This window comes from Chaetura pelagica, unplaced genomic scaffold (genome assembly GCF_000747805.2).
Source record: "Chaetura pelagica isolate M959 unplaced genomic scaffold, ChaPel_1.0 scaffold49, whole genome shotgun sequence".
Classification (NCBI taxonomy): domain Eukaryota; kingdom Metazoa; phylum Chordata; class Aves; order Apodiformes; family Apodidae; genus Chaetura; species Chaetura pelagica.
Window position 1 is genome coordinate 1,596,772 of NW_009970715.1, and position 67,946 is coordinate 1,664,717.

Consider the following 67,946-nt stretch of genomic DNA (forward strand, 5'->3'; position numbering starts at 1 on the left):
AAAGAGTGACTCTTGCCACATTTCACTTGTTCTCTTGCTGTTGGAGTGGAATTTACCCTCTTCCTATGGTGGGTACCTATCAGTGACAGTATAGATATATTTTAATCCCAATCTCCTATCTAAATTGCTTCAAAACCTTAAATACTTCCAAATATTTGCACAATAACTGTCATAAACATCAGCATCCTGGGGTTAGTATAACAAAGAGCTTTTTCATGCTGAAGTTTTGTCTTGTTCCTGGCAGAATTTATGCCCAGCTATAGGGAGTGAATGCACTTACCCTTACCAAAGGAGAAAAGGCAGATTGCACTTTGCCTTACTGGAAGCACTGAGTAAATTCTTCTGGGAAGTAAAGACATTCTCAATATTAAATTATTTTTAATTTAAATCTATGGTTGTTCAAGTTTTGAGTTATTCCTAACCTTATCATTCTCTGTAGAGATTCAAATACTGTGTTCACTTGCAGAATAGTCTTTTTCAGTTTAAAGGTAGCAAGGCTAGGAAGAAAAAGCTCTCAAAGGGAAAGGCCTCAATTTTTTTTTTGTCAATGACTGTCTGTTTGTCATTACTTATAATAAATGGCTCCTTATCTGTTATACTGTCTTCTTAATGAAGAGGGCTCTGGTGTATAAAAGTGAAGACTGCAGTGGTCAACTAATGGTTCTTCTGGGGATGAATGTGACACTGTGGTAGAAAGGTCAAAACATAGGTTAAACAGACAGTTAATTTCATCATTTACTTCCCAAATCCATGCAGATTTCACAGCTTTCTGCTATAATTATGGTAGAAACATCCAGAATCTTAAAATGCAAGAAATCCAGTTATCAGGTACATGAGTAAAAATGAGTTAGAAAATGGTAAAGCAAAAAAAAAAGCAATTAAGTTGATTACCAAAATAGTCTTTGGTGCATAATAACTATAATGCCTCCCTTCTCTGGACCTTTATGAGTGTTCTGTGCTTGAATAAATCCCAGCTAGAAGAGGAAGCTCCGTTCCAGTGGTGTGCAGCTTCCTGCTTTGATGATGGTGCAAAATGTTCTCACTTGCAAAAAAATGATAGTGTGGGGGTTTTTTTGTTGTTTGTTTGGGGTTTTTTATTTTATTTTTTAAAATATTTTTTATTGTCCTTTCCCAGAGAATAAGGAGGAAACTGTTAATAGAATTGGAGCATGTTCATCTTCATGTTCTCTGCCCAGATTATGGGCTGGAATTCTAATTTCTCCTGCTATACCCTTTGAGCAAGAATTATATGGATACAACAGAGGAGAATGTTACCTGAGAAATTAGTTACTTAGGTAAGCATCCCAAGGAATTTTTCATAAAGTTTTAGTTTGTTTCCTAATTAAAAAGGTTTAGGAGAAGAATCTGAACTAGCCTCCCTGCCCAACCAAAAGCATGATCTGCATTCCAGGGAGTTAAAAATTATATGTAGTTTATTTGTCAGTAATAATGAAAAAAATATTAAAAATTTAATAATTTTACAGTATAGAGAGTGGACATTTTATTTGCTCCTATCACAAGGCTTACACTGGTTCCACACTGCATTTTGTGCTGTTATTGTCCACTGTGAAATAAACCATTTAAAAAGGAAATTCAGGCAGAAGAGATAAAAAGGATGCAGTAACTAAAAAGGCAGCATTTGTTGAAACTCACAGAATGAGAATCTTCCAGGCAGGTATTTTCCAATTAAGTGTACAGTGGAACATGTGGTGTAGCTGGTTTTTTTAAGTTTTTGGGTAACAGAAGATTGCTCACCAAGTGTACTGGACTTCCAGGGTCTGTCGGTCTGGATGGTTCAGTCCCTTGCTGCAGATTCTTTCCACTAGATCCATGCAGAGGCAAAAGACACATAAAATGAGTAATAGCCCTCACTGTTAGTTCTGCCTGGAAAGGTCTGAAGAAAAGCTGTTGGCAATCTAGTCTTGATTATTAAACTACTACATTTTATCCTAAAATGCTAAACAGTTCATAGCAGTATTTTAACTCATTAGCAGTTGCTGCCTGAATGTTAATCATGAATAAATGTGGCCACAAGCAGTAGACTGAGACAGAGCAGATTCAATAAACTTCAGATGCAGAATTTCTCAAACTTCTGTCAAAGGAAAACACTCAGACTCCTTCCCTTCTGGCTAGAACAGGCTGAATATTCCAAGGGAATAACAATGTGGTGAATGTGCATCCATCTGGAGAACTAAAATGCAAGAAAAATACACATTAGTAGATGAGTCATCCCTGGAGTTTTGCAATATGGTCTTTTCTGAGAACAGGATAGACCATTGATTCTATGACATATCTGAAACTGGAAATCATCCTGGATTTTACATATGATTACATTACTTGAGGATCCTGCTCTTGTGTCAGATTGGTCACTGTTTGGTTTAAACTGTAGGTCAAACTGCTGTCCCTCCAGACATGCAACCCAGATACTGATGTCTAGGTCCAAGTTTGTCTTTACATTTTATCTTTGCAGACTGGATTCAAAACCAAAAGTGATTTATTGTGCATTGTGCATTATTGAGACTTGGTTCAAATAGACACCACAGTGACAAGCCTTAGAAGAAAAACCCACAGCCTCTTACCTAAGTCTCTGTCACTGCAGCTCTTTTGTGGCCATTATCGTTGACTTTGAGTCTCCTTGGAGTGGAATATTTCAGGTAAGTCCAGTCATGCATTTATTAAGCTGTCTGCCAACCAGAATTATGTTGAATTTCATTTTCCTGATCTTGTCAGACACTAAAATTGCTAAGTCTTGCAGAAACCCATATTTCAGTTATTTGCAGAATCTCCTGATTTATGAATTTGCTTCCATCACAATAGGTTTCAAATATGTACACCTCAAAATGCAGACCATTCTTATATGTGCTTGCAAATACACACAAGCCTGTATTCTCTTTTGGCTACTTTATGTCCTCTGTCTGGGTGATGCATGAGAAAAGTAAGATACCTAAAGCACCTTATTTCTTTCTTCCTGAAGTCAGTATTGGCAGATTTAGTCAACAATTAGTATTATTTCCATATTCAGTTCTTCCAGAGACTTTGTTGTTTGCTATTCAGTGGGTTAAAAAGATTCTTTTTGTTACATGTAGAGAAATGGTTTGGAGTTAATCAGGATAATAAAATGTTCTTCAATTTACAGCTTTCTGATATTTTTTTTCACTATTAATGCCCCTGCTGATGTGGGTTTCTGGGAAAGCTCTGGCAAAACCTCCAGAGCTGTTAATGGATGTGGCAGCATCCATCATTAAAGGGTTTTTGTAGAAGTAAATACATCCAAAGGCCTTTTGTAGGAAATACTTGGAAATCCTTTCTGGGAAAACTGGAAGCTGTCACACCACTGGTCTGAACATCCCTGTCTGGATCTCAGGCATGGCATGTTTGCTGGCAGCACTCACCTGGGTGTAGTTAAACTGAGAGGAATACAACAGTGGCAGTTCCAAGGGCTGCTCCCACGAGTCTGGGTGGGTTAAGGTAGCCCTGTCTTTGAGCTCACAAGGTGCCTCCTGATGAGGTGCCGCCTGCCTGCAGTGCTGGTGTGTTTCTTGCTAATAAGAATGGCTGCACAGGGCAGGGCTGTGTCTGAGGAGGGGTGGTCCCTCAGCCACTCAGGCAGAGCACACAGCACAGAGTGAACACCCAAGAAGGCTGCTGCCCAGATGCTGAGTGGGTGCCTGGGCAGGCAGGATGCTCTAGGTGAGAAATAGCCAAGGAGAACTTGTTTGGATGCTCTAGTTGAAACAAGCCAGCTTCCTAAGCACATAAACCTCTCATGGCTTGGCCTGCTGACTACAAGCCAACTAGTTCTAGCTATCACCAGGTGCATGTGTCCATCTGGGGAGTCTCCATTACATTTGTCAGGGTCAGACATCAAAACAAGTTTGGGTACCACAGCCAGATTCAGAATGGTGCAAGAAAACCTGCTGCTGTATGTGTGGACTTGTGCCAAGTGCCTGGAACAAACAGGTTATGACTTGCTGCTACCACAGAAGGATTTAACTGCTGGTGACATCTTGCATGCCACAGCTATGGGATCTCATGCCTAAATGAACCATCAAGAGGACAGAGCTGGTGCAAGGAACCAGCATAGGGATAACAGCTACTTTTAAAATTGGTTTGGTACCTGGCACCCCTAGTGTAAGGTATGCAAGCAAACACTGTGTCCCAAGACAGTCAGTCCAAATCCTGACTGACAAAAATAAACACATATGAAAAATAATAAAAGATTTGGCTATAAAGAAACAGGCTGTAATCCAGCCTAATAAAAGCTGACTCACAGAGTGGTGTTCTGTAGCCCACAGAGCAGGGGGGGCTGCAAGAATGTTTTGGCGTGGTGGTGTCTGCATGAGCATGGAAAGCATATTTGGAGAAAGGAACAACTAGGCAGTTGAAGGCAGGATAGCTATCAAGGAATGATGTCTGGAAAAGCTGACAGGGTAAGGCTAAGCACAGAGGGCCTTTTAGAAGCAACTGCAGATTTGTCCCCAGAAGTGAAAAATGAAGTGGATGGAAGGATTTGGCTGGTGACGTGGGTTTGGGAGAGAGGGGAGATAGTGTCAAGGGAGGGGGATGTTTGGTGCCAGCCACAGTGGTAGATTCAGCACTGAGGTCCCACAGGACAACCTGGCACAGGTTTGGTGCTGCAGACAAGTGTCCAGATAGTACTAGCATCAAAAAGCGAAGTGGAAATGATGTCTGGAAGCTTCAATTAAGAGGAAAAGGGAGATTGGGAGCTGAAGAAGAGTTTAGAGCAGGTGTTTTGGTGTTTGTATGGAACATTTTCCGTTTAAACTTACTTTGTCTTTGGGAAATGTAGAATTTAGCAATTCCATTTTAAGAAAGCAGAACTGAGTTCCTGCCATACCAGTAGTAGTTAAAACCCTGCTTTTAACTGTCTGTAAACATCAAGTTTAGCTGCAGATGTCAGGCGTTGAGATCAATATGGGATGTGCCCGGAAACTCAAAGCACATTTGGATCAAGAGACATTTAAGCTATCCAGAGCGAGAGTGAAGTCCTGACGAGCTGCCCTGTGGGGGGCTGGGCATTAAACACGGAAAATATTCCTAGTAAAGGATACAGAGCCCAAGATCCACTACGGCCTTGCTCCTCAGGAGAACAAGGAAGGGAAAAAAAAAAACAAACCCAGTACAACTTGGACTGTTTCACTTCCTTTGCTGCTGAACTTCGCCGCCGCAAGCAACACAGATTCAGTTCGAGCCTCCAACACCCTGTGGAGGTTCTACTTCTGCCTGTTTCTGCCCTCCAGCGGCCCAACCTGGCGCTGCAGCGGCCACAAGGGAGCAGCTCCCGGCACAGTCGCTGTGTGATGTGAAATTGAGAACAAAAATTCCTTCCTGGTAGTAATCTGACACACTATGAAATGTTTTCAGACACAAGCTGGCTCATGTGGAGCTCCCTCGGGTAGGAGTGGGGAGAGATGCCCATAATCTATAGGATTCTCCCTTAGGAAGTTAATAGCTGTTACAAAAAAAAACCCCATCTCTTCTGAAATAAAATTAATATAGACTCACCCATTATTAAATTAAACACGCCTTCTGGTTCATGAAGAACTAGATCTTCATGAAATGAAGGCAGAATGAAATACTACAGCACTGAGCACACGGAAGTTACAAAGTCTGGAATTAACAAAACAGCCAAGAATACTAGGTGTTATTTAGTTTTTCAGTTTAGTCTGAAGTGTGAAACACACAGTTCATAAAAAGAAACAACCACAGACTCATACCTTCATGCACGAGTCGTAAACTATGATCAGTACTTGTTGCAATTAGCTGCCTCACTCTTAAAATCTTACAGTTCATTCTAAGTTTTCACTCTAAACTTTCTTAGCAGGATGCAAAAAAAATAAATTACTCTCTGAAGCTGGTAATCTACAAAATGGCTGAAATGTGAATAATCATGTTTCTAAAAAATCATTAATAAGAAAACTGAAGCTAGAAAAATTAAGTAAACATACTTTTTCAAATCTGAGTGGCCAGAAGACAGGGAAGAAAGGTATCACACACTCTAAAAAAACAAGAAGGCCTTCCTGTGTCCTCCTTTCTTCCCCTTTCAGACCCCTTTTTTTGGCAGGAAAGGGGAAGAAATCCCATTGCACAATTCAGAATTGTGGAATGTGCACAGCTCCAGCAGGGGTGCAGAGTGTTTTTGTTTCATTCTCCTTTTCTGGGCTTACTGTAGCATTCTGGGTTGTTTGTTTGTTTGGTATTCCCACCCAAAAACTACTCAAAAGCCAAAAAGAAACCCCAAACAGCAGCAACAAACCCCAACAAAAAGCCAACACCAAAACCAACAAGTCATCTGGACTAGGAGTCTTAAGATTTAATTGCTGATTTGACCTAAAAGCTCAGGATGTTATTGGAAAGGATTCATTTCTGGGGCTAGATTTGGCTTGTGCAAATCAGATGGGTGGCAACAGGGAGAGGTGACTGGTCAGATGGCAGGGAGAAGGCTGAGCAGCTCTATTTTTGAAGGCCAGAGGGGGGTGTGGGGGTGAGTGTGTGTCAGGACTGAAGATCTGAGGTGCAGAGAAAGCAAGTAACTCATCCAGAGTTGCACAAGAAGTCTGGTAAAGAAGGGCTTAAGTCAAAGATAGGTACCTGATCTAGCAAACTGGTTTCTTGTTTTTTCTCTCCCTGTCCTCTCTAGAAAGACTATTTTTAGCTATGGCATCTCACAGAGATCTTAGCAAAGATTATAATTAATTTAGCATATGCAGTTCCTCTGAGATCATTGAAAACCAGTGCACTTTTATTTCTTGGATGCACTGGTAGTTTATTTTGCTTTTGTTTACATTTACTTTTCCATGCCTTCAAGGTATAGCACTTTAGCCCTTTTGCTTTTGCAAAACCACATGACTGGAACTTCTCTCTTTGTGAAGTTCTTCCTACTGTGGGGGAGATTTAATTTCAGTTTTTAGTGGTTGGGCTTCATTTCCGGAAATTACTGTAGTGATTGAAGTTCCTCATAGCCTGAACACTAAATTGACTCGTAGCTGGGTGCTCTAAGGAAACATTCATGATCTCTGGTGGCTTTTTCTGCACTGGGAAATATGCAAAACCCCAGTGCACATGAGAATACAGGCTTGCAGTCCCAGCTGCCTCTCGAGGAGCAGAATTATGGAGCTACTGCAGCACGTGTGAGAGAAGGTCCATCCGTGTCAGTGTCAAGGAATGGTGCCCCAAGGAGACATTATGTGATAGCTGCTGTGCTGTGCTATGCAAACTTAATAAACTTCATGGATTGGTTCATTATACCAGGTGAGAGCTTGTTTTCTCCTCTTAAGGAAAAGGAAATTTAAGTTCTCAACAGCTCTACTTACTCTGTAGTTACAAATGTTTTCTAAAGTAAGGACGTGTTTTTACTCTTTCTCACCTGCTTTAGCTGTTGCTTATATTCCTACTGAACCTTCCAATTGTAAATCTTGAAAGACCAATAAATGATGTATTTATTTTTAATGGTTAGTAGAATACTTATAAAAATCACAACTATTAAAAGCTTTAGATTCATATTGTTAAATACAAGTATCTTATAAATGCAATTCAGCATACAAAACATCTAGTCTATTTTTGTGTCTGGATTCTACAGAGATTTGACAAAGTATGTGCCAGCTTACCAGGCCTCCTTTGGATCTAGTATATTAGAGATGGCATTCCTCTATCTGAAGAACAGTGATCACATTCCCCCTATTAAAAGTACAAAACTGATGTTATTTTGTGTAAATTTGTTTCGTGGATGTGTAACTTCCTCATCATCTGCTGGAAACAGTGTGATTTCTGCAATGAAGAGCGTAACATGATTGTGTAAAGAGAACAGGGACCCACTTCCCTAAGCATCACCTGCCAAATTTACAGCTTGTTTCTAGAAAATAAATCCTAACGAATAAAGAAATCCTTCTTCCAAAGTGTGATTAAAAAAAAAAAAAAGTATTTATTTCTTCACCTTGGTGTGAACAGCAAAGCATTGCTTCTAGGAAACTGCTGGGAAATCTATAGTTTTTCCTCCCATGTGAATTGTGGTCTGTGTAAATTCTGTTCAGCATCACTCCTAAGCACCTACCATGCTTCCAGGGCTCTGATTTATAAGTGAGGAGGAAACACCTGTGAACTTGCTTTATTTTCCTTCTGAGTGTTTTAAAACCTTGAGTAAACCCAAAGGATGGACTGTTCAATCTGGAGTTAACATCTAGTGACAACACAGAAGCAAATTATTTTTACTACTTAGACCATTTAGAAATTTAAGATATTTGGACAGTATCTTTAAAAATTGAGAGGCTAGTGGGTTTAGGAGTTTAAGGTTTTTCTTTTGAATACCTCTTAACCACACATGTAAGAGGGAAGGAAACAAGCAGAAGTGAGTGCTGAGTGATCCTGCAAGACTGGTAGTGCAAAACCTGCAGTGTGGGAGTTCTACAGTCAAGTGACTTTCCCTGGAGAGGGGCAGGGGACAGGAGAGGGTGAAAAAACATCTTTCAGCAAGAACTGACATGTATTAAGTGCGAGAAGTCATTTGGCTCACTCCAGGCTTTGAATTATTCTTTGGCTCCTGCACACGCTTAAAATTTTCAAGAAGTAAAGCTTGCCTGCTTGTTAACATTCTCAGTTTTCTGTGGGTGAGGTGCCCTCAGGGGCAGGGTAAGACTTCAAGAGCAGAGGGGGGGATTTGGAATATCTAACATCTACTTTAATTACAATATATGACCAGTTAACTCTATGACCTCTCAGGCCATGGAGGAAATCTGCAAATTGCAGTTTATACCACAGCAATGTACTGTTCACCTGCTAGAATTCAGCTGCATTGCAGAATTCTTGCATCAGTACTTCAGAGTTTGGCTGTAAGTTAACAGAAAAGTGAAGAAGGAGAGGCTTAAGTATTTGCTTAAAAGTGAGCTGGTGGCAGTTACAAAGTTGTGGTTTCCGGGCAGTTTTGCTCATGGTCTTTGACAGAGTTTGCATCAATCTTCACACAGAAAACAAGCTCTTCCACTTAATTGTCTGCTGCAACTGAGTCTTCAGTTTGTTAAAAATGGTGATCAGGCAGACTCCCCCACTCTGATCTGTTACCCTGTTCCAAGCTGTTCAGATGAATGCTTTATAGTTTGCCAATAACAGGTCAGGGCAGTTACTTCAGGCAGGTTATTGTTATTTTGGACTCTGTTAGTCCAAAACTGGTTCCTGTAATACAGTATTTCTGAGTGTTGATCATCAGCTACCAGAAATCCACAGTTATCTCTGTCTCATCTGATCTCTGCAAAATTGCCATGGAAATAGGAACAGAATTACACAATTGGAACCATGATCTGAATTACAGTAGCATTTACCTGGTTATGGGCTGATTTAGCCATGATCTGATGAAGGCTGTAGCCATTAGCACCCTGAAAACTCCAACATGCACTGATTTGAATACTGCATATCCTGAAAATATTAAGTTATTCTTAACAGAAAGAATTTTGACTCATCTTAACATTTTAAGGTCATTAAGAGAATTTTAGGATGAACTGTATGAAGATAACAACCTTCTGGCTGCAAAGCTTTGCCACTGTTTTGTTCCACATTGTGTCCACTAAACTTTGAAGTGTAAAGTGTTTATGTGCTTAGTGGTACAGAAGAAAGAACAGTAGTGATTGAAATAGTAGGCAAACTGACTCTGATAAGACCTATCTAGTGGGAGATCATGAATTTTATGAATAGTGATAAGAATTTTTAATTCTCTGTATATCTGTACTTGTGGTAATGGTTTCCAAGTAGCAAGCAAAATGTGCTGCAGTTCCTGCAAGCCCTGTTCTTTGAGCTGGCAAATGAACAGGATTACAAGGAATGAGCAGGGTACTTTGCTGTCACTCAGTGTTTGATTTTGTTGCAGGGATCCTGTTAGATGTTCAGAAATACTTTGGTCTCAGTGATGGGGATACAGGTCTGCTGCAAACAGGTAATAACATCTCTGAAGCTCAGATGATTGACTTCTCCTTGCATCTCTGAGCTCTGTTCTTAAAACACACTCTGGTTACCTATGTCTTCTGGTTCCTACTCATGTGTGGTATTGCTGAATACCACTTGTGGGCAAGATGACTAAAATTGCAAAACTGAAAGTCTTTGGTTCAGAGGAGGCTGGAACCACAGTGTGTGAATCACGAAAGCTAAAGGAGTTTTTTAGGAAATACAGAACTTGAGCAGTTCACACATGTTTTATTTTTGTATATATATTTATTTATTTATTTTTTAATCTGCATGTATCTTTTTAAAAATATCCAGCTACCTATTAGTTCTACAAACTCAGCTTGCCCTGACCTCTGCCCTAAGAAATAACCTGAGTTTGTATGAGAGGTGAGGAGCATAGATTATAAAATGATAAATAATAGATAAAAATAATTTGAGCAATGTTGTCTTTACTCCCAGTCTTCATCCTGGGTTACATGCTGGCTGCACCCATCTTTGGATACCTCGGGGACCGGTACAACAGGAAAATCATCCTTGGAGCTGGTATTTTCTTCTGGTCTGGTGTAACATTAGGCAGCTCATTCATCAGTCAATTGGTATGTTGCTTTTTTAAAGGACACTATAAAAATAATCTGCATAGGTCTTGCAGGAGTCAGTAGAGTCCTTCTCTCATCCCATTTGGAAAAGCTGCTGGTGAACACCCACTCCCCAAGCCTGGACTAAATGGTCTTCATGCAGGAATGCTTTATGGGATGGTGCAGCCCAGCCTAGGCAAGGGAGAGCCCACACGTTGCTGTTGCAATTGATGGGATCTTATTTTTGTCCCAAATGTTTGTTGATTATGACCTTACAGTGCAGCAGCTTGTTCAGCAAACTTGTGGTCTATCCACCCTATCCTGTCGTTCCCTCTGGGTGTCACTCTAAGAAGTCACTGCTGTGCAGAAGGTAGGAAGTGCAGCAGTGGGATGCCAGGGAAGCAGGTGTGAGTGGGGGAATGCAGACTTATGCAAGAGGCAGTTGAATTCTTATTTCCTTAAATGAATCCATATTTCTTATTTGATCCAGTAAAATGCACCTCTTTCATAGTAAGCTTTCTTTCTTGCATGGGCTTTCTTTGACTATTGTATGTCTTTTTCCTGCAGTATTACTGGATATTCTTTCTTTCACGAGGACTAGTTGGCATTGGCACAGCCAGTTATTCCACAATAGCACCTACCATCATTGCAGACCTCTTTGAGGAAGGAAAAAGGACCACAATGTTATCTATCTTCTATATCTTCATTCCAGTGGGAAGGTTGGTAACTGACCTGCCTTTTGAAACTCTGTCTGACCACACCTGCAATTCAGTGTACCCTGAATCCTTCATTAGACATATTTTGATGTTTATCTGCATTGGCTTTTGGAAAATAATTTGTGACTTGCTTAGTACATTTAAAATAGTGCTGGCTAGGCTTCTTTCTGTACTTACTGTGAATAAAAATTTGCTCTTTTGCCCCCTAATCTAAAGTCAGAAAACCAGCAGGTTTTGAATAAAATATTGATCCATTCTAAAAGAAGTTTGTGCATGGGGGTAGGTAATTTATTTCTGCGTTTTGGAAGACAGAAGCTTTCAAATATTTGTTTATTTGGCAGATTTTTCAAGAACCCTCCATTAAATGTCTCCCAAGGAAGAACTGGGACTTCCCTCTCCTCTGTTAGTTAAATTGACACGGTGTCTGAAGAAGAGATGGGGAAGGCTTTTCAAGTGGTTCAGAGTCATACTCCTTATTAAAGCAGGCAGCCAAGGCTGAGCCAAGAAGGCAGATTAAAACAAAAAGAATTCCTGCAGGGCTTAATTCACAAGGCTAGCACAGAAAGGAGTACATAATAAACTGCTTCATGAGCTGTCTGATCTACAGTGTCAGTGTCATTCTACAGAATATGAATTCCAAGGGGAATCTGGGACATTATTGCCGTCATCTCACATCTGCTTGAGGAGGTTAGACTCTCATTTTAATACTGGCTGTCAAGCAGACCACCAGAGACCACGGGGATTGTTTCTGTTTATCCATTTTGAAAACTGACAGAATACTTCTCTGTGCTCTCCTTAGCTGGCAAGATGTGTCATTTCAGCCAGCAAGAATTCATTGGTACCTACTGATTATTCCTTTCTGTTGTTTACAGTGGTCTTGGTTATGTCCTGGCAGCTGGCATGGCAGAAATCACAGGTGACTGGCACTGGGCATTCAGGGTGAGTGATTCACTTTCAGGAGACGGATCCACTAACTAATACCAGATTCTTCCCTGGGGTTTGGATTACTTATGTTTGCTGTGTTAAACGAGGTGAGCAGTGGAAGGACTTTCTACTTTCTGACTAGTCATGAACTTGGTGTTTAAGTGAACTCTTTCTGCAGAACAAGTGGAGGATTTAATCATAGCTCTTGCAGAATGAAAGCAGGCATAGGTGACATTGTACAGCAGCCAGGGCAGAGGCTGATGTTCCTCTTACCTGAGGACACACTTGGAATGGTTTTCAGTGCACCAAGACCTCCTCAAACAGAGGAAATGGAAGGTAAAATAATCTTTAGACAGGCAGCACAAGTATAACTCTTCAGGAAAGTACAAAGAAATTGTTTTCTGAAGTGCTGTTGGGAAAAACTTATTTATTTGAGTGTTTCAAGAAAAAATCCTCTTCTGTTCTGGTCACATCATCATGAGGTCTCTCTATACTGAACAGCCAGTGCTTTGAAAGTATTTTGTCAGGTCCTCCTAACTTACCTATAAAATTAACAAGCAAGTACAGGATGAGTAAGGAAGAATATTTACTGGAACAGCAGTCTGGTGTTTTTCAGGTAACACTGAGGGCTGCATCAGTGATTCTTGTGTTTGTGGCCAGAGTACTTCAGTAGAGTTTTCTTTCTTCACATGTTTTTCTCCAAAATCAGAGAGAGGGATCATGTATCTGTCTGCTGGGGAGCAAGGATCTAATCTCTTTCCTCCAAAGTCACCATGGAACACCCAACTCACTCTTCTTTACAAATATGATCTACCCACAGCAAGTCCCATCTATTTCTGAACGTGTCTGCAATTCTCCAATATGTAGTTCTAACACTGAATTTTAAATTGCTGTGAAGCTTTCACTATAGGATAAAAAAAGTATCCTGGATCTAACCAGCCTTGTGTCTACAGATAACTCCTTGCATGGGAGGTCTAGCACTGGTTCTTGTGATTCTACTGGTCCCTCACAGGACCCAGAGGAGGACAGCAGCACACAGAGCCCTGAGCATCTCCGGCACAATCCAAGTAGCAGCTGAGAGACCAGGTGTACAGAGAACTGCCAAGACTACTTGGTGTCAAGATGTCACATCACTTGCCAAGAAGTAAGTGATGTTAGCTCCAAAGGTTCCCTCCACTGAGGAATGACCATTCCATTAATAGAAATATGGCCATCAGATACTTCTCAGCTCCTTTTTATCACATGCTGCATACAAGATGATTTAAACACATTCACAAAACACTTTCTTCCACTCTTTTACAGGAATGCTGCATGAGAGAGCAAAAACTCCTTGGCTTCTGCTGTCCTCCCATATTTATTTTTGCTCAGGGTGGGGGTGCAGCAGGAAGGAGGCAAAGTTATGATGGCAATGTGCCCCTATTTAAACCCAACTTTACTTTCTCCTAAGTTGCCCCTTCTCTCTTGCTTAAACACGCAGGGGAAGCCAGATTGGTAACAAGGCACGTTTTACAGGTGTAACTTTACCTGTAGTTCTTAGTGCCTGAGGTGGGTTGGATCGCCGTGTTCCAGGCTGTCTTTATATGGTGTATGTGAGCCTGCTGTGCCTCTTACTCTAGAGGTCAGAGTCTGTAGGACCCCAATATGGTTTAGAAATTGCTTGTACACGTGTTTTGAACGGCTAACCTGTGGCTGGCATGTGACCCTTCCTTTTAACCACACAAATATTGAAGTGATCGCACAGGAATACTGAGTAATATGAACACAAATATTAAAGTCACAGCAGCTGATCTGCAGAAGGCGGTAACAGCGGCTGCGGGCGTTGTGACTCCCATTCCCTGCCGCCCGTGCGGGGCTGGATGCGGGTTGGGAACAGCAGGTGACGCTGTGCACCGCGCCAGGGCCGCTCCGCGCTGCTGGATCTGCTCCCGGGTCCACATCAAACGCTTTCCCTTAAAGCGTTGGTTCCTGGGACCTTCTCTGTCTCAGACGTGTTCCTCTTCTAGATGCTCCAGCCTTTTCTAATTGACGATTAGCTTTGCATCCCGCTTGCACCCAGAACAGCAAATGCATTCGAGATCCAGTTTGTTGGATCAGTTTGTAGGCAGTACACTCTGAAATGACTCAAAAATGAACTTTGCTGGATCAAAAATGAACCTTTCTGACATTTCAAAGCTAGACTGACATCAAGATTGCTTTCCTACACAGACATTCCTTGCAACCTCCAGCAATGTTGTAAAAACACGTTTTAATTTTCTTTTTCTTTAGCAATCAATTTCCATATCATAAGGGAACACTGCCAAAACAGGGTAGTTCTACTTTCAATGAAGTCCAAGAGCCCTTTATCTTTAGAAGATGAAGAATTGGATTCATTTATTAAATATTAAAAAATCTTCACCTGTTCATTTGCAGCACTTTTATTCAGTCTTAAGGTTTCATATGTCCCTATTGAACTCAAAGGGACCTTTCTCCTAAACTATTCACTAGGAACAAACCCATAAAAAGTTATTTTTCTCATAGCACAAGGCTTGAAGGAGAAAAAATTTGGACAGTTTTGGTTTTTTTTTAATGCTTCTCCTTTGACTGAAAGCTCACTGTGCAGTCTGAGTCTGTTTTTACTTAGTCAGGTGGAGTTAAGGAGTGCTTCAGCTGCAGCCTCTTAACAGTTTGGAAGACCCAGATGTTTCTCATTTATATTGGTTACACAAGCAACCTAAAACCATCCTGAGACATTTATATTTGCACACAGAACACTTTCATTTAGCTGCTAAGCCATTAAATTCTGGCTCACTCTCTAGTGTGGTAGTTCTGCTATAAAAAATTTCACAGCATTTGTTTTAGCAAAAGTTGCCAATGAAATCTGCAAGAGACCAGGGCTGGGATTTATACTGAAATTAGCAGGTGATACTCTTTTTTCTAATTAGTACTTCACTGCTGAAGTTCCTACATAAGGTCTCATCACAATTAATATATAAGATGGCTGAATGAATTGCTTTGTTATTGTTTGAAATCCTGGATGTGCCAGGTAGGCTTTTCTTTTTCCCTCACACCCTATTCATTCTAGTATTTCTCATTCCTTTCTTTTAATTTTTAGTTGGAGTTTTGTCTGTTCATCATTGGGTCTGACTGCCATGGCCTTTGTTACTGGAGCCCTGGGAATGTGGGTGCCACTGTTTCTTTACAGGGCCCAGGTTGTCCAGGGCCTTGTGTCACCATGTCTCCAAGAGTCCTGCAGCTCATCCAACAGGTGAGTGTGCAGGGCTCTGTAAACACTTCTGCAGACCCTGTACAGTCCTAAGTGACAGTTTGTATCCAAAGGCAGAGGGTAGGACATTTCTTGGGAAGGCAGTTGGGTGTCAATATTAGAGGAAGTTGCTTCCAGGGATGCTGAGACACTCCTATTAGTTTGTTAGCTTGTAATCACTGGTTTAACTGGAAAGATGCCAGTCCTATTTACATGGAAAGAAGCAGCAACAGGAACATTTGCAGGGAAGTGAGCAGCTTCAGCAAGGGGACTTCAGTTGACAATAGGCTGTGCACCCCAATCTACTTAAATACCCATATAAATATATTCAGATCCTGTATTTTGGTAACTTCTTGTTAGTCTGGCTTTAAAACTCCTGCCATGTTGGCCAGGTCACTGTGAGTCCCAGCATAAAGCAAAGTTGACTAATTTGATCTAGTATCGTATCATGACATCAAACCAGGGTAATTTGGTCTTGTAAGTAAGTGCCAGTAGAGCTCTGTTTAGAGAGGCTGTCCAGACCAGTGGAGATACATGAATAAGTATCAAATGGTGGGTGGGCACAGGGAATTTACAATAGGAGAGGACTCTGAAGTAAATCATAGGACAACTTTTTGTAGATCACTTTTCCCAAGTTAAGAAGACATTTTAATTTTTTATTTTTTTTTCCTTAAAATGTGTTGCCAAGTATAGAAAAATGCATTCAGTGCTGCCCTTGAGTCCTCCTGGCTAACAGTGGGTACTGGGACACTTCTATGTACTGGACTCCATACCAGTTCCCCTATCTTTCTTCTGGAGTTTTCCCAAATCTGGTTTTAGTATCTGACTTCATCATGGCTTCCCAAGAAATAACTGCTTAATACACTGTCTCTCCAGCTAAAGGTGATTCAAGGAAAAAACAGTAATCATTCCTTTAGTGTGTTCTTTTGCTTTTCTGCAGTGGAATAGCCAAGACAACTCAAAAGTAGTTTCTGAGTTGTAGTGTAACCTGATGGACAAGCACATCAATGGGAAATACAATTGTCCTTCCAAGGATATCACCATTGGCATGTGATTTAATAGTGAATAATGCTGAGGGAGGAAGTGAACTCAGGGTAGAAGAAGGGAAGCTGAACTGTTTAAACTATATCAGATAACAGATACAGTTTAAATACTTCCTTTATTCATCTGAAGGTGTTAGCCTCTGTCTTGTTTTTTAATCCACCTTCTGAATTGTTATTCCAGAGTAGTGTTACTGGAGCAGAAATGGTCTTCAGGGAAGCAAAATGGAGCACCTGATAGTTTAACCTCATGTTCTGCTTCTTACCAGATGCTTTAACAATTACCTTGACATAAGCTAGTGCCAGAGGTAGCATAAGGCTGCTTTTGGACTGCTGTTCCAGGGGGATGTAAAGAAACATCATATAAACAGATATGTCAGACCTGTAGCTGGTGGTGCTGGAAGAAGAGAGCTGCACATTCCCAGAGCTGCCCAGGGATACTTTAAGGACCTGTTTCCCTCCCTTCAGCAGTTGCAGCCTTTGAGGATCAGGGCTGTGTCACTTAGACTCCCTGGAAACACAAATTCAAGTGGCAGCACAGCTGACTCAGGACTCAATCCTTTCAAGGTAAATATGAAGTTTTTATTCAGGTCTTTGTGCAGATGCTTTTGGACAGATTGGACAGAGGAGTGAGCGTTCTCAGACCCTAAAAAGTCCCATAGTAGCCTTTCCCCAGGACTAGGCTTCTGTAGTTTCCTACTCCTTGTCAATTGAATGGTGCTTGGATTCAGTTTGGCTTGTTCCCTTTTCTTTCAGCTGTAGATTTCAGCAGCAGCTCACAACACATGAACCTTCTAGAAACAATTCCACAAGTGCTTTTATCAACTAATGTCACCTTGGAACTTGCATTTCCCAGACAAATCTAAGATAGTTATTCTACCTAGTGACAATCTATACTGTAATTATCAAGCTGTAGTGAGTAATGGGTCAGAATCCTAAATAGAATGGGTCAGAATCCTTATAGGAAAAGTGCAAACAAAGATTTTTATCTTGTATAGAAATACTTTTTTTTGTTTTTAAACATGTACATTTATTGAGTTTTTCCTAATCAGGCAGAAATAAATTTAAAAGTAGACAGACTGTAGTTTAAAGAAATAAATCATATCCTAGCTGGTGACTTTGCTTTGCAGTCAAAGGAAGTTGAGGAAAATGTACAGAACTTACCATGTAGTACTCTGAAATATTTAGAAACATTTGTGCTCAGAACCTGTTTGTCTTAGGAGAATTATGATGCATTAAACAGTCAGTGGCACCACTTGTCTAGTTGCAAGAGATTTGCTTTGTCATTAGGGTCTCATTTGGGAGAGAGAGAAAAGCGTATCTGGAAGTCCCTTTGGAAGCTGAATCTTCTAAGCTGTTCAAACATATACTTTTAAAACATGAACTTGTCATTCCTGGAGAACACATTTATATTTGCAGACACAGAAAGCTGAGTGGCATTTGAAATTCTGTGTTCAGAAAATACTACTTGGACATCCCACTAGTTTTCTACTCCCTTGGGAAGTGGTAGATGTTTCCCAGAGTCAGAGAAGTGACTCATCTCAGCTGTGCTAACTAGAGGGTTATAATTTAGATGTATATAATTCCATGTGATAGGATCTCCTCCAAGACAGCAGATTGTGATACAGAGTTATTCCATCTGTGTTTTAGGGATGACTGAGTAGATTGGTTCACAGGGTGACCAAGATGACTGTGTCTCCTCTAAGTCACTGGATATTGAAGCCAGGTCATACTGAGAAGGGTCCTCCTTGAGCCTGGGTGCATAACACCTGCTCTGCAAATGGGAAAATATCTGCTTCACAGGACAGAGCCTCAGAGGCTTCAAATGAGGCTTGGGATTAAATCCATCTAAAATGAGTGGGAGGGTTAGATCAAGTGGAAGATTCAAGCTCCTTGGTAAAGATTCCTCTGAAACTATAGGTATAAGCTAACACCATTTTTCCCCCACAGTATGGTTTTACTATGCTCAAGTGAATCCTTTGCTTTATCACCAGCCTAATATTTGGAGGCATCACCATTGGGACAGGAATCTTGGGTGTCATTGCTGGGGCAGAAGTTGCAAGAAGATTAAGGAAGATAAACAATAAAGCTGATCCTCTGATCTGTGCCACAAGCATGTTCATTTCTGCTCTGTGTCTCTACACAGCCCTAGTGCTGGCCCAGACCAACATCATCTCCACTTTCGTAAGTTCCAGTCTCTCTATGCTTAGCAAAATGTCTTCTGGGATCCTGGGGAGACAGGGAAGGGGGAGAAGGAAGAGAAAGGTGGCTTTTAATTCTCTGCAACATTTTAGACCATTAAGAGGCTTCAGTGGCTTGTGACAAGGTGCCCTGCCAGCTAAGGACTTTGTGTTGCTCTGATACTGCCCATCTCTGTCCTGGGAGAGCCACATTGTATGTTAGTTGGCCCAGGGTAAAGGGCTCAGGGCCTACAGAAGCTGCCCCCACTCAAGTGGAGAAGAGTAAGCCTATGGAATTAGCTGCATGAAACTAGAGTGTCCTTTATCCAAAAATGTAGTTAAAAGAAGTCTCCATTTTATATTAATTTTTAATGCTATGTGACTAATATGCTCATTTATTTTTGCTGTCTGAATACTCCAGGATTAGTGTGCTTGTGACTGTACAATATGCACTGTTCTTGCTAAGAATAATTTAGCCATCACCTTCAAAGCCCCAAACCACTAGCTGATCTTCCAAGTCAGGCTTTTGGCAATGCAAACTGAAGTATAAATCACTTAAATTCTGTTCTCAGTAAAGGGAAAAAACAGAAACTTTCTAGGAATGATGAATAGCTCCAAAAACTCTCAGTGAGAGAGAATTGAATGTAAACCTTGTTTTAACTATAACATGGTAACAGCTGAGGAAAAACTCCTGGCTTTTTCCCTGTGACTCCATTGCTACGATTACTATGATTAACATAAATAAGAGGATGCAAGTAAAGTTAATTACAGTAATCAACAGTTTTCTGCAAAAGGGTACTTCTGCAGTTTTTCTGCTTCTAAGAATAACACTTTTTTCAAAGAGGTTTTTGACTCCTCAGGAATGTGGAGCTTTGTCCTGTGGAAAGATACCTTTACACCAAGGGAAAGAACAAATGGCTTTACGTGTCTCAATGTGTGTACTTCAAGCCAAAACTGAGACTGAACATTATTTTTAGATTCAAGAGCTGAGATCTGACTGAGACCAGTCAGTTTCTTTTTCTGCTTCTCAGGTTCCCACACAGTCCCACTCTGAATATGTTCTTGGGTTCTTTTTTTGTCATTAAAGATGGAGAGCAACAGTTTCATCTGCCAATCTGTGTTAGATGAGTGAGTCAATAGATTGCTCTTGAATTACCAAAATACACCTTTTAGTGGGACTGATAAAAAGAAATTGGTTTAATTTCCCCCCCCTCCTTGCAAACAGCACTGTTTTCAAGCAGTGTGTTACCCGTGAGGAAATTCTAAACAGGGATAGATATAACTGTATTCCTGAAGTTTCTTCCCATGGGCAGACCTGTTGGTCTTTTAAACCACAGACTTTGCTATTTTGTCTTTTGTTTGTTGTGCTTGATTCAGGTGTTCAAACATGCAACCTGTCAACAGTGTGCAGTGGTAATAAATTGTACCTCATCTAAGCTCCCTGCTTCTTCTAGTACTTTTGCCTCTATTGCCTTTTCTGGCACCAGCAGAGCCTCTCCTTGCTTCCTAAACAAAATCTGACACTAGTCATCCTGATGTGAGCATTGGGGTGGCATGTCAGCTGTTGCATCTAATTTGAAGGTCCCACTGAAACAGATCTTCCATTTGGGCAGGACATGAGCAGGAAACTGGCTTTCCAGTCCCTGTCACCAGCAGCCCTGTCCCCATCACCTGTGTAGAAGCTACTGAAGCATCCATGTGCAGTTCCAGTAGTTTCTGCAATGAAAGGGAACAAGACAGGTTTCATCAGTTATGGCCAAGGTTGGAAGAAATGATTCAAAGCACAAGAATTCTCAAGGAAACATGGAAGTATGGCAGAATTTCCAGGGTTTCTGTTGGGATAGGTGGACTGAGATGCTGTGAGACTTCTCTCCTCCTTCTGGACACCCAGTTATTGAATTTTGAAGACAACCTTTGAGAAGACAGAGAAAAATTACCTGGCTTTGTTATCTCAGAGGAGATTCTGTCTAAAACTGTTCCTGTCTCCAAAGGAATTGCGTTTGTTTTGTACACAGATTGCTTACCATGCCAGCTATTCATTGCATTTATTCCACATGAGAAGGTATAAATTTGACATTGGTTTTAGACAGAATAACTGGATGCAATCTATAGAATGATATATTTCTTCCCAAACCTGCTTGGGTTAAATTTTTCTGTGACCCTACAACTGCAACCCACACAAGACCTCAGGGAAGAGAAGAAAAGCTAACCAAGTTGTGCCTTTAATGTTAACACAATTCTGTATTAAATTAGTCACTGGGGTATTACACCTTAACCACTGAATATCACATTTGCTTACCAGGGGTAATTTTTCATGAATCCCTATTCCTTCCAACTCTAGGTTTTGAGTATAAATTACTTCCTAAAGATTAATTTTTCTCTCTTTTCTTGCAGTAGGCATGACATGCATGTGTTCTTAGGGGCTTGCAGACACTAAATAGCTTGGGAAAAGCTTGAAGAATAAGGAAAACTGGAAACAACACTTTTAAAGTGCTAAACATCACAGGGTTCATATAAGGGAGAGAGACCAATCTCTCATTTGATGTATGAAGGCAGTCAGTCTTCTATTCCATTAGTGGTGTCTAGGAACAGTTTGGAAGCCTCCAGAACCTTCTGCTTTAACTGTTCTATTGCACCTTGTTATATCTAAGCTATCAGCCAGGATTTAAAGAAATCCCTTTGTTCTTTGCCTCCTTCCTGTTTCCCTTCAACCTGCACCCTCTCTTTTTAGCTATGGCCCAACTGACAGAATTTACAGAAGTTCATGTTCATGCCATTATCACTGTGCAGCAGGATTCAACTGCATTTTTGCTGCTTTGACTATTTCACAGGCTGCAATTCTAAGTTAAGCAACAGCTCAAAGTTTGTGTGTGGAATCGGGGTGGGACAAAAAGAAAGGAAGATCCTTGATGAATTTGGATCTTCCAAGAGAGTTCAGAGGATATTAATTTGAAATAAGATGATGGACTAATATTTTTCTGGTGGCTGCAAGGTCTGACATTGTTAATCCTTCTTGCCAGGTGGCTTGGCAAAAATGCTGGTCTGTATGATATTGCTACACATGTTAACAAAGATGTTTCATTTTGTGTTTGGCCCAAAGTTCTCCAATAAAAGGAGTGTCCCTTGCCTTCCAGCTATGACTGGCAGACAGCATTGCTGATGCAGTCTATTGCCTGTTACTGCAACAGCCATGGAATTGGAGAGGAGTGATTGCATTGTCTCTTGCAAGGGCTGAGTCTGCCAAGGTTGTATAGTTGGAAAGACTTTGACAGTGGGATGCATGAATCCAAAAGCACACAGTCCAAGAGGATGTGAAACGAGTGATGTTTGTTTTAATACTTACAGAAAAGTCTTTGTGTGTGGAGGAAGAGATTCAGCTTAAATTAAAAAATCTGTATAAAGCCTTCTGAAGGAAAAGATCTGGATAAAGGGCTATACTGAATATATGTGTACTACAAGGAGCTTTTTCTCCAGGCTGGTTTGGAGAGGAAAACAACTTGAATAGTACAGGCAAGAAACAGGAGGCAGGGCTATCATAGGATGATGTATAATAGGTATGGTTCTTAGAAGAATATAAACTACCTTTCTGAAAACATCTGATAGTTTGCCACTGTGCCTTTCTTGGGACTGTGTTTTCATCAACTAGATACAGCATTTGACCAAGACCTTCCTGGACAAGATGCTGGCACCTGTTGTTAAGGTGGATGTTGTTTCCTAGGTGCCATCTGGTTTTGTGGCCTGTGCTACAAAATAGGTTCTACCTCTAGAACTGCTCCATCTTAACAGTGTAGTTTTAATGCTTTCCTCAAGTACCAATTAGTCTGTACAGCTTGTTCAAATCTATGGCCAGGGATGCTGAAAGGGTTAAACTTTGGCAAGACCACAGCTGTAAGAACTGTTGGAGGCCCTACCCCTTTTCCTGATGGCTGAGTCTCCATCTGTGATGAATTAGGGAATTCCCCCAGGGCACCAAGGCTTGGAGGCTGCTTGTCTCTTGGAGTCCATTTCATTTTGAACGTTATCTCTCTGAAGGAACCTTTAAGAATATTTGTAGAGGCACAGAGGTGTTCTATTGGTTTCCTTTGGAAGCTCAAGCAAAGGGAGATCTTTGAGCACTTTTTAGACCTGTGCTGAACGTTTCTCTTCACAGGCTCTTGCTTTCCTCTTCTTGCCTTCAGCATTTCATTACAATTGCTTTGGGAGAGTGGTGTATGCTTCCTATTTTGGCTCTTCTGCTGAGGATTTGTGACATAAAGCAGCCCACATGGCTTGTCTGGTTCCTTTCCCCCCTTCTAAGATGATCTTAGTGTTTGTAAGCATAGACAGAGATGTTTAATTGTTAAGTAGATGGGTATGTACAACAACTCTTGCATAGATAAGCTTAGTGAGCCTGCCTTCCCCTGCACAGCAAAGGTCAAGGCAGTGTCTATAGTCACTGCTTTCTTCTTTTTTGCAGATTTTAATTGCATTTGGAGAACTGTTCTTGTCTGTAAACTGGGCTGTTGTGACTGACATACTGTTGGTAAGTGCTTGTGAAACTATTTCCTTGAGTTACTCTGCTTTTCTCAACATACTATTGTTCATAAGCCTTCACCTTGGTGACCAGGAGGACCTCTGCCTTCTGGGAAGAGATAAATGAGCTCTTGCTGAGGATACCCTTGTTGGTAGCCTGCTAATGTAGGGAAGTGACCAGTTGCAACAATGTGCTGCTGTGCACAGATGCCAGTGACAACAGAGGTGTGGTGGTGTGGCAGTCTGAGCTCACTCTAAGCCCAGAAAGGAGATTTGTACCCACACTAGTTTGGATTTTCTCTGTTCTTGGGTGCCTGCCAGAAAATGTTCTGCACCAGAAAGAGGGTCACTTTCTGTCTGTGAGCAGAGATTTTCTATTTGTGTTCCAAAAGTTTGAAAAGATTACCCAAATGAGGAAAAGTCAATATTCTGTAAATAGAAGTTAGTTAATCTATTACAGTTAATCATGCTGGGAACTATTAGCAAGCTCCCTTATTCTAGAATACAGTGCAGAACAATTCCAGCACCTGCAAGTCAAATCCCTAAGTGGTGCTAATTGCCAAAGCATTAAGGAAGCAACAATGCCCATGAGACTCTTGGGGTTTCAGGACTGATACCACAAGCCCAAACAATAGTAGTATATTATTTCACTAGACAGCATCTCTAGGAGAGTGAAGAAAACTTGCAGTCTGTGGCTCATAAGGAACACAGTTGCCTACAAGGCTGTCATCATTACCACAGGAATGGAAAATTGACAGCTGAGGTTGCTGTCACTATGGTGTTAGTTGCTGAGATGAACAGCTTGCTTGGTGTTCTGAACAGCTAGCTGAAAGCATGGGGTGGAGAAGCTGAGCAGAGATAAAAGTATCTTCATTGCAGTCTTCCGTGTAAAAGGATGTGAAAGCATGTAGCCAAATGCTGAGCATGGTCTGGTGACAACAGGAACTGGCTATGAAGCACTGCAGAACTCTCCTTCCACTGTCTTGCCTTGTTGACTTGAGCCTGTTTATCCTCACATTTCATGACTTGAAGAAACTTCCTTTATACTCTGATCGAGAGGAAGGAATGAAACAACTTGTATTTCATGGTTCTTCAACAAAGCCCTGCTCATATCAACTATCACTTTATGTTCTCAAGTTCCCCTTTCAGGGTACTGCTCTCTGCATGTCACTTTTCTGCAATTTTAATTTAAAAAAAATGGCAGTCAGCATCAGTGAGTTGTTGCCTGCTTAAAACTTCACCCAAGAGCAAGAAGGTTTTGTTTCTTCTTTGGCTCTGAAGGAATGGTCAGAAACAATTATCCTATGAGACAAGAGCTGCAGCCTGGATGCAGTTGAACAGCTGCAGAAAAACTACCACTGGTTCAAAATGATTTTTTTAAGTTAACTTCTATTTCAGTTTATTTTGAAACAACTGCTAGTTTGTTTGTTTGGGGTTTTTTGGTAACAGAACCAAGTACTATTACCATGAGTATCCTTTTTCCATCAGTTGAGGAATGCTGAAAGACTTTGTAAAAAGTCTCTCAGTTTACTTTTCTTTAAAATCCTACATCTGCATTTCAGTTCTCTCCTCTGTCATTGATAAAGAGCAACCTGGGCTGGTGGGAGGTGTCCCTGCCCATGCAGGGGGGTTGGAACTGGATGATCTTGATGGACCCTTCCAACCCAAACTGGTTTATGGTTCTGTGATCACAGAGTTAGATCTTGTTGATGTGCGATGGGGAAAGTGAGGCAGGTGATTGCTGTCAGCTCTTCCCTTCAGGTCCTTCCTGAACCCAAACTGTGAAGTCTGCAAGGAGCTGGGCTTTCATCCAGGACAGTCATTCAGATCTCAGCCTGCTTAGGCAATGCTACATCATATTGCAACCCATAGGGACTGTTTGGAACATCATCCTGGATCCATGTAAATCAGATGATGAGGAGGTTCTTGTCTCCAGAGTGATAGACACTCCTCATTTGTGTTTATTTTAGAAACTTTTGGGCTACCAGCAATGTTACATCAATTGGTGACAAGTGGGAAGGAGAGAAGTTGGCTAGAGCAGAGCTCTGCAGAGGTGTGTTCCCCCTGGGAGCAAACAGGCAGTATATTACTGTGAATGTGCTTCAGGTTGGATCTGTTGAATTTTAATTGTTTTATCAGAAAAATGATGGGATTCAGCTGAATTTGTGGGTGTCTGCTCATTCAGTAGCAATCTTATTTGGGAGTTGTGTTTTATCCTGCTGATTACCCACAGGTTCAGTGTATTCTGGTCTACATTGACTGAAGGCTGTTATAGATAACAACAGTAATTTCTTTTTTTGCATTGTTTCCCATGTGGACTGGTAGGATTTCTGATAATATGGCTGGATTTGCTAATGCATGTTCTTATATTGCCGTGAAAATTACTTTTCTTTCTTCCCACATGGCACTACTAGTCAGACAATGTAGCTAGGAATTCATTTATCCTGCAACCTGTGGAGCTGAAGACAAAGGAAGATGCTGGCTGAATCATAAGGACTTTCTTCCTTTGTGGCTAAAGCATCAAGATGCATTGCATGTAGCAACTTTTGTGCCTCTTATTCAGCTGTAAACCTGAACATATCTACTGTACAACTACAGCCAGAATGTGCAAGAGGAGAAGAGTTCTAGCTGCCTTGCTTAGAGTACACTGATTTACTGGAAGGCTGTCCATGGAATGTCCCTTAGGAAATATGCTTGCCATCTGGGAGGTAATGGGACTGTCTTTTAGGGCTTTGGCAGCTAATAGCCTGGGAGGTGGTAGAACTAGAAGCTAATATGTGTTTGGGAAGGCTACCAACATGTCCCTGTCTTTCATTGCCAGTGCCCTGGGAGGCATAGGAGCCTTTACGAGCCTGTTTGTTCCATCTGCTTTTCTAGCTGACAGCTCTGTCACAGAATCTGCAGCAGGATCTAAAACCTCCAGAGGCAGCACAACAGGGTTTGCAGACTGTATCTGTTTGGGGCACCTGTCTGTCAAGGCATCTGGGCTGGGATCTCCTAGAAGATTACATTGTAGGATGTCATCTGCATGGCTGGCATGGGATGGGGAGCTGGGCAGTCCCTCTGGGCAGGCAGGATGCCCTGGCTATTGCAGAGTCCCTGAGTGCAGGAGTGTTGGGTTTCTCCTCCTCTGAGACATGGCTGGCATGGGGTGGGGAGCTGGGCAGTCCCTGTGGGCAGGCAGGATACCCTGGCTATTGCAGAGTCCCTGGGTGCAGGAGTGTTGGGTTTCTCCTCCTCTGAGTGAATCCTACAGTGCCTTGGGCCCTTGCGTATGGTTTCAATTGCGCAGAAGAACCTGAGTAATAGCACAGGCAGAGTTTGTATGAGCCTCATAACTCAGGAAACATCTTATCCTTGTCTTCCATTTCTCTTGTTGCAGCTTTGTTCCATGTGTCTCTTGTAGTTACAGCTATGAGATATAAATGTGGTGAGGAAGTGGTGCAGGGCACTGCCAGAGCAGAAGTGCATTTATCTTTCCTCATGCTTTCAATGCCCACAAGATATTAAGTGCGTAACGATATTTGATTTGTATTTCTCCAAGGCAGCCTGTTAGTATCAATAAAAGAAATCTGATTCTAGGAGAGATGACAGGATATCCTTGGAGACCCAAGCACTGACAGTCTCCAGCCTTGTACAGCCTGTCATAGCAAGCTCTATTTCTCAAGTTTAGCTTTTTCTGCTGTAGTTTCTTTATCTCTCTTTCTGCTCAAGAGCAGGTTCCCCAAATGCAGATGCTCCAGGCAGTTTCTGAGAGAAAACAAAACCTGGACAGAGTTCCTGCCCAGTCTAAGCCAAAGATGGGGGCTGCAAGAGGGAAAGGTGTGCAGTGCTACAGAGTCCTCTGTCAATCCATCCCTGCCTGCAATTAATCCACTACATTCATATAGTTTATTGACCTTCCTGTTACTGCATCTGGGCCGTGGACTTGTAGATTCAATGGAGTTAAAATGCTGTAACTTACTGGTATGTGTGTGGCACTGAAGTATTTTTTGCTTGTATTCTCACCAAAGTAATTAACTTTGGTGTCTTGGACAATGCTGCTTCCCTACCTCCCTGTTTTAATGCCCATTAATGGAGGGAGTTCCACCCACCTTAAAGATGTGGCATTGATGTTGCTGTTGTGATACAGCTACATCTTAGTGGTAGGTAAATATTTGTTAATCTAATATTCTGAGGCCTCTTTAAATACAGAGAATAACAATAAAACTCTGAGTTAAATGTGAAAGCAGGATATTTTTCCTTCTAAACTCAACTTGTCATGCATATTAGGGTTTCTTTGAAGGCAGCTGTAGAGGCACAACAGCCTTACATCTTGAATTTACCTCTTGCTAAAACACTAGTCACCCTATTAATTAGTGTTTGAGACACCCTAAGTGATATTTAGATCAGTTTCCAAAAAGGAGGTTCAGAGGAGTGGGAGAATATTAAGCATTTGGTGTCTGATATAAACAAGTGGTTGGAAAACAAAAGTCTGAAGGTTAAAAACTGTCTGTCTCACTCTGCCTGTGAATGCTTTTTTGCCTAAATGTATTATTGAAAGAAAAAGACATGAATAATACAGAATCCTGCTGTACTTCTTCAAGCACAGTTGTTCCTCAGTAGCAGAGACATAAAGCCCTTATTTCCCCAAGATATATATATTTAATTTAATTTTTAAAAAATGTTCTAATCCATGTGATGCTAGGCCATGCTCAGGATGTTTGCCACAGCTGCTTCTCCAAGTTGAAACTGGGTGCACTCAAAAGCATCATCACTTTGAGATCTTGTTACCAGACTGGCTGCATCTCAGGTGCTACCCAGTCACAAGCAACAAAGTTGTGCAGTCACAGCAATCATCAAAGCACTATGAGCCACCTTGTGGTCTGCAAGGTCTCAGCAGAGATCCTTCATACCATGGCAGATCCTTCAGGTGCCCCCATCTCCCCAGCAGCCTAGACCCTGCCTACTGACGCATGGTCATGAGAGGTTTTTCTCAGAGGCTGCTGAATCTCCTGCTTACTAAGTAAACCAGTACAACTGCACAGGTTACTGGCTGGAATTTTCTGTTAGTTCCACGGCCAAGTGTATCTGTACAAGCTGCTGTGAATCTACAAATGGAGGCAGAGGACTCATATTTTTCCTACTTTATTGTCATGTTGTTTTATTCCTCAACAACACATCCAGTGCACTCTTTTGCTCAGAATAACTTCTCTGTCTCCAAACTTGTAAACAGTGAATATTAAATGTATATAAAATGAATATATTCATGTCTCTAGGAGATGATATCAGTAGTTGGCCATTTATGAGAGGCACTCAGTGAACATTCATTCTCCTGTGGGTTGTTTTCTTTCAGTACGTCGTGACACCACGACGACAGTCTACAGCGATTGCCCTGCAGATTTTGGTGAGCCACTTGCTGGGAGATGCAGGCAGCCCCTACCTCATTGGGACTGTAAGTGAATTCTCTGCTTATTGAGCTTTTCTTTATGGTAAAACTTTCAGAAAGTGAAAGACAGACACTCAGAGAATTGTAGGCATTTGGTCCAAAACTAGAAATCACTCAAGTTGGTGGCCTTGATACTAGAAGACAGAAATATACTTTTTCTAAACATCTTTACTTGCTTGCAGCTGCTGGTCTTGTGCCACTGCAGGTATGTAGAACACAATCCTATACCTATAGGTGGGAGTAGTTCCATGGAGTGTGTAGAAATTTGTTCTGGTTTTTAAATTTGCAAACCCCTACGTTTTTGAAGACATGCATTTTGCAAAGTGTCATGGGTATTGTACTTGCATTTAAGAAATTCCTGCTAAGTGTTTGAGGAGTTTCATGGAAATGAATCAAATACCGTAAAATCTAAGACTCTTAGTTCAAATCCTGAAGTTTGAAATCGTGCAATTAATCACTGGTCTCTTGAAAATCAGAACAAGAGTGACTGCAATGGTTGCCTTTTGATACTGCTTGACATTCAAAGCTCTGGTCTCAAACTTTGGATTCCCACATTGCTTGAGACCTGATTTCTCAGCCCTTCCTTACAAGTTACTTGATCTTAGGTGCTTCTGGACAGGGCAGCCTAGTACTGTTTTCTCCTTGCAGCATATTTGGTTTAGATCCAGTGGATGAAATCTGTCAGTGCTGTTTCCTTCCTTCAGTATTTGTGAGTTAAGACACAGTAGATAACTGATCACCCACTTTGATTTTTCTGCTTTACTGGTCACAAGAGAGAGAGTGAGTTTCTTGCTGCTTTCCAGTTTTGTTTAAATGGAAATTGATTTTAAGAATTTTACCTCAGGAATGCCTTTTCTGTGTCACACATTAACAGTATTAGGGTTAGACAGGACCAGACAGAAATGCTGCTGCTGGTCCAGCCAGATAGGAGTGCCCTTGTCCTCAACTGGCTGAAAACTGGAGTTTGAAGTGTGTAACCTGTCTGGAAGAGCAGGCAGTCCCTGTCACTGAGAGATCCCTCCTGCTGGCTCTCTTGGTTTGGCAAATGAAGAGTTTGCTCCTTGGTGTGTATGATGAAACTATTGCCCTGGCTGTAGGCATGGGGGGATGTAATACCTGACATCCCTGTGGCATGAAAAGTGGCTGAAATTAAATGCAAAAATGGGAGGTATCTTAAAAGCTGAATTATGTCTTGTGCATTCTCCCTTTGACTGTTCTCTTGGTGAAATGTTTGCACCTCTTAGCATCCTTTTCTTTGCCATCCTTGAGGTGCAGGCAGAATTGAGGCTTCCTACTGGCTGTTCTGCTGCATCCTGTGCAGGACACTTCTCATGCAGTACCTTGCAGGCAGTTGCCTTAAATAACAGCTAATTTAAAGGTGTGAGGACAACAACAACAAAAAAGCTTATCCAGATGAGATTAACCCCAGGTAACCTTGCAACTTCATAAAGAACAGAGACAAGAAAACTCTGTATGTCTGAGTGGGATCCTCAGCAATGAGCACATCCAGGAATGCTCCTGTGAGCCAACATGCCAACACGGCCCATGTCTGCTGATGATTAAACATGGAATCTTCTGCATTCATGTCTTGCTGTTGTTTACTAACCTGTTTCAGCTAACTCTTGAGCTTCAAAACTGGCTGGAGAGCCAGGGAATTGTCTTTTTCAGAGTCTGTTTTTCTTCCTGCTGCTCCCCAGAGATTTTTTTACTAAGGCTTTTAAAATTAAATGCGTTAGGTTTGTATCTGGGCCATTATGCTTGCTGTAGTCCACAGGGGCTCATTTAGAGTTGATCTTGCTTTTATCTGCCTAAACTGTCATAAATAATCATAGTCAACCCAGCAAAGGTTGAAGAGCCTCACATTTGTGTATTTCAAGTCACGTAGCGTATTGTAACCACCAAGAACAAATGTAGGCATAAAAATGACTGCATTCAACATTCTTCTTTTTGTTGATGCTAGGATGAGATTTTAAGTTCCTGGGTTAAGCATTGAATCTCACTGAGTTTCTTAAAGTCTGCTTTTCTTTCTGTCTACTAAGATCAAACTCATGTGTATCATTTATAGTTTTTACAGTGTCATCATCCAGCCAGTGCAAAAAGCAGCTGCCCAGTCTCTTCTTCTTCCCAGTTCCTCATCATGTCACTCCATGACTCCTCACATAGCTTTTGGCTCAAAAGTAAACTCTACTCTTGTCTCTCCAGTTAATTTCCAGCTCTTTCCTTTTTAATGAGTATTGCTGTTTGTGCCTGTATTGGTGCTCACCCCTGTTTCTGTCCATTTGATGCTGATCAGGGAGGTATAAAGCTACCGAATAACACAAAGAGACAAGAAAGGTCATCGCTGAATCATAGAATCACAAACTGGTTTGTGCTGGAGGGGACCTTAAAGATCATCTAGTTCCAATCCTCCTGCATGGGCAGGGACACCTCCCACCAGCCCAGGCTGCTCCAAGCCCCATCCAACCTTCCCTTCAACACTGCCAGGGATGGGGCAGCCACAGCTTCCCTGGGCAACCTGGGCCAGGCTCTCACCACCCTCAAACTAAAAAATGTCCTCCTAACGTCTAACCTAAATCTCCTCTCTTCCAGCTGTGGTCCATTCCTCCTTGTACTCTCACTACAAGCCCTTATGAAAAGCCCCTCCCCAGCTTTTCTGGAGCCTCTTCAGGCACTAGAAGGTGCTCTAAGGTCTCTCTGGAGCCTTCTCTTCTCCATGCTGAACACCCCAACTCTCTCAGCCTGTCCTTATAGCAGAGCTGCTCCAGCTCTCAGAGCATCTTTGTGGCCTCCTCTGGATTCACTCCATGTCCTTCTTATGTTGGGGGCATGTTCTTATGTTATGTAGAGTGTCTGTGCTGTGGTAGCTATCTGCGCATGGGCTAGAAAATGGAAACATGAATCGATATTTACCAAATGTTCTAAACACTGGTTTTATTTCCTACTCTTATGACTAGAGGCACTGAAGGTATAAAAGAACAGAAGGTTCCCTGACCAAAGGGGAGCTGGACAGTGGTGAAGTACAGCTGGTTTGGGGTCTGGGTGTGACAGTCTTTGGTGGCAGCATTTCATCCCTGTCACCTAGTTCTATTCTTTCCAAGGATCACACTGTAAACAGTCTGCTTTAACCAAGAGAGGGTGGTGGTGTTATCCCATACTGATGACAGCCTTGTTCCCTCCCTAGATCTCCCATGCTATCCAGGCCAAGAATGCTGACTCATTGCAGTGGAGCTTCTGGAGCATGCAGTACAGCTTCATCCTCTGTGCTTTTGTTGGTGTCTTTGGGGCAGGTTTTTTCCTCCTCACATCCTTCTACATTGAGGAAGACCGGAAGGAAGCGGAGCAGCTCTGAGGTGTCTGTACATCTTCTTTAACTATGGTTAAACCTGTCTCCTCTGATTGTTTTCCTGTTTGCACACTAGCTGTGGTATTGGCTCTGGGAAGTTAAAACAAGTATGTCCACATGATGTTAATACCACTCTAGTTTCCATAAGAAAATTAAGGCCAAATCCCAGCAAAGTCTGTGATTAACCAAACCTCCCATACTGAGCAGAACAGGCTGCAGAACACACAGGAATCAGGAATGTGCTGTTGGTGACACCTTCAAAATGCTGCAGTCTGTGGAAGTAATAAACTAGCTCTGCTGTAGGTAATGCACCAATACAGGCTTCATGGAAGGTGCAGTTCTCTTTCTACTCTGGCCTCAGTCCAGTAGAACCAGTCCTAGATCTCTGGAATACTTCCCCCTCTTCCCTGAAAAAAGTCATATTCAGAGTGTAAAAGACTTAAAGGAAATCTGTTGAATTGGACAGAACACTGGATTCTTACAACTTCCTTCTGCTCTGACTTGCTTTGCTAGGAACCAGAAATGAATGCTGTCTTTCAAATGAAGATGAACTCTGGGGCAAGATCTGCAAAGACGAAAGGAATCTCCTCCCCTTTCTATTTCCTTTTTGCTTAATGAGATACAGCTAGAGAAAAGACTGAATAACAATTCTTCCATATGGCAGAAAACCCTGCATCCTGACTTTTTGGGATTATTTTAACTGTGAGTCAAAAATTTTTACTGCATTGGCATATGCAACACCTCCCCCCCATCTGCAAACAAGGCACAGGAGATGTGGGGAGCTCCAGAAGGTGGTGTATGGAGCTGCTCACCAAAACAAGACAGGAGCATTTAAGGCAGAATGTCTCGTGGAGACCTATGAATTCTCATCAGGATATGGTTTGCCTGTAGAATTTGCAAAATGTGGACAGCATAAAAAGAGTTTTCAGTCATCTCCAATGACTAGAAGAAGCAGAAACAAAATAAAGTCAGTTAATGGCCTCTTTATAATCCTTTGAGGCTCTTCAGTGTATCCTCAGGCCTTGGGTAAGTATCTCCTCTCATGAGTGAACAGTAGTAGCTGTAAAACCACTTCCATCTAACTGTCCTTTTGATTTGTTAATCACTAAAGTGCAGTAGTAGATTTTGGATGTGACATTATTTGTCATAATATCAAGCCAGGACATGATTCATGTGGCCAATTTTCATTGCTTGAAGTGGTGTCACTCCCAGCAGCACCTTAAAGCCAAAACCTGAGGAAGGAACTAGCAAGTGAATTGTGAAATATTCTGGATCCTGCCTGTTTCTCCCAGTAAATCATAAGGATCATAAAGCACAATATTCCTGTAATGACTGGAAATATTTAATGTCATTATAAATACCATAATTCAGCAACTGCAGGTTTTTGTTTTTCCCTCATTTTAAAAAAAATAAGTTCCAAAACCTGACTTAAACCTGGGTACTGAAATTTGTCCAGAGCTTCTGCCATTGTGGGAAATAGAGGAACTTTTTGGTGATACTCAGTAAGAGTGTAATAATTGTCTTTTCATCATGTCACTCCATGACTCCTCACATAGCTTTTGGCTCAAAAGTAAACTCTACTCTTGTCTCTCCAGTTAATTTCCAGCTCTTTCCTTTTTAATGAGTATTGCTGTTTGTGCCTGTATTGGTGCTCACCCCTGTTTCTGTCCATTTGATGCTGATCAGGGAGGTATAAAGCTACCGAATAACACAAAGAGACAAGAAAGGTCATCGCTGAATCATAGAATCACAAACTGGTTTGTGCTGGAGGGGACCTTAAAGATCATCTAGTTCCAATCCTCCTGCATGGGCAGGGACACCTCCCACCAGCCCAGGCTGCTCCAAGCCCCATCCAACCTTCCCTTCAACACTGCCAGGGATGGGGCAGCCACAGCTTCCCTGGGCAACCTGGGCCAGGCTCTCACCACCCTCAAACTAAAAAATGTCCTCCTAACGTCTAACCTAAATCTCCTCTCTTCCAGCTGTGGTCCATTCCTCCTTGTACTCTCACTACAAGCCCTTATGAAAAGCCCCTCCCCAGCTTTTCTGGAGCCTCTTCAGGCACTAGAAGGTGCTCTAAGGTCTCTCTGGAGCCTTCTCTTCTCCATGCTGAACACCCCAACTCTCTCAGCCTGTCCTTATAGCAGAGCTGCTCCAGCTCTCAGAGCATCTTTGTGGCCTCCTCTGGATTCACTCCATGTCCTTCTTATGTTGGGGGCATGTTCTTATGTTATGTAGAGTGTCTGTGCTGTGGTAGCTATCTGCGCATGGGCTAGAAAATGGAAACATGAATCGATATTTACCAAATGTTCTAAACACTGGTTTTATTTCCTACTCTTATGACTAGAGGCACTGAAGGTATAAAAGAACAGAAGGTTCCCTGACCAAAGGGGAGCTGGACAGTGGTGAAGTACAGCTGGTTTGGGGTCTGGGTGTGACAGTCTTTGGTGGCAGCATTTCATCCCTGTCACCTAGTTCTATTCTTTCCAAGGATCACACTGTAAACAGTCTGCTTTAACCAAGAGAGGGTGGTGGTGTTATCCCATACTGATGACAGCCTTGTTCCCTCCCTAGATCTCCCATGCTATCCAGGCCAAGAATGCTGACTCATTGCAGTGGAGCTTCTGGAGCATGCAGTACAGCTTCATCCTCTGTGCTTTTGTTGGTGTCTTTGGGGCAGGTTTTTTCCTCCTCACATCCTTCTACATTGAGGAAGACCGGAAGGAAGCGGAGCAGCTCTGAGGTGTCTGTACATCTTCTTTAACTATGGTTAAACCTGTCTCCTCTGATTGTTTTCCTGTTTGCACACTAGCTGTGGTATTGGCTCTGGGAAGTTAAAACAAGTATGTCCACATGATGTTAATACCACTCTAGTTTCCATAAGAAAATTAAGGCCAAATCCCAGCAAAGTCTGTGATTAACCAAACCTCCCATACTGAGCAGAACAGGCTGCAGAACACACAGGAATCAGGAATGTGCTGTTGGTGACACCTTCAAAATGCTGCAGTCTGTGGAAGTAATAAACTAGCTCTGCTGTAGGTAATGCACCAATACAGGCTTCATGGAAGGTGCAGTTCTCTTTCTACTCTGGCCTCAGTCCAGTAGAACCAGTCCTAGATCTCTGGAATACTTCCCCCTCTTCCCTGAAAAAAGTCATATTCAGAGTGTAAAAGACTTAAAGGAAATCTGTTGAATTGGACAGAACACTGGATTCTTACAACTTCCTTCTGCTCTGACTTGCTTTGCTAGGAACCAGAAATGAATGCTGTCTTTCAAATGAAGATGAACTCTGGGGCAAGATCTGCAAAGACGAAAGGAATCTCCTCCCCTTTCTATTTCCTTTTTGCTTAATGAGATACAGCTAGAGAAAAGACTGAATAACAATTCTTCCATATGGCAGAAAACCCTGCATCCTGACTTTTTGGGATTATTTTAACTGTGAGTCAAAAATTTTTACTGCATTGGCATATGCAACACCTCCCCCCCATCTGCAAACAAGGCACAGGAGATGTGGGGAGCTCCAGAAGGTGGTGTATGGAGCTGCTCACCAAAACAAGACAGGAGCATTTAAGGCAGAATGTCTCGTGGAGACCTATGAATTCTCATCAGGATATGGTTTGCCTGTAGAATTTGCAAAATGTGGACAGCATAAAAAGAGTTTTCAGTCATCTCCAATGACTAGAAGAAGCAGAAACAAAATAAAGTCAGTTAATGGCCTCTTTATAATCCTTTGAGGCTCTTCAGTGTATCCTCAGGCCTTGGGTAAGTATCTCCTCTCATGAGTGAACAGTAGTAGCTGTAAAACCACTTCCATCTAACTGTCCTTTTGATTTGTTAATCACTAAAGTGCAGTAGTAGATTTTGGATGTGACATTATTTGTCATAATATCAAGCCAGGACATGATTCATGTGGCCAATTTTCATTGCTTGAAGTGGTGTCACTCCCAGCAGCACCTTAAAGCCAAAACCTGAGGAAGGAACTAGCAAGTGAATTGTGAAATATTCTGGATCCTGCCTGTTTCTCCCAGTAAATCATAAGGATCATAAAGCACAATATTCCTGTAATGACTGGAAATATTTAATGTCATTATAAATACCATAATTCAGCAACTGCAGGTTTTTGTTTTTCCCTCATTTTAAAAAAAATAAGTTCCAAAACCTGACTTAAACCTGGGTACTGAAATTTGTCCAGAGCTTCTGCCATTGTGGGAAATAGAGGAACTTTTTGGTGATACTCAGTAAGAGTGTAATAATTGTCTTTAAAATAAAAGTTGGTATTCTGAAAGACTCAGCTACTTTTTCTGGTTATGAAAACAAAAAAAAAAGCCAAAACAATTATAATACTGACTTCCTGGAAATTAATGTGATGCCAGAGAACCCATGTCCAACAAGGGATTTTTACTATTGGATGTGGTCAAATCAGCTTGTAGAGGTCTCAAGTGCTTGTCTTAATGTTTTTTCAAGCTATTTTAAAACCAGAACCACGAGATTCTGCCTCTGATGTCAAATTCTAAAGTTTGTAATTGCTAAAATCTTTGACAGCTGCAAAGCAGATGTCCCCAACACCACAGCTGTGAGAATAATTTTCCCCATTATTCAGCTGTGGTAGGATTTAAGCAGCTTGGTAAGACTTCTCTATTGGCATGTTCATGATTTGCCCTGTAAACAGATGATCTCTTTATCACTTTGGTTAAGTCAGCATGACATTCTTCTTAAAAAATGACATGAGAAGTAGTATCTGGGGTACTGGGGAGGCCCAGATTTGACATATGAGCAAGAGATGCCACATGCTGTTCTGTAGATGGTACATGAAGTCCATGACAAACTCATCCCTACTCCTACTCTTACCTCTTTTGTGAAAATCAGTGCCTAGAAACCAGCAGGGTCATGCTGACTGGTTTCAATTCCATCTCTTCAAATCCTTCTCTCTTTTCTTTGTAATGTAATGGGGGAGGACTTTCATTTTTGTTAAATTGTTTTATGCATTTTAGTAAGAGTAACAGCCAAGCCAAGAGGTTGGATGCTCTGTGCTGTGCCTGGGCCTTCCTGGGATGGCCACTGTCCTCTGTCTTGCAGAGAACTCCTGACTTAGAGGCCATCAAAGGTGTGAAACAGCCCTTGGAGGCTCTGCCTCCAAAGCAAGGAAACTGTTTCCATCACCTGTTTGGCCCTGTGCCTTAAAGATAAAACCTCCTCATGAGGATATATAAAAGAAGTCAAATTTCTTAACATATTCAACTTGTCTTAGATTTGCTTCTTAGCAGGTGGCACCAAATTCTGCCTTGAGGGGGTAACACAACAGTTCCCTTGTGCTGGAGGAGGCTGTTGTGCTTGGTAGCTCTTTAAGACACTACACTTTGCAGGCCATCCAAAACCTTCATTAGAGAAAGCCATGGAGTCCTGTCACCCAGACAGGGAAGGAATAAACGTTCCCTTTAGGCATCAATTGAAATACTTGTTGTTTTCTGTGGTTCCAACTGAGCAGAAGTAAGAAAAAAGTGGAGGACTAGTTTGTTCTGCAGCATTCCAGCTGCTTGGAATCTGTCCCTTGCATGGAATGAAGTTTGTCAAACAAGTTGAGAAAACTTGTTCTTTGTAACTATTTGTATAATCTCCTCCTACCTTTAACATTTCTTTTTTGCTCTTTCCAACTAAAATAGTTGGTAAGAGGCACTTGGAACAGCACCAAAGGTTGTGGTTTTATCAATCCATTCAGGTAATGATTTTCATCTTTTCCTCCCCTCATTCCCTGAAGCAGGGACAGGTGATTTGGACTGACCTTTAGTGTTATTTATGTGGATTATTATTTTTTTTAAGTTTTAAAACTCTGCTTGGCATAAAAAATTGCCTTCAGAGTTGTGACTATTTCTGGCTTCTGCTAAATATCTGTAGAGGCATCAAGTGGGCAGGACACGACCAAGATACAGCTACCATGGTGTGGAACCACTTCTCTAGAATGATTCCTTCCACCCATGGTGGTGTGTGAGATGCTGTCAGCAGGATTTCAGTTGTCAAAGGCATTCCATGTAACTTTTTCCCTCCCTGTCCCTCTCTTTCCCAAGCGCTGTGTGCTGCTCCTGAAAGGGGTTTTGCAGCCCCTTAGAAATCCTCCTGTGCTGAAGGGGTGCAGATGGCAGCTCACAGCTTTCCAGGCTGATTCATATATTCTGATTAGGCTGCTCTCTCCTAAGATCTTGTGTTTTATTCCTCTTTGCCTTAATCACTTGTGCAGCTGAATTGTCTTCTGCAAGTTATTTTGCAGAGCAGCTGTGATCCTTTCTAATGCTACTGACATGGCTGTGGGTGGCAGAAGTGCCATTTAGCTCCAAATAAAAGGCTCCAGATTTCTGCTGTCATTCAGAAGGACCTGTGCTGGGACTGGATCAGTTATGACAGCACCAGCCCAACAAACCAGTTGTTTTTTTACCAACTCCTTCCTGGCTTCCCCTGAAGGAGACTCCAGCACCTTCACAGGTGGCCTGTGTCAGTATCTACCCTACTGTTCTGTTGCAGAGCAATTGGCTGAGTTCTGCCTTGCTCATCTCCCTGTACTTGTCTTCCCTCATACTCCTTCCATTGTCCAGTGACTAGAGATTCACCCAGTGCCTTTATCCTTAGGTATCTACGTCCTTTTAGTCAGAGCCTCTAGAATTGCCTGATTCCTGTTTGGGAAGTCAGCTAAAAGAAGCAGACACTGTCCAGCTGCCAGTAGTTTAATATAATTAGAAAGGCCAGATCAGCCAAATTTCTGCTGGAGCTGACATTAGGTTTTTCTTAGCAGTAAATCCATCATCTCTGGTTTTTTACCCTCCCCATGTCACATTAAAATGTAGATGCAGTTTCTGTTGAAATAAATTCTGAAATAACAAAGAAACCCCCAAATCCTTCATGATCCCAAAAGCTTGATGGCAAAAGTTTTCCTCAGAGATCCTTCTGCTCTGCTCTTCTGCAAACACTGCTCTCTCTCCAGGGCTCCTTTGAGCACTGGGTTCTCCCACCGTGCCTGTAATGCTGCCTGGCAGGGTGCCTGGGGCTAGAGAGAAGTCACCTCCTCCCTTGAGCCAGACAAAAAGAAGCCATGAAAGAACAATGTGGGTCCCTGCCAAGTTGTGCTGGCATTCAGGTGGCTGGAACTGGCTCTGCTCCATTAGGAGAGAGCCACTGGGTGGTTCTCAGTTCTAAAATTATCTTCATTGTAATCCAATAAAGCCTTGGATATGTTCTTAGAAAGCTTTTTGTTTTCTAAAGGTTGATAAGAAAACTCTTGATCCTAATGCTGCAGAGCTGACCAAAGTTGTGTTAATCTTGCTTGTGTAATTTCATGTTTGCAAATGTTATTTGTGTGTAAATTGACTACACATCCTGTAGTAATGAAATGCCTATAACTTCAAGACATGAATGTAAGTGCTACCAAATCCTACTGGAGAGAGGTCATTTGTAAATGCTCTGTTACATGGACACAGGTTGGGAATGGGACAGAATCCCAGTAGGCCTAACCCTGCCCATGGAGCCAAGGCAGGGCTCAGGAAAGCTGCCCTGTCTCCAGAAAATCTGTACAAGGTTCTGTACAATGAACAAATCTGACCTACACAGGACTTGACTCATATTAAGGTACTAAGATCTCACTTACCTGCCCATATACTGTGGTGGATTTTTTTCTACAGTTAATATTTTTCTATATTATTATGAAAAATGCTTTTAAATTAAATTGAAAGGTAATGAATGTGTTTGTGTATGCAGGTATAATTTTCTTTTCAATATTTAATGTTTGGCTTGTAAATAATGTAAAAAGGTGAATGTAACATTTTTTAAAGTACTGACTTCAAGGTAGCTATTTAATCCCACCATAATGTACCTGAGGAAGTGGCCTGACTCTTTTCTTCCTTCATTCCTATTTTTCCAAGAGCTCTGCATCCCTCTGTTCCTAAGGAAGGCAGCCTGAGCAGCTGTGTGTTCAACACTCAAGACAATCAGGCCATTTACTTAAAGACTTAATGATGGGTTTAAGAACCTAATCTTAGGCATCTAATTTTTGAAATCTTGGCAGGAGGCTTTTTTTTTTCCCCCAGAAATATCTCTATCCTGCTAAATGAAAATATCACTTAAAGAAATGCAGGTCTGTGAGTACTTCTTAATCTTCAGTCTGATGGATATTGCAGCTGTTAACTTCATAGCTTTTTGCCTTTAGAGTTTGCATCCTCAGTGGATGAACTTGTTCTCTGTGTGTATTGACAACCCACTGTGGAGGAGATGTCACTGGAACCTTTATGTCAGAGCTGGGAGCAGAAGAGGACATGAAGTGAAAAAGGACACCTGAGTTCTTGCTGAGAATATTTCCTCAGGAAAACCAGGTGAAAAGATGTTTCTTCAACCCATTTTGGATAAATGTGGCTGTACCTGGTAGTAGAAAAAATGTGCATCACAGACTCCCCACCTCTGATATGTGTTTCAAGCAGACACCCTTGGGGTGTGATGGGAGAGAGCACACAGGTGAAGAGGACAGGGATGGAAAATGCTGGTTAAGCAATCTAGTTCTTTTTGTAGTAAACATGTAAGCCTGCTTTCTGCACTGGGAATGAGTAGAGATGCTCCACCTTGAGGATGATTAATGCCAGCTAGATAGTGTCTAAGCAGTATCTTCTCCTGGCAAATGATGTTCATGGTCTGAGTTTTACCACAAAAGCCTTAGCAAAACAGCAGTCTCTTAATTGTCCCTCTATTAATCTAGGTAATTTAGGATAGTTCAATGGGAATTGCATGGGAAGATCCTGAGGAAGGGAATTATTTTCCTTAGGCCCTTTGTTTGCCTGGAAGTTGTGGAAGACAGAAATGTTTGCCTGATCTGTACAGTGAGGAGGCAGAGCTCCTGAGGAAAATTGGAGTTCTATTTTTAGAATTGTTTTAATTGGGCATCAGATCCACGTGCCTCCAACCTATTAACCTGGTCACACTGTGTGGTCTGATCCTGCTCTAACAGCCTGTGATTAAATGTAATTCATCTTCATCTCTGCTAAGTGCATCCAAGTGGGAGGACACTGCTAGCCAAGCAGATGCAGTTAGTTTCATACCAGCTGCTTTCTCCTGTAAATTTAGTTTGTATTGTTAAACACTGGCATGTTGTCTGGGGGGTCTGTGTCTCCTGATTTAATGTGATGAGTGATGTTCTTTGTTGTGCTTCACCAGAAGCTCCAAGTGCTACTGGAGAGGGTGAGATGGACAGAAACAACTGGGCTGAGGCAGACACTGGTGGCTTTGAAGGAAGCCAGGTAGCTGTGTCTGGGGGAGAAGAAAATTGTCATGTTTCCTGGGGTTGCCTGGACTTGCCAACTTTAATCAGGAACTTTTATCTTTTTTTTTTTAAGAGCAAGGTGTGGGAGGGAAGGGGTAAGATTTGGATTTGTTGATGTTCCATAAAAAGCAAATGTTTAACAAAAAAAACACTTTAGGGGAAGAGAGAGATCCAGCAGGGAGCTTGAAGCTGCCTGGAGAAGAGATGTGGCCACAAGATGGGTCTACTTCAACAAGTGATTGGCTTTTTTCTGATCCCAACAACTCCTGAGCAGGCTTCCTTAAATCTGCACTTAATCTGCACTGCACAATTAGGAACATTTTACTTCTGGAGTGTTGCAAACTTGCCTTAAAACCAAGCTGAGCTGCCTACTTTAAGGTGCCTGTTTTTCTTCCTAATGTGGGAAGTGTTTGCCTTCTGATGATGCTGTGAAGGTGCAAAAGGATCTAAGTGACTTCTCCTGCTCCTAGGCCTTAGTGTTTGTTTCCACTGGCCCTGGAAAGCCAGAGTTGAAGCTCCATCTGTTCTGAGGCACCATTCAACAGAGGGGCTGTGATATCTGATTTCCAACAAGTATCCGCATATGTCAAACAAGTTGGACATGCTGAAGGCAAGGGGATGGCCAGAGAGACAGTTGGAGCTGTTTGTATTATCTTCCCAGTTTGGCTTTGCTGTGTCCAATCATGGAATCATAGAATGGTTTGGGTTGGAAGGGACCTTAAAGATCACCCAGATCCACCCCCCTGCATGGGCAGGGACACCTCCCACCAGCCCAGGTTGCTCCAAGCCCCATCCAACCTGCCCTTCAACACTGCTAGGGATGGGGCAGCCACAGCTTCCCTGGGCAACCTGGGCCAGGGTCTCATCAGCCTCACACTGAGGAATTTCCTCCTAATGTCCAACCTAAGTATCCCCTCTTCCAGTTTTAATCCATTCCCCCTTGTGTTCTCACTCCCTGCCCTTGTCCCAAGTCCCTCCCCAGCTTTCCTGGAGCCCCTTCAGGCACTGGAAGCTGCTCTCAGGTCTCCCTGGGGCCTTCTCTTCTCCAGGATGAACACCCCAACTCTCCCAGCCTGGCTTCAGAGCAGAGCTGCTCCAGCCCTGGGATCATGTAGGATAATGTTATTTTCTTCAGGCTTCTTTCCAGTCTGAGATGCCTCACTCTTCTGATGTCAGCTGGGAAAAGGTAAAGGTACTTGACAAGAGCACACAGGAGACAAGGTGGCTCAACCCACACTGTCAGAATGTAGCTTTGTTTCTTCTCTCTCTTTAGCCTCGGGGCCATGGCTAAAGGATAGGTCTGACAGGGAGTGCTGAGAGCCCACCATGAGCTGTCCCCCATCTGAAGGTGAGCCCTACCAGCAGCTGAGGCTGGACAAGAACTAGCACCCAGCAAGGACATGAGTCAGATGGAGAGAGAGCTGGCAGGCATGTGGAGGAAGCAGTGGAGTAGGAAGGCAGGAAGCAGCTGGCAGTGTGGGAAGAAGTGAGTAGTAATGGGAAAGAACAGGGGGAAGAGCAGGGAGTGAGAAATGTCCTCATCTGTGCACTGATATCCAGCATCCCTGTCAGCAAGAATGACATTAGACTTTCAAAGAAATATATTCCTTTAAGGGATTTATTGTCATTCTTTATTAAAATAGATGTAGGTACATTTTCTCCTCTAGCCCATGGTTTTAATAGGATTACCTTTAGCATCACCCTGTGGGCTCTTTAATTCTTCATTCCAAGTCTTCTCTGTGAAGTCATCACAGCAGATCCAATCAGGTACATTTCATTGCTCAACAGAAGAGAGGAAATGAATTTTTCTGATGAGGGGACATCAGAGTGAATAGCTTGATCCTTCTCCCCAGTCCCATCTGCAGTCTGTTTTATGCTGCAAATGAAGTCAATGTTTTCCTGGTTCAGAGGTGACTAATTATTCACAGCACTTTCACGTCCAGCCTTGAATTCATCCTATCTCTGCCAATCATCATTCTGTTTTGTCCCTGGTTTCCTTTGCATTGCTCTGAGGTTTGCAAGTGTAGCTGCCATCCCAGCTTGTGCTGTTTGTTGCTTTTCCTGGGCTGCTGCCAGCAGTTCTCTCAGCTTCTGAAGACACCAACAAGAGGACTTTGGCACCAGGATTGTAGTTTTCCCCCACCTTATGAGACCATGTCTGTTCAGAAAAGAATAGAATGGGAAGGAAGGACACTCAGTTCATTTGTAATTAGCCAAAAAAACCCCAGCTGGTCAGTATTTCACTAAGATGGATCAATATTATCCATGTTGTTTTAAGTGTCAGTAGAACCCCAAAGCCCAGAGAAGTGACTTTGTGAAGGCACAGCAGGGATTTGAACTTGGCTCTTGACTCTCAGGCTGCCATGTTCTCTGCTCAGTGCTTCCCTCTGATGAGTCTCCAGGGCTCACACTGTTGCAGTAACCACAGGTGGATTTTCAGTGTCCTTTAGGCTTATTCCTTGCTTTTTGCCCCTGGATTTACAGCACTATTCCTAACATAGACTAGAATCATAGGTTTGGGTTGGAAGGGACCTTAAAGATCATTTAGTTCCAACCCCCTGCATGAGCAGGGACACCTCCCACCAGCCCAGGTTGCTCCAAGCCCCATCCAACCTGCCCTTCAACACTGCCAGGGATGGGGCAGCCACAGCTTCCCTGGGCAACCTGGGCCAGGCTCTCACCACCCTCACACTAAAGAATTTCCTCCTCATGTCCAACTTCAATCTCCCATCTTCCAGTTTTAATCCATTCCCTCTTGTCCTCTCCCTCCCTGCCCTTGTCCCAAATTCCTCCCCAGCTTTCCTGGAGCCCCTTCAGGCACTGGAAGGCTGCTATGGTGTCTCCAGGAGGAACTGAATGTTACTGCTCACTTGCTGATGCATTGGTGCGGGTGGAAACTCAAACAAACTGTATCCAGAATTGCATTTTCATGTAGTAGAAAGGTGTTCTTTTCACAGATCTGTTTAGAAAGATTTTAAGAGGACTCCAAAGTAGAGGCTGATAATTAAAATGCTAATTAAAAATGTTCCCAGTGGTATTCACTGATAATGTTGCCAGAGCAGGTGAGATTTCAATTACCTTGTTATTATTCCTTTTAGAACTAGAAAAACACCCTGCAATGAGTTATGATGGACTACCTAAAATCATGGTTGTTTCATAGCATTGAAGTGCTGTCTTTTCTCCAGATTTCTTCAATTTCTCTATTTAATCTTTAAAAAAACAAAACAAAACAAAAAAACACACAAAAAGCCAACAAAAGAAACCCCAAATCAAACCAACAACAAACTAAAAACACCCAACAAAAAAAAAGAAGTTTGTTCTGACAATTCTGAATGCACAAAACGGCCACTCAGGGAACCTAAAGCCTCTCAGCCTGACAGGGGAGTGAAGCCACACACATCTCCACACAGGTTGCCCCGAGAACACCTCGGATTTACCTGCTGCCTTCGCTCACAGTGGAGCTGGGGAGAAGGCTGTTCAGACTCAAGTTGTGCCAGGGGAGTTTAGATTGGATATTGGGAACAATTTATTCACTAAAAGGGTTGTCAGGCCCTGGTGCAGGCTACCCAGGGCAGTGGCAGAGTCACCCTCCCTGGAGGGGTTTAAAACCATGTAGATGTGGTGCTGAGGGACATGGGGCAGTGGTGGCCTTGGCAGGGCTGGGAGAAAGGTTGGACTGGATGATCTTAAAGGTCTTTTCCAGCCAAAGGGATTCTACAGTTCTCAGACTCCATGAACAGCCACCAGAGCAGGGGATGTGGGCCAACAAAGGGCCAACAGAGAGTGCCATCTTCAGGACCAGACCTTTATAGAGAGTGAAGCTTTCTAGTGCTCAGTTCTTAAAACTAAACCAGCAGGGAACAGGTGATTTTTCTCAGGAGGGCTCACTGCTCTGCAGCTCTACTTGGTAGGAGGGTAGACCTGCCCAGAGCCATAACTTAAAGGTAGGAAGTGGCACACAGAGCCAGGACTATAGCAAATAGAGAGCTGAAGATGGGGAAATCAAAGGAGAGCTGGTAGGATGAGAGGCAGGTATTTGGGGTCCACAGAAAGGAGAGAAGGAGCTGCCAAATATCTGAATGAACAATGTAATCTCATTTGGTATAAAGTGATGGGCTTTCACACAGGAATTCCAGGACAAAGGCTTGATGGCCTCTGTCTGCTGAGTGGAGTGATCTCTGTAACCAGGGGATGTAGATGTTTAACCCAGTTTTATTGACTAGATCCTGTATCAGGAAGGATGTGAAAGGGAATTTTGTCTGGCATGGCATGTAAATGCAAATTTTAGAAGAACTGATCTTCTGTAGCCAAGATGAACTCTGCTTTCAGCCTTCCCCTTAGAGGGTACCTTCAGTGCCAGGTGAAGTATTTTCTGAACCAGCATCTTTTAATGGCATAGTGTGCAGCCAGTGGTGATGGAAGATAATGAGGGTGTCTAGAAGCAGCATTCAGGAAGGATTTAACAGATAAGGAAGGAATGTAAGTGGCAGAAAGGGAATGTGCTAAACCAGAGTGTCTGGAGCTAATGTGTTGTAAAATGACTCAGGCTAATGAAGCTTTTCATGAAATAAATTTCTGCTAAACTCTACCTGGAATACTACACTGCCTCTTCCTCAGAGCAAAGTCATTTGTATCCCTCTGATATTTACTTGTAACAGAGAAGAATGTTGAAGCACCACCCAACCCCTGTTTTACTTCACCCCTTGGGATAACCCTGGGGTGTGCTTGTCTTCTAAAAAGTGTGGTGTTTGTGAGACCCCCTTTTAAAATGGTGTAGTAAGTTTGGAGGCAATTGAGGTCTTTATACAATAAGGGTATTGTTTATTGCCTTTTACTGGTCGTGTTGTAATTATACAGGTACATAAAACATTGCCCTCTGATGCTTAGCATATATATACACAAAATAGAGTACAAAGAATGTAGTTGGCCTGGGGCCAGCGGAATAGCTGTTGCAGTAAGATACATCTGCACCCCCTCACCCAAGGTATCACAAGTGACAAATACTCAACTTGCCAGAATTACTCACAAGAGGTAGTTCCTCAATGGTTGGGAGCACTTGCTGTGAAGAGGAGACAAATAAGAGTGGAAGGGCTGCATTTATGCAGTGCTTGTTTGAAAAAGGTTCTCTAACAGCTGCTCTAGTTCATCAAAGATGATGTGTTTCACAGGCTTCACTCACCCTCCTTCATAGTAACAGAGCAAGGAATTCTGAGAGGGTGAAAACACAGAAGTTCAAACCAAAGTTGTTTGTTTTGTCCTTGCACAATTGGCTTGTGAAACTCTGTTGTCTGAAACTGTTGTCCAAAAACTCTTGTAACAAGATTCCTTGAGGCAAAGCATTTCCCAGCACCAACAGCAAACAGGAAGAGGAGACCCCTGGATACCTTCCCATCTACCAGCAGTACTGAGAGGTAACTACCAAGAAACATTTCAAAAGGTTTTTGATGGGCAACAAGAAAAGAATCCACGAGATGAACAACGGTTGCTCTGAAGTTTCTCAGGGAACTGTTTAATTACAAGATCAGACAGTAGTTTTATACCTATAGAGTGTTTCTTGCATTTTTTTCCTGAAGTAAACCAGGCTGGCTCCTGATGGAGGCAAGATACTAGTTTTTCCCTGGTCTGGTCTGAGAAAGTGACTCCTGATTGAAGATGCTGTCAAAATTTCAGTGGAAGCAAGATGTTTTGTTAATACCTGCAAAAAATGCTGACACACAGCAATGATCTACAGCTTGAGACTGACATTGAATTGGTTTAGATTGTCAAGGTCTGGCTGGACAAGGTGCAGGATCTGACTTTCAATTAATCTGACACATCAGGAGTATAGATTGAACCACTGGAAAACTCATGGCACAATCTCTAGGAGCTACCTAAAGAAATGCTGAATTTTCCAAAAGATGTTGTGTCTTCAGCTGAGATGGTTATACTTTTTGGCCAATGTTTCTGCAGGATGGATATACTGTGCAGAGCAGTTTGGAGAATCTGGTCATTTATTAATTGGCAAGAGAAGGAGGCAGAGGGAACTGAGTCTTGACACTTCCTTCCTAACAGTTGGAGCTTGAGAGAAACATTCTCCTACTTGAGTTTTAGCTGGTGTTCAGAAGGGACACAGGGAACACAGAAAAGTGTCTCTTGGCCAGACACAGCTCCTGCTTCTAAAAAACCTAATCTAGTGAAAAACAGCTTTAGAAGTACTTTTGTGGAGCTTTCATGGCAACAAGCCCATTTTCTGTATTACAGGATAAAGCACACATGAAAGGACACGTGTTGATTACTTTTAAAAATAAACATAGTGACCTGGTGTAGAAAGGGAATTATTTAAGTGGAAAGATGAAATGTGAATGAAGACTCATTTCCATAGGAGGCTGGAGTGTGTCTCTCTGTCAAGAATAAACAATCAGGCATTCAGGGAGATCTGCCAGACCCCACAGAGGGTGTTCCCTGAACACATGGGTTTGAAAAATAAAAGCCTTGATCTGCTCTGTGGTGAAGAGACTCTAAAAGAAAAAGGAAAAAGATCCCCACCTGCTTTTCAAGAGGAGACACTAAACTGGCTTGGATGGGGGGGAAATAGCTACACAGTCCTGGCAAGCAGAGGGTGGGTGATTTTAACATCACTGTGTGAGTCTGTGTGTCTGACTCCAGGGTAGGAATTACTCACCTGTTTGACAAAGTCCTGGTTTGGATCCTGCTGGGGTGGCAGCTGCATTCTGTGCCCCGAGAGACCAGCCTGGGGGCAGCAGTGCATCCATTCCAAACCTCCCCACTCGCAGGGCTGCCAGGCAGTGCAGTTAAAAATGCCATTTCCTTGCATTTCACCTCCATGGAAATTAGTCCTGGTACATTGTGTTTGTACAACAGGAACCGGAGGGACGTGGCACTCCTGTTGTTACCACCCACAGCCACCGTTTCAGACAACTTATCTCCCTGGTTTGCAGAGGAGGGGCAGGAAGGAGCCCTCAGCACTGATCTCTGAGCAGCAAAACTGCTGAAGCCACAAGTGTGGCTTTTACTACATCAATTCCATATTTTACATACTTGTAACCTGCATCTCAGGCTGTGTGCTGTGCCCTTCGTGCACCTTCATTAGTCACTTTATGTTGCATTTGCATTACTCATATTTTTAAATTGCATGAAACACCCCATCTTGTCCAACACTACCTTTGCTGACGTTTTACAGAAGCACATGTAGCTCAGCTAGCCTTAATTTCTTGTTCACAAGTGCCCCAAATGTTACAAGTGACTTTAATTCTGCTGATTTCTCCTTTAATAGTGACCATGTGTTCTGTCTCCCTTTAGATTAGACCACTGCAAGTTTACTTCAGGCTGCTCCCAAGAGCAGGTGTCTTCTAAGTCTGGTAAGAACTCAGTTTTTTAGCTTGATTTTTCAGTTATTTTTTGTTCCTGTGTTTCCCTTAGTAGTAAATGTTTTATTGTAAATGCTAAATGCTTTCAGGTAGCTGGTGCTGCTTGGTTTAGAAAGTGTTTCTGGTTTGTTATGCTTAGGGTAACACCAAATAGAATCTCCAGCAACAGGGATGTGCTTATCAAAAAAGCATGAAGTAGCAAGACAGATTTCTGCATATGTAGAAAGTCAAACAGTTTCAAGCTCTCAGTCAGCTGTGTGTGGCAGAAGGTGGAAGAAGAGTTATGGAAAAAAAGAACAGTCCTAGGAGGTAAGAAACAAATAATCCATCAGGGAATGTATCTCTTTAGCTTTGAGAAGCCTGCAGGCTGTGGAGGGGAACCTTAGCCATGATGTTGGTTAAGTTTTTGTTTGTTAACTCTGCTCTGAATGTGCTGCTGGGCTGGGACTGCTTCATTTTGAATACAGAAACTGAAGTGTGGAGAGAAGAGCACTGTGTGTTGGATCTGCAGTGTGGGAGTCATGAAAACTATATTTGATCATTTACTTTTTGCTAATGCTAGATTGTTTTCTGAAGTCTTTTTGACTTTAATGTCGTGTCTGCTTATAGCTTGTAATTATCTTAGCTAAGTGTATCTGGAGCTTTAGTGAACAGCCTTGTGGCTTTAGGTTTTAAATGTTTATGTAAAAATATAACTTTTTTTTTAGGAAAAAGTTGTTTCCTATGAGGGTGGTGAAGCCCTGGAACAGGTTTCCCAGAGAGGTGGTGGGGGCCCCATCCCTGGAAACATTCAAGGTCAGGCTTGATGGGGCTCTGAGCTACCTGATCTAGTGTGAGATGTCCCTGCTCATTGTAGGGGGTGGCACTAGAGGACCTTTAGAGGTTCCTTCCAACCCCAGACATTCTATGAAATGTGTTCATTTCCCAATGCTCATCATTCTGGTATTGTAATGTTGTTGTACAACTCCCAAGTGTCAGCCTAAATATTTCCACAAACACCTTTCAAACCTTCTCCTTCTCCCTTGCTAACCAGTCCCTCCAGCCCTTCCCATTTATAGTTACAGGTTGTGTGCTCAGTTGGTCTCTGCTGCTGCAGAGCTGGCAGTTTGCAGTGACAATCTTCCTCGGGCTGCAGCTGCAAAGCAGGCTGCCAGTTTCCCATCTGCTGGGGAGCCTTCCTGCCACACGCAGATCCCTGTCAATCTGCTGTCTTCAGGAATTAGGCTGTTGCCGGGAATCCTTGTTTGCCTGACAAACCCATTCTCTGTAACATCTTGCTCAACCTGTGCTGTGACAGTATCTAAACGAGGACACACGGTGGGGCCAGAAGCAACGCACCCTGTGTGTGGTTCAGCCTTTGTTGAACTCTGCTTCCTCCCCACAGCACTTTTCTAAGACTTGAGGAGCTGGTTGTGGTGCTTCGGGGCTCTCTTCTCGTGGAGGTTTGTTTTGTTGTTTTGTTTTTTAATGTGATGGACCAGGGAGTTGCTCAGAGCAGTTTTGTGTCACAAAGCAGAGGCACAGCAAAATGCTTTGGCTTATGAGTGACAGCAAGGTCCTTGCAGCTCGGGTAATGAACACAGTGACACAAAAAGAAAATGGGATGTTCCCCAGTTCCATAAGCTCCGGGTCCCCTGAGCTCCACAAGCAGCTGGTGGGTGCCGTGGAGGGGCTGGGCATGTCCTGCTCTCTGCTGCCTGCAGGGGCACTGACCAGCAGGGCAGGGAGAGGAGAGTGAGATCAACTAGCTGTGCCACGAGCTCGTTTAGCTTTGTGTGTGTCTCACTCTCTAAGCTATCACTGGAAGGCTGCTCTTTCTCTAATAATGAATTATAATAACAGATAACAGGAGATGATTCTGTTTTCTTCATTTTGAGGGGACTTGAAGCCAAGCCAGCTTTTCCACAGTAATTCACCCACCTGCCAGCTGATGCACCCTGCTCTATCTGTGGTCATTAAATAACAGGAGGGAAGATGCTGCTTCTGGCAGGAGAATCCAGGATTCTCCTGTTTTTTTAAGACAAGCTACTGAGTTTATTGTGTTTTTTTCACCTACTGGAAAATGATAATGCTTCCTGTTCAGAGGTATCACACCTTCTATTTCCTGAGGGATTGCAAGAAGGCCTGATGTGCTGCTCAAGTAGAATGAACTGCAGCTGCACAGTCTCTTCTGGTTTATGTCAGGCAGGTCCCCTTCAGGCAGAGCTGCCAGAAACGTTGGTTCTGCCCCAGGCCATGTAGGACATTCCACATCTCATTCAGTGCCTGGAATGGGAAGATCCTTTTGGACCACAGCACTTGTTGCCTCTCCACTGCCACCACTAAAGCCCAGGGAAGCAAGCTGGTTGCAGTGAACCCAAGAGTCCTAAAAATTTATCTCAAGTAAATGCTGAAAAGTGAATTTTAACAGTTGTGTAGAGTTGGACTGAAACCCACTGTGGTGATCAGGCAGTGAGGTGGGTAGCAGAGCTGTCTTCCCAGCAGGCACACTGTGTGAAGCCTGTTACAAGCTTTGACACTGCCCTGATGCTCACCTCGTGTGTTTCCAGCAATAACCCCTGCAGTGAATGCCAGCAGGATGAGGGAACAGATTCCCTGCAGCATTCCTGTAGCTTTTGCAACTTCAAAGTCTGTAGTAACTGTTGCTGAGGTGGGTCTCTGGTCTGCAGGGATAACGCTTGAGCTGCTGCTGCAGCAGATGAAGGTGCCTGAGGCAGGTGCCAGTAGGACCATTTGTTCCCCAGTTGTGTTTTTAATTGTCTTGCCCTGCATCCAGCTTGATTTTGACTCTTACCACAGTGCCATAAACTAAGTATTGGAGATTTGACAAGTTCTGATTTGTCACATTTGCATTGGTTTCAAAACCAGGGCAAAAGAAGTGTGCCTTCTGTGAAGCTGACAGGCTTCCTACCTGACTGGAGGCTGCCATGGCACATTAATTCAGGCTGAGGTGGGGGGTGCTGGTACTTATCTTGCTAAGTTCACACCATGCAAAGCATGTTCTGATGGAGCTCTCAATGTCTAGACTGCTCCTGACTCCTCAGGCTTGTCTTTGAACTCTGTATACAATTTGAAACAAGCTGAGATGAATCCAGGCACACTCACTACAGCCACAGTGCAAGTGCTCTCCAAGTGTCTTGTCACTTGCTCGAGGTTCACAGCTGCTGTCAAACCTCTGGCTGATGAAGGGAGCTGGAATGTCCTGTAGTGATTCCCAGTTCACAGGAAGGTAACTGATGGTTATCTGAAGACCTAACCCAGGTTAGTGCCTCAGGATACCACTAGTGAGAGGGTAGCAGCAGTGAATGGTGAACTGGAACAGTTACTCCTGCAGTCTCCCTCTAATGTTCAACTGATCTCTCAAAAATGAGATGTAGGTTTGCATTCCAGGCTTTGATTAAAAGGTGAAGAAACTGTTCCATGTCATGCAGAAACTATTGCTGGCAAAGGAGAATTAGCTGGATCTCTTGATTTAATTTTGTTGCAATCACACAGCCTCTCTGAGGCTGCAGCTCAGCCTGTCCCCCCTGCAGCAGCCTCTCTTTACAAATTAGGTCCCTGGTGCTGCTGCAGGACTGAACCACAAGCTTTGTTAAATACAGTTTTGCTCAGCAAGGAAATGAGATAATCTGAAAGAACTGATTTCTACCCTGAGCTCTCGTGTGGAACATCTATTACAGCTTATTGACATGTCAGTTGCTGCTCCATGAGGGCACTTCTAAAGCAGTAAAAAAAAATTCCATTGTCTGACATCATCTTTAAATGTTATTTCTTGGAAAACATTTGAAAAAAATTTTAAAAAATCTTAAAAATTAGATTTCAGGAGTCTTCAGTGATATTCAAAAGCTCTGCTAAGGAAGGGAAGGTCTGACATTCTAGAGCACAGTTCAGCAATCCGGACTTGAGCATTTGATTCTTGAATTTAACCAAACTTTAAAGTTGTTGTTTTGTTGTGTTTTTTTTAATGGGTTTTGTTAGTTTGTTTCTAAAGTGAAATCAAGGGTGAAAGCTCCACCTGGGCCTAAAGTGGATCTAGGGTCAAATCTATGGCCAAGAAGAGAGAGAGCAGGAACTGGAACTATTATTTTTATAGTACCCTAGCTGGCAGCTACATGGTTGCTTTGGGTTGAGGCTGCATTGTTGGCACTGAAGAGGCTTGGTTTTATTTTGGGTGAGGATGGAGGAAATCATGCAAATCTTGCACTTGTGATACTGACTCCCTACATAGCTATTGGCACTGGGTCCTCACTTCAAGGCAAATGCTACTGACTGTTGGAGTGGTCTTATTATTTAAGTAGGTAAAAAGAGTAGAACACAGATGGTCAAACCACTAGTGCACAAGATTTACTGCCACCCTGCACCACCAGAAGGAGGTATCAAATAGTTACCAAGAGACTTTCTTCTTTGTGGAATGTGTGTGTTGTTAAGGATCTGTAGCTGCTCCTCCCCTCTAATCAAGAATAAATTAGTGCCTGATACAGCAAATTCATAATGCAATAAATGCTGTATCTCCAGTTCATGCTGATTGCATAGAAGGAATCTTTGTGTGCACCAGTGGCTTGAACACTGCCTGTCCAGGCACCCCTGGGTCATTGTTAATACAGGGAATAATAGCAATTTAGGAGAGGGCTCTTCAAAAGATGTCTACCCCTCTAATTGTGGTGTGAGAAAAACCACACCTGTTTCTAGGGTTGCATTATCAAATAACTACTGCAGGCTTTGATTCTCTTTGGCATCTGGACTTCATTGTAGGTCTGACTTACTTTGCTATTTAGAAGCCTTTTGATACCTGCTCCCTGCATTTGCACAGGGAGATGTAGGAGATGTTACCCAGAGTGCAGCAGTTGCATTTGGCATCAGTGTTAGGAAGATGGCTTTCCCATAAGTATGTGCCAGGTGTCTTTAATAGTGTGACATATGGAATACTGAGCTCTCTGGAAAGTGACCTTTAAAGGTTCTCTGCTGCAAACCCTCAGTGATGGGTTTGGAGGATGGCATATTTTTTTGAAAATTGGAGACCTTTAGAAGAATTGGCAATCCAGATTTGCTGCTAATTTGTCCTGCTCCCAGTGTAATTGCCAAGTGATGCTTCCTCTTGCACAAGGCAAGGATTGTCTTTGATCTTTAGGATTTCCAGGGTGCTGGAACATCCAGAAATGCCTGTGCTTTTCTCCTGTTGCTGTTGAACTTCTTCCTGTGGAGCTGTGTGTGAGCCTCGGGGGTTTGCAGGAGACTGGCACTGGATGTCAGGACAGTTCTCTAGCCAAGCTCATCTCTTTGGGTGCCTCTTGCTCTCCAGCAGATGGTACTTGTTGGCTGCACCATTGGACACGGGCCTTTCCCAAGTGCTCCTTAAGCAGGCTGCTTGCAGAGGGAGGAGGGCACAGGGCTGTCCTGCAGGGAGCAGAACCTAAAACAAATGAAGCAGACGGCACAGCAGGAAGGAGGCTGAGAGCTCAGGAGGTACTAGTGAGCTTTGGAGGGCTGCCTGCTGCCTACTGAATAGCCACTCCAGTGCTGGGAGGGAGGGCCCCTCTCCCGTCCTCCAGAGCACAGTTTCCTAAAGCACATGTAGATAACAAAGTTGGGAGCAGATACCTCCTGTTCCCTCTTGACTCTTTCTGAGCCTGCCTCTGCTCTCTGTGGGAAAGGCTGTGTGGCCAGGATTGCACCACACTGGTGTAAACTCATATTATATCACACTGTCAGCCACCAAACAAAACCAGTCTGTGTCCTGTGCCTCTCTCATACATCTCACTCTGCAAATAGGGCAAAAATGTGGCCTGGGACATGTTAAATAGGCTGCCATCTCTTGTGTGATGCAGGATCTGCCTGAGGTTTTTCACGGCTGAGAACACGAAGTTCAGTTCTTCATTTGTCATTGGTAACACCAGAAGGGTCTGGGGGTGTTTTGACCATGGAGTGATATATTGTCACCTACAGAACACAGAGTTGGGTCCAGCCTGGATTGCTACACAATGTGCCCTTCTGCTGAGGTGGTGAAAAAAAGCTGATTTTGTAATGGAAGAGAGAAGCAACCACCTTGAGAGGGCAAATCCTTCTGGTACCTGTCAGTGCTGTACAGCTGGCAAGAGCCAACATGCTTAGTCAGCAGCCCTGGTGGAGCTCAACAATTGAGAAGGTCATGGGAAGTGCAGGAAAGTCTTATTTATCTGGTCAGGCATGCACCCAAAACTAGCACTGCTTTTGCCTGCTCTGCAGCTCCAGTGTGGATCAGAGGCATCAGAGGCCCTTCATTGACATCAAGTTCATTGGATAAAATACCATGCTGAACATCTTATTTGCAAACGTGCTGTCTTCTGCTACTCCAGCTGCAATAGATATTTGTCTCCTTTTCAAAGGCTTTCCCCTGTTGATAGATGGGGTTTTACCTTTCACAAGCCATAGTGTGGTGGTAAATTCTAGTCCTAAGCAGTCCTTGTTCCCTGCCTGCTGACTGAGGCAGCCCTTCCTCCCCAGTGGACATGCTTGTGCAGCCTTAGAAGGAGACAAAACACTGCTATAGCTGGTACCAAATCCTGACTGAGCAAGCTCCTAGTGCTTAACTCTTGATAAAACGTGTGGAGAAAGCAAGCAGCCCACTCTATTCCTCTTGCTGCTCCCCATCCTGCCCTTCCAATAACCCCAAACAAACCAGCCCTCAAACTCTCCATTGCTGCTTTCCAGGTACTTGCACATTCCCGACTGCCAGGCCTGTCTGTGCCTCAGAATCCTTATCAAGCTGCCTCCATAAACCAAAGGTGGGAACAAACATTTTGCTGCTTTGGAAAATGTAATTTAGAGTTGCATTTCATCAGGTACTCCTCAGTTGCCATTTCCAGTTTCATCACCCAGAGTCAGGCTTCCTACTGCCCTGGGATGAAATTGCTGACCTCTTGGCAGAGATTTGAGTAATTCTGGCAGCAGAGGGCACAGCCACTCACAGCTACACAGATCACAATTGCATATGCCTTATTCTCTTCCAAAGCCAGGCAAAACAAACCTTTTCCCCCTTTTCTAAAAAGGAAACGTGTGCTGGAGTTGAATCCTTAATAGCCTTATGGTAAGTGGATTTAAAAACAAACATTCTTTTTCCAGTGACTTTATTTCACCATCATTCTAGAGAACTTTTTTAGCCACAACAATCTGGCGAGGTTCTGCCTTGCCTGTCACAGGGAAGGGTCACAGACAAAACGTGTCAGACAAGTTATTCATGCTAATGACAACCATCCGTCTCCTCTTACCAGCAAAGTGCTCTTCTTGCACAGTTTTAATTTAAACCCATGATAAAAAAACCCTTTTTTTCCTCTCCTGAGCAGTGTCAAAGGCCTCTCCACCTCTATTTGTATTTCTTTGTCCTCATCTTTCATTCTCTGGTAGCATCTCTTTCTGCTGCAGTGAGCTGCAATGATTTTGACCTGTGAATGGCAAGGGCAATCAAACCTTGATCTCCCATTGCAAATCATATTCCCTCTGCTTCATCTTCTTTTCCATTCCAACAGCAAAGAGTGTTTCATACTTGTGGTCTCATCTGACTGTGCAGGAAAACAGCTTTGCCCTTAAAAAATTTATTCAGTTTCTGATTTCACCATTTTTATTGATTAGTTAAGCCTTGGCAAGCCTGGGTTGCAGAGTAGGTTTTGGTGCAGACTGAGAAAGCAGTTTAGAAATCTAAACTCTAGACTCATTTTGGCACCGACTTACCCAAGCAAATGACAGTCAAATTCACCTTCTATCTTTACTCTCCACAGGCTCAACAGAGGGGGGTTGGGATGGTGCTTGCATTGAGAGGCAGATCCTAATGAAAGCCTGGAATTGTCTGGGATGTGGAGGACCTAGATATGTGGAGAGGGCTGGTTGATACCTCAACAGATGACTCTTGCTGGTTGCATTGCTTGTGGGGTTGCTCAGTCATTAAGCACAGTATAAAAGCAGTTCTTCTCATTGGGAGACACAGAAGGCTCCTGCTGTGGTTGTTCTAATGCAAAGATCTAGTCCAACCCCCTGCTAGAGCAGGATCCCCTAGAGTAGATCCCACAGGAACATGTCCATGTGAGTTTGAAATGTCTCCAGAGAAGGAGACTCCACAACCTCCCTGGGCAGCCTGTCTCAGTGCCCTGTTATCTCAGAGTAAAGAACTATTTTCTCATATTCAGGTTCAACCTCCTGTGCTCCAGTTTGTGCCCATTGCCCCTTGTCCTGTCACTGGGCACCCCTGAGCAGAGTCTGGTCCATCCTCCTGACACCCCCTGGAGATGTTGATCAGCACTGATGAGATCCCCCCTCAGGCTCCTTTTCTCCAGCTGAACAGCCCCAGCTTTCACAGGCAGATTCTCCAGCCCCTCCTCATCTCGGTGCCCTGTGCTGGACTCTCTCCAGTAGTTCCTTGTCCTTCTTGAGCTGGGGAGCCCAGAACTGCACACAGGGCTCCAGGTGAGGCCTCCCCAGGGCAGAGCAGAGGGGCAGGAGAACCTCCCTGACCTGCTGGTCGCACTCCTCTTGATGCCCCCCCAGGATAGCACTGGCCTCTTGGCTGTGAGGCCACATGACTGGCTTGTGCTCAGCCTGTTGTCCCCCATGAAGAAAATTCAGGTGTCTGTGGTACAGTAGCTTTGGTTTAATCTCAACTGCAGTGCTCAGACAGAGCTCTTCAGGTTCTTATTGGCCACTTACCAGCTTAATTATATCCAGATAAAGACCACACTGGAAGGGCAGTTATTGCAGAAAGACCCTGGACAGTAAAGACACAATTAGGTGTGTTCAAACACAGAGAGCTTTGACCATTCTCTCATTCCTGTAATGTACAGGCTGCTTCATTCTGCTGTGCTGGCCAGGAGATCGAAGACAGACCAAAGCAGGAACTGCAAAAGGCTCTTAGGATCTAGTGTTGATACTAGGCAGTCCTCGATAGCTTAATAAAATGTTATCACACATGATTACTAAGGTTGTGTCCATCCTACAATGTGCCTTCAGCCCAGGGCACAGTTGCAGTAAGAAGCACCTTGTGCTCAGCACTAAATGCCTGAGCAGCTACAAGGTTCTTTCAAATTTCCTGAGCAGGGTGAAGCAGCTTGTACATCATTTCAGCTCAACAGGACAAAAGGAAAAAGGATGGCACTTTAAAAATAGCAAAGCATTTTGCTTTAAGCCTCTCAGTTGACAAACTGACTTTCACTTAGAAAATGCAATATTTTAAATAGGAAAAAAAACCCCAACCAGTTTTAGGGGGTTAAGTGTCACATATTACAAAGGCAAAGTAAAATACTTAGTTTGGGCCAGAGAGATGCTCTTTAGTCAAAAGCTAAGGGCTTTCTTCTCTGCATCTGGAAAAACTTGTTTACCCCAAAGCAAATGTTGCTCTCCATTGTGGAATTTCTCTCTCTCACCTCCCAAATTTATATGTGTGTGCTGTTCCACTATTGAAGTAAAAAATAAGACCTTTCTTATCTCACCTCTGGGTCCACAGAACCTAAGGAAAGTTAACCAGCTTTCTTGTTGTGCTGATCCTGTGCCAGGGCAGGGTTGAGGACCTAGATATGTGGAGAGGGCTGGTTGATACCTCAACAGATGACTCTTGCTGGTTGCATTGCTTGTGGGGTTGCTCAGTCATTAAGCACAGTATAAAAGCAGTTCTTCTCATTGGGAGACACAGAAGGCTCCTGCTGTGGTTGTTCTAATGCAAAGATCTAGTCCAACCCCCTGCTAGAGCAGGATCCCCTAGAGTAGATCCCACAGGAACATGTCCATGTGAGTTTGAAATGTCTCCAGAGAAGGAGACTCCACAACCTCCCTGGGCAGCCTGTCTCAGTGCCCTGTTATCTCAGAGTAAAGAACTATTTTCTCATATTCAGGTTCAACCTCCTGTGCTCCAGTTTGTGCCCATTGCCCCTTGTCCTGTCACTGGGCACCCCTGAGCAGAGTCTGGTCCATCCTCCTGACACCCCCTGGAGATGTTGATCAGCACTGATGAGATCCCCCCTCAGGCTCCTTTTCTCCAGCTGAACAGCCCCAGCTTTCACAGGCAGATTCTCCAGCCCCTCCTCATCTCGGTGCCCTGTGCTGGACTCTCTCCAGTAGTTCCTTGTCCTTCTTGAGCTGGGGAGCCCAGAACTGCACACAGGGCTCCAGGTGAGGCCTCCCCAGGGCAGAGCAGAGGGGCAGGAGAACCTCCCTGACCTGCTGGTCGCACTCCTCTTGATGCCCCCCCAGGATAGCACTGGCCTCTTGGCTGTGAGGCCACATGACTGGCTTGTGCTCAGCCTGTTGTCCCCCATGAAGAAAATTCAGGTGTCTGTGGTACAGTAGCTTTGGTTTAATGTCAACTGCAGTGCTCAGACAGAGCTCTTCAGGTTCTTATTGGCCACTTACCAGCTTAATTATATCCAGATAAAGACCACACTGGAAGGGCAGTTATTGCAGAAAGACCCTGGACAGTAAAGACACAATTAGGTGTGTTCAAACACAGAGAGCTTTGACCATTCTCTCATTCCTGTAATGTACAGGCTGCTTCATTCTGCTGTGCTGGCCAGGAGATTGAAGATAGACCAAAGCAGGAACTGCAAAAGGCTCTTAGGATCTAGTGTTGATACTAGGCAGTCCTCGATAGCTTAATAAAATGTTATCACACATGATTACTAAGGTTGTGTCCATCCTACAATGTGCCTTCAGCCCAGGGCACAGTTGCAGTAAGAAGCACCTTGTGCTCAGCACTAAATGCCTGAGCAGCTACAAGGTTCTTTCAAATTTCCTGAGCAGGGTGAAGCAGCTTGTACATCATTTCAGCTCAACAGGACAAAAGGAAAAAGGATGGCACTTTAAAAATAGCAAAGCATTTTGCTTTAAGCCTCTCAGTTGACAAACTGACTTTCACTTAGAAAATGCAATATTTTAAATAGGAAAAAAAACCCCAACCAGTTTTAGGGGGTTAAGTGTCACATATTACAAAGGCAAAGTAAAATACTTAGTTTGGGCCAGAGAGATGCTCTTTAGTCAAAAGCTAAGGGCTTTCTTCTCTGCATCTGGAAAAACTTGTTTACCCCAAAGCAAATGTTGCTCTCCATTGTGGAATTTCTCTCTCTCACCTCCCAAATTTATATGTGTGTGCTGTTCCACTATTGAAGTAAAAAATAAGACCTTTCTTATCTCACCTCTGGGTCCACAGAACCTAAGGAAAGTTAACCAGCTTTCTTGTTGTGCTGATCCTGTGCCAGGGCAGGGTTGTGAAACAAGGATTTGGGGATCATCTGCTAACCCCTTCACTCCCTGGTGCCACGTTCATTTTGAAAAGAGTTACCAAGTCAGTTGTGCCTAAAAACTGTGGCAGCCAAACAAACCTACTTCTCTCTGAGGTTTTCCTTTGCTTTTTTTCTGACACTGTGGAAAAATAATTTCCCTTTCATTTGCTGTTGTATAATTGGAGGGTACTGTCACCCTTCAGAATACTGCTGTCTTATGGAAGCTTCAGTGATGGAATTACAGGGCTTGTTATTTACCAAGATCTTAGTAGTCCTCCATTTTTTGCACCTTAAGGTAATTTTACTAATCATTTTTGTCCCGGATTGTTGCTGTCATTTGGGTGGATCTGCTTTTCTCCTCTAATTTCTGCACTTATTTGGAGGAGGAAGTGTTGCCAAAGGAGTCAGGCTAACCCTGAAACCTTTATTTCACAGGTTGCTGTGTTTGAAAGGTGCTATTGTGCTGAATTAAAATAAAGCTATTGCAGTTCTGGGAAATGAAGGTCGAGTGCTCAGCCCAGATTCCAAGGAGTCTCCACAGCCTTGTCTAGACTGACTTTGGAGAGTGTCTGTGCTGGATTGCCAAAGTGCATTAGCAGAGGCTCTGATGCATCTGCTAAAATGCATTTTCCTTCTTTGTGCTGAAGTCAATAGTCCCTCTCCCATCCATTCCCAGTCTAGACAAGCACATGTCCACAGATGATGAGCCAGAGGCAATGGGAGAACCTTGACAGGCTGGTGTCCAGAACTGCCCCTTCCCCTCAAAAAGGAGAATTTTAACCCAAAGCTAAGTGTAGAAATCCCAGCAGTGGCACCACCTTAATAAACTTGACTACAGCTGGCATCAGTGAGAGGAGGAGTGGGAGCTTCTTTAACTGGTTCTGTCATTTGGTTTTAACTGGTTGTGTCAAGCTCTGGTCACCCTGCAGCTTTTCTCCAATACAAAGTGGCACAAAAATACAAGAAGGATGCCAACAATGCTAAGGATTATCCTCCACAAGATGTCTAGACTACCCTAAAAGATACATTTAAAGTCCATTAGCTAAAATGACTTAATTATCATATTAAAAAAGTGAAGCAGGGAGAATGATTCATGTCCTGTGGCTGTGGCCTGGGAGAGCTGGAGTGCTTTGTGGCATTGGGGAATTTCAGGGCTCTACTGCTGTGTTGGAATTCCCAACAGTTTTGTGCAGGGAGTAAAGCAATCCCACATCTGGAGCTCACCCCAGCTTGGAGAAATCAAAGGAGATAGGAGCAGAGTGTGCATGTAGCTCTTGCTTCTCAGTATCAGTAAATAAATAGCTTGGTTCACTCCCTGCCACTGCAGGTTGATGGGTCAACTGGCATTTTCTAACTTCAGTGGCTTGTGAGCTTGCTTAATATGTCAGAATTGGTGGAACAGACTGTGTTTAAAATTCAAAGAATCCATTTTCATATGAAATCTGTGTGGGATTTGAGCAGTGTCCAAATTAATGCATGGCACATTTGAATACTGACTAATGAGACTAAACAAATCAGTAAGAACTGGGCACTGGTGAGAACTAAACCTATGAAAGAAACAGAACAACAGTTCATTAAAAAAATAAATAATAAAAATAGCCCTGATGCTTTAGGTAGTATTTTCCTTTCACAGAGATTTTGCAATGCTGATTAAAAATGCAGTGACCTCTGGGATAAACCTTGGCTGTGATATGCAGAGCAGCAAGGTAGAGTCTGAGTGAGAAAACAGCAGAATTAAAGCCCTGACTGATGAAGGACCAAGTTTAGGCCCATAATTGCTGCAGGATTTGTCTTCCAGACAGTAGCAAGATAAATGAAGTAACTAATGATAGACAGACTATTGATGTTTTGAAGTGCCCCTATGCATCCTTCCACCTGTCCTAGGTTGTTTTCCACATCTGAAAGATGTGGCTGTTCTTCCTACACTCCCTGCTGAAGCAGCTTATGAAGCATGAGAACAGACACAAGTGCTAGATCCAAAGGCAAGAGCAGAATTTTCACCAGAATGGCTCCATCTGTGAGGTAACCCTCGGGGGGGGGTTTCCCAGGTTTTATTGGAACTAGAGCTTTCCCGATGGAAGGCACAAGGCATGTACAGTAGGAAGACATAACATTTCACTTGGATTTCTGTTCTTGAATATTTCCCAGAAGGCTGAACACCATACATCACCAATCTGAACTGTAATCATAAAGTCAGTAATTGCCTTTAAGGGGTCAACACATTAAAGCAGCATGTGCAATAAGTACTTTCATAAATACAACCATATTACACACCAATGTTCCTCTAACAGCTGATCTTATTACCAAGGTGCAGTGATATTGCTCCTCTGTCCAACTAAGGGTGCTTGTCTCAGGCCTTCTTCCATTTACTCTTAATATAAATGAGCCTATTTCAAGAGAATGATTGTGGAGATTTTGTTTGCTTCCTTGCACAGAACTCAGACTTGGAGCAGTGAGCTTTAGAACACAGACTTGGAAAAGAAATGTCTCTGTTTTTAAATTTATGTCCCTGGCAAGACAGGAGATGCTACGTGATGTACAAATGGGAATTTTCAGTTTTGTCTTGGGTAAATTTGCCTCAAAAGCACGTATTGATTAGGTGTTGGGACCCCAGATGCCTTAATGAAAATAAGATACTTTAGGATTAGGCAGGGCAGAATAGTTGGAGCATGAAAAATATGGCTTTACAAATTCAAATTATGTAAGAGAAGCAGGACAGATAACAGTCAAGGTCATGAAGATGCAATGGAGGAATTTAATATATTATGCATGTAAATAGCTTGTAATTGTTTTGTTTGTAACAGTTTATATGCAAATCAAAATCTAATAGTAACAGTAAAAACTTGCTCATTTACAGAACTTGGGTTTAGAAATGCAGAGACACTGGGGAGGGAAAAAATCTGAGCAAAAGCAGGTGTGATGCTCCTACATCATCCCTCAACTTGGATGTCTCCATAAATTCACTGTTGTATGAAGGGAAGCACTGGAGGACCTTTGTGACCTCCTTGGCTGTCAAACACACACTTGGGGTGGATGCCACTGGTGCCATTAGTTGGCACAAAGTTGCAGCTTTGAAGCTGCAGCTTCCTCTGGAGGACACCTCCAGCACTAGGGGCAGGACACTGATTTTGGGGGAAAAAACCCAGTGTTGCTGACTGCTTTCCCTGGCCCTGTGGGGTCTCTCTCATCTGACAAACAGCCACAGCAAGTTTGCACAGTTTCCAGGCTGCCTCTTCATAAAGAGAGACATTTGGCCCATACTTTTCCTAATATTAAGAAGTCAATGGATTATTCCTCTGCAGTGAGACACCTTGGTTATATGCATCTGGTCTAGTCAGGCCCTGGGTTTTAGTCACTGAGGTTTTAACATGATAGGAACATTTAGCCTCATGTTCCTGTGTATATTCTAGACTTGGTAGTATTTTACAGACACATCCAAACAGCAACATGCACATAAATATTTTGGTAAAGAATTGTTCCCATACAGGAGTGTAATTTTCTATATCTGTATAATATTAGTTGCAAATGAATTTATATTTCTCTCCATATATCTAGTGAATCAAAGCATATTTGTAGTAGACCATGGGTTTTTGGTAAAAATTTGGATGAAATGTACAGTTCTTAATATTAACTAGGTATTAAATCTTTAGGAAAATGTGGAGATATTCCTGCTTAGTTTTCACTCAGTCCTGCTTCCTGTTACAAGGAGCTTACTCAGGCTACACCTGGGGCTACTCAGTTTCCCAGTTTGTTCAGTTGCACTGTAAATCTAAGCTATTTTCTTGTGAGTTGTTCCATGGTAATGTACTTCCTGCTGCTACAATGGCTAATAAACCCTGGATAAAATCCTCTCTGTGGCTTTAGAAATTAGCCTCATAGCTCAGGCTTGTACTCAGAAGAGGACCCAACTGGGCAGCAGACATTCTAGCTGATGTTGAGCTTTCATCTAAATCTCCCCTAAAAGCCAACTGGAGTCAGTTCTGATGAACACCAGGCACCTTTTTCATGTATCTCATGCAGACTGTGGGTCTCAGTTCAGATGCTCAGGGACAGCAGTGCAAAGAAATAAAATACCCATCTAAAGGGAGGTGAGGGAGTGGGACATCTTAACAAAACTTGGGAAAATCATTGGTAGCATTGATTCCTATGGCAGCAGGATGAAATGCTTTTGCTCTCCTTGCCCAGGCTGTGCAGAACCAGTACACATCTGTCTGTCCAGTTTAGAGGACGAGGCCTTCAACAGTTCCTGCAGGCTGAATGTGCAGTTTCTTTCCCATAGTCTTAAAGCTGCAGGAGCAGTAATGCCCTAGTGCTGTTAGCACAACACTTCCCATGGGAAACTTGGCATTTCCCATAGGCAACTTGGTCACTGAAATGGAAGGTCATACATCCGGCTGGGAAAGGTGTTTGGGTTGGACTCTATGTTGCCTTGCAGCCTCTTTGACAGCACAGCATCACTGAGCTTGGCCTCCATGGTCTTGAAGGTCTTTTCCAACCAAGGTGATTCTGTGATCCTGTTTGGCATGGTCCCAGAAGCTGAGCCAAGGAGGCAATCTTGGGTGGGTGTTTCTACCCTAAATTTGAGGTCAAATGAATAACAGCTGAAAGGAATTTGTTTAGATAGTAAAGTCAGCACAGAATTCAACTCCATGCTTCAAGCCATGGCAGCCAGACAATAATGAAAATGGTTCAGCCTCATATCTGCAGAGAAATCAAAGCAAGAGGTTCTTCTCTTAGCAGTTTATTTAGCAGGAGAGTTGAATAAAGTGAGGAGGCATCACAGTCCAGAAGAAATATTCAAGCTATTGTCAGTGCAGCAAGTGATAAGTGTAGTGTGAAGGGCAGTGATCTGCTTTGGAGATAGATGTACTTCAGGCAGGTGGGATGAGTGTACAAGAGCAATGCAAAGCTGAGGTACTGTGAGCAGGAGTTATTGCACATCAATCTTCTAGATGCCAAAATCATTGCAGCTTTATTTTCCTCTGGGCTGCTGAGATGTAAGGAAGAAGGTGGCCAGAGGTATTTGTTCATCATGTTATTTGAAGCTGGGCAACCTGCTCAGTATATTCCTGCTCCCATTAACTGTGGCATAGAGACTTTGCTGCTTTGGGGATGTGAGGGGACAATGCAGTTGGTGGCTTCTGGTTGCAGGTCTAACAGTGCCCTTGTCAAGGCATAACCTGGGTGCTCCTCTGGTTACCCAGTTGGTTTGGCAGTTGTGCTGACAGTGCCACAACAGACTCTGAAGTGAAGCACTGCTCAGTATTGCACAGCTTGTTTCCCTTCCACTCAGATTCATTAACAGGTTTTCTTTCCAAACAAGTTAAGGCTGGCAAGCCTGTTCCAGCTGCAAGGACTGCTGAGTTGTTCTGTCAGAAAACTGAACCACTTTGGCAGCACAAAGAATTTCTACAGATGTCATTTTGAAACAAGTCCCTTAAATTGCTGGGGACAACTAGATGTGTGTGTTTCCATGTGGTATGTAGGAGTAGTGTAGGATGATCACACTTCCCCAGATTTCACTGAGAGGCAGAACTGATATACTCATTTATTTTTGGTAGGCTTTTGTCTAGATTGAAGAAAAAAAATAGTCAAAAAGCTATTAATCCATCTAATTAGTTTGACTATTTTTTCTTACATTTTGATTCTTCTCTGAAAATAGACTATAGAGAGTTTACAGATTCTTACTCAGCAAACTGCTTCCCCTGTTTTGTTAAATAGTCAGATCCACAAGATTTTGCCTGGTGTCTTTCAGGATTTGCTTTTGCCTTCATAGTCATTCAACAGGATGTAAATCTGCATGGGCATCAAGCAAGGAAATTACTTCCTAACTACTGAAAAGCCTTTTTCTTATTTTTCTAATGTGAAACTCACAGTTTAGATAGAGCCTAGAGTCAATTTTCAGCTCCCCCTGCAGCACATTCCTGCCTTGGACAAGTACAGATGACAATGCAGACAATGGGAATCTAAAGAGCCACTGCTTCCTGGGAATGACATTTATGTGGATATTTAAGGACTGGATTGTCCAAAATAACCAGGTGGAATTACAGAAAAATATCACATTGGCTTGAAAGGGATGTTCTTTCAACCAGATACATCATTAGTCCCACAAACACTGACCCATCTTCAACAGGGTCTGTATGTCCATATATTATTGATCTTTAATCCTTCATACTGTAAAGCCAACACTACTCATTAATCATGCATGGACCTTGACAGCTGCTTCTAGAAAGAAAGAGCCAAGTCAGCTTCATCTGAACTCTACTTCTTTCCCCTTCTCCTGCAAGAACAGCCACTTTGGAGTGTGGTCCATAAGGATGGAGCCTGGGTGAAAGTATCAAAATCTACCATTCTGTCCCAATGTTTTTAGGAAAAGATGTCTAAGCTTCCCTCTGTGTGGGCAGAAGTCTGTTGGTCTTAAGTGACAGATGGTGCACACTGCTAAGAGAACATCATGTTCAGAGATGGTCTGGACTTTGAGGGGGAAACTCAAGTGTGCCAAAGAAGGCACAAGCATCAGGGAGAAAGAACAGTGTAAGCTGGGGGGAGCAGTTCTACCTGGAGCTTTTCAGTCAGCGTAAAAAAACCTAAACAATAACTGGTGGTTTAGAACCCTGAAAAACTGAAAAATCCTAGAGGATCCTGGTAGAAGTGAACTGTTGACACAAAATGTCTTCAGTTGAGGGGAAAGGGCAAAGTTAGCTTTCTGCAAGGGAGGGGGAATGGGCACCTGTATACCTTGTGTCTGGCAATACCCTGCTTCCCTGGCAGAGTGAGAGACAGTCCCAAGCAAGTGCCCTACCAGGCCCAGGAAGGAGGCAGCACCAAGTCACTGAAAGGCTGGGCACGTGGGGCTGTGCTTGAGGGGCACTCGGAGTAGTTGGTTCAGCTTTGCTTTGTCCCCTGCTCTACAAATGGGGACTTAAAAGTGAGCTGATGTGAAATGCCAGTAGCTCGTGACTCTCAGCAGCTGCTTGTCAGATTTGATTTAGCAAGTGCATGGGAGAGGTGGATCCCACCTGGGTTGTGTGGGGGCTGAGATGGCATAAGGCTTGTTCGAAGGTAAATGGAACACTTGGACATTTGCACCTGCTGCTACTGAATGTGCATTGACCTGTGCCTGGTAAGAGCCCTAACTAAAAACCCTCATGCCAATCTATGTTAGTGTGAAGTTTTTCATAACTCCCATTGCAAGGAAACCAGAGAACTGAGGGATATTTCAAGTTAGAGCTTGCACATTTGCTTCATAATTGTCCATTTAAAAGCAAAAGGGTGTAAGGTCAGAGGCATTCCTAGGTCTTCAGTGGGGACAGATGTGCAGGGAGACACCTCAACATGATTGACATCTGTCAGCAGAACACTTGTCCTGTAGCTGCCAGGAGTAAAACAGCTGAGGACTGAAGTGCTGTGCAGATGAAAGCCCTTGTGAAGCTACTGCTGTGCTCTCCTGACAGAGCAGAATGAATTTAGACAGAGATGTATTTATACCACTTGATATTTTATTTAGTGCACATCTTTTAGCAAAACCCTGATGAGCTCTTTGTGCCTGTGACTGGCCCTCCTGCAAGCCCCTGTGCTTCTGGGGTAGCAAGAAAGGGTGGTTGCTGCTTTCATGGCAAAGTGTCTTCCCTTTCTACTTCTCTGCTAGTTCTCTGCTGTTGGGCACAGAGTTGTGCTGCAAACCATGGAACCACACTGAATCTCAACACAGGGTCTAGACCTGCAGCCTCCAGGCAGCTCCTTTTCACAGATCTCCTCCCCTGCAACTTAGTAAACAGCCAGACAACTGTCCACTCCTCTTCCATCAGAACAGCAAAAAGACAACTGTCCTCATACTCTTTCTTGCTCCCTAACCCAGGTAGGAAACATCTGTTCTCTTCTCCCAGTGCAGACTCCTGCTTCTGCCTTCCCTCTACCCCGCTAATGAAATGTCACTTACTACACTTGCAGGAATTTCTTCACCAAAAGATCAATATTTTTCTTGTTGTGCAAGTTGTGCTATTCTCTTCATGTCAAAACTGCATCAGTGTCAGTACTTAATGCTAACAGGATTGCATTGCTGGGCAGTGGTGAGGGATCTGGGAATTTACTACACTTGCAGGAATTTTTCCCCCTTTCTCCCCCCCCTTTCTCCCCCCCCTTTCTCCCC

The 67,946-nt window shown here is 43.0% G+C and overlaps 1 protein-coding gene across 1 annotated transcript; it reads left to right on the forward strand.

The window, feature by feature from the left end:
* Positions 1–7,064: 7,064 nt before the first annotated feature.
* SPNS3 (spinster homolog 3 (Drosophila)) lies at positions 7,065–31,913 on the forward strand. Its single transcript, XM_010006064.1, has 11 exons — positions 7,065–7,272; positions 9,875–9,940; positions 10,408–10,544; positions 11,091–11,242; positions 12,112–12,178; positions 13,117–13,307; positions 15,255–15,407; positions 18,439–18,628; positions 23,081–23,146; positions 28,472–28,570; positions 31,746–31,913. The coding sequence occupies exons 1-11, from the start codon at positions 7,065–7,067 to the stop codon at positions 31,911–31,913; spliced, it is 1,497 nt and encodes a 498-aa protein (XP_010004366.1).
* Positions 31,914–67,946: the final 36,033 nt, after the last annotated feature.

Coding starts and splice junctions, on each gene's coding strand:
- SPNS3 (XM_010006064.1), top strand. CDS start 7,065: ATGCAAAACCCCAGTGCACATGAGAATACAGGCTTGCAGTCCCAGCTG. Junction 13,308..15,254: donor GTCACATCACTTGCCAAGAA/GTAAGTGATGTT, acceptor TTTAATTTTTAG/TTGGAGTTTTGTCTGTTCAT. Junction 15,408..18,438: donor TCCTGCAGCTCATCCAACAG/GTGAGTGTGCAG, acceptor CTTTATCACCAG/CCTAATATTTGGAGGCATCA.